A 60,948-nucleotide genomic window follows, 5' to 3' on the forward strand; every position below is an offset into this window, starting at 1 on the left:
GGATACATGTATGTGTATGGCTGAATCCTTTCACTGTTCACTTGAAGCTATCACAACATTGTTAATTGGCTATACTCCAAAACAAAATAAAAAGTTTAAAAAAAAGAACAGAACTTGGGGTATGGTTACTGCACATGGAACTGACTAAGCAGAAAGACCTGAATGAAGCCTACTACATTTTTGAAGGGACTGTTATTATCAACAAAATTGCAAGACCGGACTTGAAAAGCCCATGATGGTCCCAGCCTTTAAAAGAAAGCACCCAAGGAGGACAGACTTTCAGAATCCTGCGGGGTGGCAATCGAAAGCCACAGAGAACTGCCAAGGGCAAAGCCAGGGGCCGGGGAGACACAGGACGCCCTTCAGAGCACCTCCTTCACCACCAGGGCAGGAAGCCCCTTGCGGCTCATCAGAGTCACGTGTCTGAGCTTCCATCTGGGGAATGTGAGCAGAAGTCAGACTCCAGTCTCATTGCTGAAGAGGAAAATCCCGCCTGGGACTTCCGTGTTCCTCCCCTCATGTTGGCTGCAAGCCCCAGAGGTTTCATGTTAAAGACCACAGGGCCGTCATCAGCCCGGATCCCCAAATGACCCTGTGGATCGGAGCTCTCTACCGACCTGTAACACTTCCTGTGGAGCTATTTTGTGAGAGAGCCATCAACTGGATACTTTTTAAACTACTCTATGTTGGAATCTCTTTTACACTGACTTGGATCCCCAACCAGGAGAGCCATTAGACATAAGGCGGAGAGCTCAAGTGGGACTCTGGGACCTAGAGGAGGGTGGGGGGCGGATGGGGGCAGTTTGGGAGTCGCCGGGGTGTAGATAGGGAAACGGGTAGAAACCCACCTTCCAGACAGAGAGGGGCTCGGACCAGCCAACACAGAGGGGAGCGTGAGTCAGTCAAGGATTCAGAGGATCAACGTCCCACAGGGTAAGAGTGTGGACACCAGGAGAATGGGTCAGAATCCGGGAGAAGGATGCTTCTAGAAGGAGGGAGATGATTAGGATGGGAGTAGAGACGGGGCCCAGCCAGGCTCCACCTGGACGGACTGAGAGGCCGGGGCCACGCCGTCTGTGTCCCCGCAGGTTGCAGCCTCAGCTCCATCCTCCGTGTATCCTGCGGCCTGGAAACCACTGCTTCCGTCTCTGAGCCTCAGTTTCCCTGTCTGAAGTGAAGAGACCAGACTCTGCTTTGCTGGGGACCCCTCCAGCTCTCATAAGTCAAGAATCCTCGGAAGGAAGTGCCGATGACGGGACCCAGTTGCAGAAGGGAGATGCCTCCTCTGGGGCCAGAGTGTGGCAAGCAACCGGGGCTGAGGCTGCAGGGGGAAGGCTGCCCCCCAGGGAGGGCGCTGCTAGGGGAGCAGATGGGGAGGAAGATGGCAGCAGCCTGGGAAGGGGCTTGTGCCATCACCTCCTCCACCATCCCCACCCACACTTTGGCTTTTGGGCAGAGCCGGGGTTTAAAAATAGCAACTACCAGTTCTTCAGCTATCAGCAGGTCTTCGTATCCAAGGGAGCCCACGGTACCTGGTCCAGATCCAAAGGGCCCAGGGATGCTGCGTCTGTCCTGGGATGCGGAGAGGAGGGGAGCCATGGGGCCACACAGCAAGGTGGGAAGGACCAGGTCAGGGCACTGCTGGTCACGGGTCCCTTCTTTGCTTCCTCACAAGAGGGCCTGGCCCCTTCCTGCGGCACTGGCAGAGACCCATCGCCGGCTAGAAGCCTGGGTCAGCTAGCTGTGCCCTCAGGCTCAGCCAGAAGTCTCTCCAGGGTGGGTCTCAGGCCTCTAAGTGCTGAATGAGGTCATGGTTATTCCAGATGTTGCTGTTTGGGTCAGTCTGTACTCTGGGTGTATTTTGGCTCAACTAACACTTGTTCACTTGTGTGTGTGTGTACATGAATCCAGGTGGAGATGGGTGATGGAGGTGGATGAATGTGGCACTGGGGGCGGGGAGGAGTCAGCTGTGGCAGGCTAGTGACAGGGCCTTCCCCTGCCTCCTGGCTCCACCCGCACCTCCCACGGCCCTCTTCACCCCGCAGAGGGCCCTCTGCACAAAGCCCATGGCTTCAGCATCCTACCAGCTGCTTCTGCCTCACTCAGAATTAGCACTTGGTCTGGTACGCTTGTGAGCATAAAAGTGTCTTGACAATTTTGCTGGAGGGTTGCCATGACAATCCCCAGCAAGCTTTCCGAGAGGGTGTTGGGTGTGTGCACAGGAGATGGGGGGAGACAGAGGCAGAGAGTCCGACAGACAGAGAGAGGAAGGGAGAGGGTCCTGGGAGATCCGCAGTGATATCCCCAAGTCAGACCTCCAGCCGCCTGCGCCCCCATTCACATCGCGGTGAGCTCACTGTCTAATCTGGGCCTCACTGTACCCAGTGCAACGGCATACCAGCTGCTGGCAGGCCGGCTGGCCCAGCCGGGGAGGCACCCTGACCAGCCCGACTCCCAGAATGAGCCCCAGGGAACACCAGCCCGGAGCTGGGGACAGGGAGAGTCTTGGGCACTCGGAGCGAGCCGGAGCGCAGGGAAACCTCCCAACAGTTTTGCCCAGGTCGTGGGGCCCGGCTACGCTGCCGTGAGTGATGGGAACACATTTCCCTGCCGGGGGCTTGCTGCCTGACACAGCTCTGGCAGCCCAGGGTGTGTAGCTCAGTCCTTCCCGCAGGCTTTTGTTAACGTTTGTTCGGTTGCACTGGGTCTTGGTTGTGGCACACAGAATCTTTGATCTTCGTGGCAGCAGGCGGGACCTTGAGTTGTGGCGTGTGAACGCTTAGTTGCGGCACTGGGGATCTAGTTCCCTGACCAGGGATCGCCCTCAAGGCCCTGCCTCGGGAGCTTGGATTCTTAGCCACTGAACACCAGAGCAGCGCCCCCACCCACATGCTTTCCTGCAGGCCTAGCATAGCCTCCCCTGGGCCCACAGGGCTGGGGATCGCTCCGTGGCTAATGATGAAACAATGCACAATCTGCGGCCCCGGAGCTTGGTGAAGTCTCCCCTCTGTGACCTCTGCAAAGCACCGCTACCTTTGCCGTCTTTTGAGAGGAGGTTCAGAGAAGGACGGAAACTAGACCAAGGTCACACAGCAAGCAGCAAGGCAGCGGCAGAATAAGGACAGAACCCAGCCCTGAACTTCAGCCCAGCCTCGCTGCCCTCTGTGAGGACAGGGTCTCCAGAAAGTGTCCAGCGGGCACTGCCCTTCACATACAGGCAGGGAAACTGAGGCACCGAGCCAGCCCTCCAGCTAGTGAGCCTAAAACTGCGCTGGCAGCCTCGGGTCCTGAGAAATTTCACAGCCTCTACTGAACCATGAGCCAGTCCCATGTACTCCCTAAAACAAGACCCAGCAACTTATTTATGTTCCAAGGTTAAAGAGCCAGCCGCTGCCTTGGAAGGAGATTCTCTGGTTATTGGCAAAACAGAGCAGAGGGCAGCAGGAGCGGGCCAGGAGCACAGAGGTAAGGGGTCAGAGGTCTCCCCAGGCAGTGTCAAGTTCCAGCTGCATATGGCAGCCTTGTGAAGGGCCCCTAAGCTCTTCTGTTGGAGCTGTGTGGCCCCTGGGCATGTCACCCCAGCTGGCAGAGCCCCAGGGTCTACAGCTATCAACAGCCAATGCACCCAGGAGCCCTGGGAGGAACGGATTTCCATGTTCTGAGAAGCAGCTGCCTGGGAACAGCAGACCCAGAAAACAGGGGTACCCTCGTGCCTATCTCCAGTGGGGCTCAGAGCCATGATAACTCGGATCTGAGCCAAGATATGGATCTTTCAACAGTTATCACCATGGGATGGCACCGAAAACAAAGTGAGATGGGCTTTGATAACCAGCAAAGAAGACGTTCATGCTGCCTCAGTAACGGGTGACATCAGGGGAGCAGGCAGACAACACATCAAGACTGCCTGCTTAGATACTCTGCTGCCAGGGTCTGCTAGAAAGTTCTTCCTACCCTGTGGGTATGGAAGGCTCAGGCCTGGCCCATCTCCTACCTGGGCTTCCCTGGTGGCTCAGCTGGTAAAGAATCTGCCTGCAATGCAGGAGACCCCGATTCGACTCCTGGGTTGGGAAGATCCCCTGGAGAAGGGATAGGCTCCCCACTCCAGTATTCTTGGGCTTCCCTGGTGGCTCAGATGGTAAAGAATCCACCTGCAATGAGGGAGACCTGAGTTCGATCCCTGGGTTGGGAAGATTCCCTGGAGAAGGGCATGGCAACCCACTCCAGTATTTTTGTCTGGAGAATTCCACGGACAGAGAAGCCTGGCGGGCTACAGTCCGTGGGGTCACAAAGAGTGGGACACGACTGAGTGAGCGCAGCACAGCACACTCTTTACCCCGGGTGGCGGTTATGAGGATTGAACCAGATTGTTCCAAGAGAACATACTATGAGAATTCCTCCTTGCCCTGCAGGAGAGTGAATTTTTAAAGGGATTCCAAAGAACGAGTATTGAAAGGAAGCCCCGCGGTGTGGCCTGCGATGAGCCTGGCCTTGAGCTGACACACAGCATCAGCCTTGGGGGAAGCTCCTGGCCCGCTCTGGGGGCCCAGAGCGTCCGTTCTCCCCAGTGCCTGCCTGGGGAGGGGAGGAGTCCCCTCCTCAGACACTGGCTCAGGCCGCCCAGTGCACACGAGGTGCCTGCTGCACCCTCGACTCTGCACATTTGGGGGCTGGGGAGTCGCTCTGGGACCACCACCTTAAGGCAGCCCCCCTCCGATGTTGCCCCTCCTGTAGCTGGCCCTGGAAGGCATCTCCCCTTCCTTGCCTTAGGGCAGCAAGAGCTGCCGTTTCTCCAGCCAGTCCCTCACAGAGACACCTAGGGGATGGGATTTAAAAGGACTGAGTCTTCCTCGTGCCGGGCACCAAGACAAAGCACTCTACCCATCTTCTTACCCTTAAGTTTACCCTCCAAGACGGGGGCTGCCATCTCCAAACTTTAGTTGAGGAAACAAGCTCAGAGACGTCAGGGAACTTTCCCAAGGTCACACAGCGAGGCAGAGATGGAGCTAAAGTCTGCACCCAGGTCTGTCAGTCCAAAGCTCATCTCATCGTCCATCAGTAGCTCCCACGATGGGGACTCCTGGACCTTCAGAGAGCAGTTCAGGGCGAGGCGGGACGGGGGAAGAGGCCGGGCCTGGGGAAGAGCCTGGAATTCCATCTAGGAGCCAAGTTCCACTTCCCAGCGACTTTTCCAGAGAGAAGACAGGTGTCCTATGGCCCCGGCAGCAGTCGGGTGGGGTGGGGAGAGCAGCGCGGATGCCACTCACACCCACCCCTCTTCCATGGTGACGGCACCAGGGACCCTCCCCACCCACAGACACAGAGCTGGCAGCACCCAGCCAGACAGTGGGCGCGCCAGGACCTCCCACGGAGGGGGGTGGGGGGACTCAGACCAGCACCGTCTGTCCAGGGACTGCCTCCTGCAGCCTGAGGTGACTGTTTGAAGATAAGAAGAAGGAAACCACGAAGGCTTGGCTGATGGAGGGTCATGAGGCCAGAGGAAATGGAACAGAACTGCTGGCTGCCAGAGCAGGAAGGAACCTTCCAGACGAGCTGGGTCAGTGTTCAGAGCAAGGAGGGCCATGACCAGCATTTTTTAATGGTGCACAACAGAAAGCATCAGAGGACAAAAGTGTCATAAAGGATTGTTCCATGAAGCTTTAGTTAAATGTGTGTGTAAACCTTTGTTTTTCTTTTTTTAACCGTGAATTGTGGTCAAAACAGCTACCAAAAAAATTAAATTGGTTCAACCCTGTATTCTTCAGATGGAAAAACTGGAGCTAAGTGTGGGAAAGGGCTTTGGCCTGGGGGCCAGAGACAGACAAGACTCAGTCCTGATGCTACCGGCCCAGCCCCCGGGGGGCCACTTTTCAGAGCATCGCCTAAACACAATCAGCCTTTCCAATTCTTGCCCCATGTTGCTCCCAGGCCAGAGTGGGAAGAATTCAGTGCTTTGCAGTGAGGCCCTGGGGGTGGGGGTGGGTGATGCGAGAGGGAAGGGGTTTGTAACAGAACCTTCTGGTCTCCTCTCCCTCCCCGCCCTGCTCCATGCAAGTGAAGTGAACTGAAAGTCACTCAGTTGTGTCTGACTCTTTGCGACCCCATGGACTGTGTAGTCCATGGAATTCTCCAGGCCAGAATGCTGGAGTGGGTAGCCTTTCCCTTCTCCTGCCGGTCTTCCCAACCCAGGGATCGAATCCAGGTCTCGTGCATTGCGGGCAGATTCTTTTACCAGCTGAGCCACAAGGGAAGCCCTGAGAACACCCCAGGATCAGGTCCCTTTACACCTTCCCTCCCACCTGCTCCGACAGTGGCCTCTGCACAGACTCTTCCCTGCCTCTCTTGGCCACACTGGGCCCCCTCTCCCCCCAGGCCTGCTCCTAGACCCATTTACACAGAAGTTCCTCCCTCTCCATCACAGTGAGGTCGGCCCCAGCCCGCAGGGTGGAGGACCTTCCTCCCGTCTCTATTATTTGATGATGACAGCCACCCAGATGGAGACAGAGTTATACTGTCACACTTGATATTCACAACACCCCGATATTCTTTAACAACCCTGTTGACAGGTGGACAAACTCAGGTCAGGAAGTTTGCGAAAGGCCGCACGTGGGAAACGGAGGGGCTCGCTCTAGACCCAGGTCGAGATGGCGCTGGAACTGACACCTGGACACCCCCTGCTGCCTGGCCCATTCCTGGCAGCCTTTCCCCCAAGGATCCTGGATGGGGCGAGATGACGGTGTGGGGGACGGGCAAGCATCTCCTACCTTAGTGCCTGCGAGGAAAGGAGCGCTCTGACCCCAGGAGGGAAAGTCATCAGACAAAATCATCGGACATGTTCTCCAAGGCCCCCTTATCACTCCTCCTGCAGAGAACAGGTGTCTCTGACAGGGGGGACAGGGAGCCCCTTTCCTGCCCGCTTGCAGATCTATGACCCCTGGTTGGGGGTCACAGGCCAGAGGCAATGGAACAGAAGAGCCTGTGTGTGTCACGGCTCCTGGGTCCCGGCCTGGGAGGCCCAGCGCCCCCTGCTGGAAGCCGGCCCGAGGCCCACCTCCCCGGCTCCCCCTGCTCCAGCGCAGCGGGCGTGGCCCCGACTCTCGGGGCAGCCGGTGGGTCAGAGCCTGCTGTGCTGTTTCTCCTTGAACAGAGCGCCCCGAGGCCCGGACTTGGTGAGGGGGCACCAGGGGTCTGACCGTGGCCGTGGATGGAAGCCAAGGTCTCCCGTCCAGCTCTGGCACGCTGACCTCGTGGCTGAGTCCCGCGTCTGTTTTTCTTTTGCTGCAGCACTCCAGGCCCCAGGAAACCAGACATATTTCCTCCTCACTGCTCCGGGAGTATCTATAGGGCAGCACACCCAGGCCCCTCCGCCTGGGCCGCCGCCCTGGTCTCCCACGGGTCTCCCCACCTCCAGCCCCACCCCCTTGCTCCCTCCTGATGAACGTATTTTCCTAAAAAGTCTCCGTGCTCAGGATCCGCACCACCAGAGCCTTCTGCCTGGGGCAGCTCCCAGACCTGATCTGGGCCCATCTTCTCTCTCACTGTCCCTCCTCCAGCTCAACACTCCTACCTGAGCCCTGGACACAAGCCACTTAGGGCTCCACTGTCATGAACCTTCAGGCTGTCACTCAGGGTCTTCCGTCCCATTCTCTGAGCGCCCCCTCTAGCGAGAAGCCTTCCATGACTACTATCCCAAATTACACCCCATAGTCCTCCAACTCCTGGAGCACTCCCTGTCAGGACCCCTTGGTCCACATTCACCTTGTTATGAAGGTTCTTCAAGTATGTGACTTGTTTACTCAACAAATAACAGATCACGTGACAACAGAGCTACCGGGGGCTAAAATCTACCGAGTGCTCGCTGACTCTCTGCCGGGCGCGGACAGTCTCTCCTTCACGGACAGAAACTTGCTAGAACACCGGCCTGGCACATTATTGTTGCTCAAAGCATGGCATGAATTTCTCAAATACACTCAAACACTGCTGGTAGGAGAAGTTGGGGCAACCTTTCTGGAACGCCATTTACATTATGTATGCGTGCTCAGTTGCTCAGCTGTGTCTGACTCTTTGTGACCCCATGGGCTGTAGCCTGTCAGGGTCCTCTGTCCATGGAATATTTCAGGCAAGAATACTGGAGTGGGTTGCCATTTACCTACTCCTGGGGATCTTCCTGACCCAGGGATCGAACCCAAATCTCATGTGTCTCCTGCACTGGGAGGTGTATTCTTTACCACTGAACCACTTGAAATATATTATATATTCAAGACCTTAAAAAATATGTATACCTTTCTGAATCTGGGCCAGGACACTACTTTCAGGAAGGTATTCTAAGAAACAGTCATATGTGTGCACAAAGGTTTCACCAGAGGATGGCTGCATAAGTGGAGGGCTAATGCTTCAGCATTAGCTTACATACAATTGATAGCTTCATCAATTGTAAAAAAGGGGTAAAAATAATGCCTAGTCTATGGCCTGTTGTGTGGATTTACAAATGATGTGTTAATACATGTAAAGCACTTAACACAGTATCTGGCACAATATTCAGGCTCTATAAAATGTTACTTATCTCTTCTTTTATTATTTGGGTTTTTTTTTTTTCTGTTTGATTAAACATTTCCTAATTTTTTTTTCTTGCCTGTGCCAAGGGCACATGCCTGTGCAGCATGGGCGATCTAGTTCCCTGACCTGGGATCGAACCCAGGCCTCCTGCATTGGGAGTGCAGCGTCTTAGCCACTGGGCCACCAGGGAAATCCCCTTCTTTTATTATTTGAATTCAGGTCTGGTTGAGGCCAAATTCTGGGCTCTTAGCTATATTACCACCCCACCATCCACTCTCATGACTTCCAAAATCAACAGAATGGTTACAAATAGCAAAAGCAACTCCAACCTCAACAATGACTGAATTATCTAAGACAACAGCCTCGTTATATAATAACTATCTTTACAATTTTAAGCTGTCACTGCTTAGGGAACAACAATTAATGTCACGCAGCAATTTACAAAATAGTAGAGAAAGGCTACACACTGATCGGGTCAGTATGAAGTTATTCTTTTTTTTTCAAGGATACAAATATGTAGAGAAAAAAATCCACTGCAAAATGTGAAGAGCTGTCAACTCCAGTGTAAAGTCAGAAATGATTTTCTTTTTTTCCCTTGTATCTTTCTTTGACATTCCTTACCAAGAACACATACTCCTTTTGTAGTTAGGAATAAAAACTAATTTTAAAAGAGAAAATAAAAGCCACGCTGGTTTACTTCTGTCTGTAATAGGAAGAATCGTGTCTCCCTTTTGTATGTTCCCCACTGCAGTTCACACACAATTTCTGGGCATAAAAGCCCTGTCTTGAACAGAATTCCTGATTCAAGATTGCCTGGTAATCTTGTTTACGCTTCCAGGCCAAAGCGTTCTGTACAGAACCCAGAAATGGCCTGCAAGGATAAGAAAACAATGTGACTGGTGGGGGTGCGTCACACTGACCTGTGACCTGCTCGCCAGGCTGGGAAACATCGGGAACTGACCCCAGGGCAGAGCGGGGGGGGGGGGGGGGGGTGGAGAGGGGCGGGGGAACCAGGCCAGCCCGGGGGCATCAGGAGACCCATTACCTGGGGAGCATGTGGTAAGGCTGCCGAGAGCGGTCGAGCCTCCATGCGAGGCCACTTTGGCATCTGCGAGCACTCTTCAGCTCCGGCTAAAGACCTTCCCAGGAGACACTAGCAGTGCAGCTGGATCCTAACAGATCAGCCTCCTTGTGCACAATTTCCCTTTGGCCCTTCCTTCCCGAAGCCGCTGGGCCTCTCCTTGCTGACTGCGGTGGAGATGCAGGCACCCAGGGAGCCTGGCACGGGGAAGGGCAGGGTCGCAGGGCCACCCATCAGTTACAGCGGGACTGCCTGCCCAGCACAGGGGTTAGGGTCGGGGCTGGCAGGGCATGTGGAGCGTTCTACTTAAAACAATTACACCACTAACCATGTGACTGTCGGGCATGCGCATTCAGGATCTCGCCCCTCACAAGACCTGTGAGAGGTGGCTGCTCCCATGGCCATTTCACAAGTGAGACTGAGGCTTGAGAGCTGATGGGTGGGGTCCAAGGTGGCTCCCTGGGAAGGACAGATGGGATTCAAGGCCACATCAGCCTGGCTCAGGCTGAGGCTCAGTCAGCAATGGCTCTGGCAGAGGCGGAAGCTGGGACACAGAGGGTGTGTCAGAGTGACAGTGAAAGGGGCTCAGTCACGTCCCACTCTGCAAGCCCCTGGAGATGGGGAAACAGTGGAAACAGCGTCACTTCCTTTTTTGGGCTCCAAAATCACTGCAGATGGTGACTGCAGCCATGAAATTAAAACACGCTTACTTCTTGAAAGGAAAGTTATGACCAACCTAGACAGCATATTTAAAAGCAGAGATATTACTTTGCCAAGAAAGGTCCTTCTAGTCAAGGCTATGGTTTTTCCCGTGGTCATGTATGGATGTGAGAGTTGGATGGTGAAGAAAGCTGAGCGCCGAAGAATTGATGCTTTTGAACTGCGGTATTGAAGAAGACTCTTGAGAGTCCCTTGGACTGCAAGGAGATCCAGCCAGTCCATCCTAAAGGAGATCAGTCCTGGGTGTTCATTGGAAGGATTGATGCTGAAGCTGAAACTCCAATACTTTGGCCACCTCATGTGAAGAGTTGACTCATTGGAAAAGACCCTGATGCTGGGAGGGATTGGGGGCAGGAGGAGAAGGGGACGACAGAGGATGAGATGGTTGGATGGCATCACCGACTCGATGGACATGGGTTTGGGCAGACTACGGGAGTTGGTGATGGACAGAGAGGCCTGGCATGCTGCGATTCATGGGATTGCAAAGAGTCGGACACAGCTGAGCAACTGAACTGAACTGGACTATACAGTCCATGGGATTCTCCAGGCCAGAACACTGGAGTGGGTTGCCATTTCCTTCTCCAGGGGATCTTCCCAACCCAGGGATCAAACCCAGGTCTCCTGCATCGCAGGCAGATTCTTTACCAGCTGAGCTACAAGGGAAGCCCCCGGTGTGTCAAAGCTCTTTCCTAATCCCACCCTCCCAGGCTGTTGCACTCAAGCCCTGCTGGAAGGGTGACTCAGGCAGTCTCGCCTGAAGCTGTCCAGCCAACTACCTGGAGCTGCTGGTGCAGAGCTCGGCTTACTGTCTTCAGCAGCAGGGTGCCACCTGGAGGGGCAGCAGGGATCCTACCACATACCCAGCCACCTGGCTGGTGCGACATGGGAGACCGCCCATACCAGTCCTCCGAGTGCTGCCCCACAGGCACTGCGACCTTCTGGGGTTGTCTGTGCCCAGGTCCCCTCTTGTCAACAGGTTCTGCTTTTAGCTGGGGATCTCAGAAGAGGTCATAGAACCCCAGAGTGATGAAAAGGACACTGGCCTAGGCCCTTGTGGGTGTTCATGCTGGTTCTGCCAGCATGGCCCTAGGTGGCCGTCAGAGGAGCATCTGTCCAATGGGGACAGTGGTTCCTAACCACCCTCATGGGACTTCCAGAGACAAGGGGCAAGGTGTGGAAGAGGGCGCCAGCCCTTCTCTCTGGCCCCTCTCCCCGCAGGCAGAGGAGGCCTCCAGGAGGCAGACTGGGGGGCCAGCAGGGTAGCAAAGGGAAGCCACACATTCTGACTCCTCTTCATCCACTCCTCCACCCCAGGTTTTCGCCCCTAGGCTAGCTGTCCTCCTTTCCACCTTCACACCAGGTGAAGAGGGGCTAACAGCTACCTTCAGAGAGAAGGTGCAGGGAAAAATTAGTGTCTAATCCCTTGATATGTTTTCTGAGAAAACATTCCAGCAAAGCGTTCTCTAAGCAACAAGGGCCTGCGGGAGACCTTTCCCGGGGGCCCTCCTCCTCTCCAGGACTCTCCTGAGATCTGGCTGGATGCTTAGCTGGCCTGAATGGTCCCCCGCCAGTTAGCGAGGCCCCCGGGGCATCTTTCATCTGCCCACCCGGCCCAGAAACGTTCTCCAGGAAGAGAGGCTACATACAGTCCTCCACCCAGAATGGCTTTTTGCAGGGTGTGGATTCCCTTCCCAGATGGGCCCATACACGTGCAGATTGGGGGCAGGGGGAGCAGGGAGGGACTCAGTCATCTGAGCGGCAGAGCCTCCTGGGGAGGGCCTTTCTGCCCCAGCCTCTGAGAAAGGCGAGACCGCTGTTCCGTCTCCACGGTGAAGGCTGCTCCTGCAGGCTGCCGCTCGCCTTCCTTCTCAGGGGCGCCTGGAGCATCAGAGGCGCGGCGCGGCGCGGCAGGCGCTTGTCACAGCGCTCGCCCACACCCTTCCTGCAGTGGGCGGCTAATTGCAACCTGATCACGCGGCCCTCCAGAGCCCCGCGCCTGGCCCACCACTTCCTCCTGCCCATCCCCCTCCCCAGCGGGGAAGAAGCTTCCCGGCCCGGGCACGGAGCCAAGGTTTTGCCGGCTGGTGAAACGGGCTGAGAATGCGCAGTCCCTCCAGCCCCAGCCCAGCGCTGGGAGAGGGGGCACGGGGGTAGAGGGGGCGCGGGGTGGGCGGGGGCGGGGGTGGGCGGTGCAGAGACCGTCCCTAACAGGAGGGATGCCCAATCTCAGGATCTGAACTATCCTCTAGGTACCTCAGTTTCCTCATCTGTTTTTAAAAATAAAACAAACTAAGCAATCAAATTATGTCGTAACTCAGCAGTAAAAAAAAAAAAAAAAATCCGCCTGCAATGCAGATGCAGGATCGATCCCTGGGTCAGGAGATCCCCTGGAGGAGAAAACGGCAACCCACTCCAGCATTCCTGCCTGGAGAACCCCATAGACACAGAAGCCTGGTGGACTACAGTCTGCGGGGTCACGACGAGTTGCACACAACTGAGCAGGCATGCAATAGGTCCATGAAAGACTCCATGCTTCCTTCTGGCTTTCACCTTTCCCACCCTTTTAGAAACCTAGCATTTGTGTCCAGAGTTAAAAATTAGTGGGGTCAGAGGCCAGGGTCCTGCCCGAGCACGTCCACACTTGTGGGGCCCACATGAGAACAGGGACTGTCCCTGGTGTTCAGGGACTGTGATATCACCGTTACACGGAGGGGGAGTGAGAGCGATGATTAGAGTATTATCTAAATAACTGCGATGATGACACTATCACACAGGCCCTGGTCAGCTCCAAGCTGGCTCATCTGAGAAAACGCTCTTTTGGGTAATGTTGGCTACAGAAACATGACCCAAGTTATGCTGAAGGCCCAGCCCAGCATAGGGCTCTGGCCACAGGCTGAGAAAGGCTTTTCTAACTTGGCACAGTGGTACCAAGCCAGCTGGAAAAGGCACCATTAGCCTGTGTTCCACTCTTATGAATAAACATCAAGATGATTTCCTTTCTGACCCCCTGACACAGGAATCATTGTGTCTAAGAGTGGATTCCAGCAGCACAAAACCAACAGAGCTCTCATACAGGGCTTCCTTGAAAAAGAGAAAATGGGAGGCGGGGGGGGGGGGGGGGGGATGGTGAGGGGACAGTTGTAGACTAGGTCCCTCTGAGGAGAGCATGTGGGTGGAACATATATGCTTTACACATATATGTAAAGATTTCAACCAACAGAATGCATCACTATGGAAACATTTGACTTTCTCAGAGATAGTTAAGAAAATAAAGCAATCAAGACTTCAGATTCAACACTACAAGTGTTTATGACCAGAAAAGGCAAATGGGTCTCAGATATTCTGCAGCCAAGTAAAAGCTGCCAAAACTCAAAGAAGAAAAATTCCCAGTAGGGCAGGGACCCATCATGTGTCGGGGCTTTCTCTGAAGCCCTCCAACTAGAGCCTTCTGCTCACTGCAGGGCCCACTTCACTCTTCTGGAGTTGCCATGACATGGTCCAGGAGATGGTGCCACTTACTGGCCAGGCCTAGAGAGGCCTGCCACTCACGGCAGGGGGATGGGGGCAGGTCATGCCAGCCATGGAGGCAGCAGGGAGGGTGTCACAAGAAAATAGCAGGTTAATGAGCTGTGAGCCTGACTTAATAGGAATCATCAATGCCACATGAGTTAGTGGTTTAGCTGACAACGTGGAACCTGATTTCAATACTGAGGACACAAGCTGATGGGAACTGTCAGACTGCTTCAAGGCCTGCTTGGAGGCCAGCTGCCTGTGGCCCACGTTTTCAGTGTCTAGCCTGCTCTGCTTCTTGGGCTGTCTGCTGACTGATCGGAGTCGTGGTGCTGGCCAGCATCATGAGGAAGCCTGATGCTGAATCCAGGCATTAGGGTCCCCAAATGACTCACAGGGAAGAATGAAGGGAAGAAGGGACCACCCGCCTACGACAGAAAGGTTGCTTGGATATGGTCAGGAAACACGTTCTCAGTCACTTGCCAGGAAGGCTGGAGGAGAATTTGTCTAATTCATCATAAACTGGATTGTATCCCCCACAATGAGCCTCCCCTGTTAAGCTGGACAATTCTAGTCCAGGTGGCAGCAGAGTTTCTGACTAGGAGATGCCAGTGTTGATTAAGGAGGTGCACAGGAAAGCCAGGGGACCAACAGGGTGGCCTGGCAGTCAGCCCAGCCAGCAGGGCCCTGAGGTGAGCTTGGGCTGCCAGCCCTGCAGGAGCAAGCCCTGAGGCTCGGGGCCTGGGGGTGCCCACTAGACCACTCTGCCTAAATTCTGCATGGCCGAGGGAGCAGCACAGTCAGGGGACTAGCTTGTGCTTTACGTTCTGGTTCTGCCATTCACACACCCCGTGAAATGACTTTACCTCCTAGAGACTCGGCTGCCTCATCCCTACAATGGGAACAGCAGCTGGTTCCGGCAGGGCTTCAAGGAGGGTTAGGGATTATGTATAAGAAGCTCCCGTGTTAGTCGCTCAGTCGTGTCTGACTCTATGCAACCCCATGGACTGTAGCCCACCAGGCTCCTCTATCCATGGGACTTCCCAGGCAAGAATACTGGAGTGGGTTGCCATTTCCTCCTTCAGAGGATCTTCCTGACCCAGGGATTGAACCAGGGCCTCCTGCATTGCAGGCAGACTCTTTACTGTCTGAGCCGCCAGGGAAGCTCCTAGCATGGTTACTAAATCGTCCTAGCAGGTTATTAAAGCTCAAAAACAGTGCAGCTGAAAAACCAGACCTGTTTTTTCCTTCATGCTACAGCTGCTTTATTTGCTCCCTCAACTTTAACAAGTAATGCTGGCAAAAACAGCTTTGGCCTTAATTCCTAGTTAAGATCTACAATCAGTAAAACACAGCAACAGGCTGGTGCAGTCACTGAGCATGGGCATCCTCTGCCAGCGTCTGGCATTCCTGTGCAGTTCTGAACCCTGTCCTTTTACTCTATGGCAACGACCTCCTTGACATTTCGGAAGGGACATTACCTTAGTAGTAGGAAGGGTGGCCGTTCTGCCATTGGACAGCCAGAAACACAACCTCAGACTGCTGCTCTCAGATGAAGAAACCCAGGTGGTGGCCCAGGCAGTCAGGAATTTGTTTCCCTGACAGACACGGCCGTGATGAGGGAAGAGATCAAATCTGCAGCTGACGCAATGCACGGCCTGAATTGGGAGGGATGTGGTAACAAGACTTGGAGTCATCTCCTGGCTCTTTCACTTGTGGGAATGCAAGAGGAATGTCCCCGGGGTCACGCATCCAACTCAGAGCCAAACCTCCCTGGCCAGGTTGTGTGTGTCTGAACTGCAGGAAAGCTAGGAATTAAATAGGTTTTGTTTTATTGTTGTGGTAATTTGTATCTCTCTCACAGAAGGCTCACTGTGATGCTCAGATCTTATAAGGCATTTGGTATGTCTTAGACAAAGGAGCTACACACATGCAACGACATTTAAGAGAAAGAGACTCTGGTTCAAGAAGTCATAGAGCTTGACAGAGAACAGCACCTGGCCAGGCAAGGCATTCATCTGCCTTCTGGCCTTCTATCATGATCCTGGGGCTCATCAGCCTTACAGCATGGAATGGAAACAAGCCCAAAAAGCAAGAAGGCTGGGTAGATTTCCACCCCCCTGGGGCGCTAGGGAGACTCTAACTCCCTCACCCTACTTTCAGCCATGTTAATCCATCCTCTTTCTCTCTGGTTTCCTCTGTCTTGGTTTGGAACTGATCCGGCATGCTGCTCTGAAGTTGAGAGGTCAGGAAGACACGTGCTTTTATGATGCAACAAGGGGCAGCCGCTCTGTTTTGGGAACCTTGGTGACATCAGAGACGAACCCTTGAATCTTGGGAGCGTGTACAGAAAACAACACTGAGTCAGAAAAAAGCCTTAGTCACAGGGCCACTGAACTCTACAGGGACAGCACTGTTAAGGTAACTGAGTCTGTTCCCTGCAGGATGGCTCCCGCTCCTATCTGGCTTGGGTCTAAGTGACTCAAGTAATTCTCCAGGGGGAAACTAATCTATGCGGAACAGCTGCCACTAGCAGGGCATTTGCCGCTCTTCAGCTGAAATTTCTCATGACATCACTCAATTCCTCCTCCCTTTGAGGGGACAGTTTCCTCTTGTATTACAAGCAGTCCAGGGGGCAGCTTGGAGATACACTGGAGAATACCACCTCTGCTCTTCACTCAGAGGCCTGAAACCTGTCTGCATGTCTCCCAGGGAGATGGACAGGAAAGGAGACTTGGTTAAATAAAGCGCTCTCAGAGTATGCAGATTCCCATTACCACAGCACAGAAGCCAAGATGCTCAGGAGTCGAGGCAGACTTCAACAAAGCTCTGTTGGGTTGCAGCAGCTGTCTGCCTGTGGAAGGCTCCCGAGTCACTGATGTGTATTACTATCTCCACTTTGCTACAGGCACAAGGAACAAAGATGTGGATTTACCCTCCCCTGGAGGTAAAGTCCATTCATATTTCTTTAACCGAAACCGGAGAGGGCAGGCCGGGGAAACGGCTTATGGGCAAAATCATTGGTAAACACAGCCACAGCGGTTTTTAATTTGCCTAAAGAAAATATGTGATTTGAAAATGTGATTAGGGATTACTGTTCCCACAATAAACGTATTTTGAACACGAACTGCAGGCTGTCATTTAATAGGACTCCGAGCTGGGAAGCAAATCCCATCCTCATCTTCCAAACAGCCACGAGAGCAGCTGGACCAGCCTCCGGAAGTGTCTTCATGGAGGAAGGTTTGCTCAGTCTCAGCACGGCTCCTCTCTCCAGGATCTCTCATCACCAGTGCGCCCCTCGAGGGTCAGGATAAACTGTCCGAAAGGTCAAGTTTATTCTTGGTTCTCTGGAGTGGTACTCTTTGGGCACTCGATGCTAAATGGAAATATGAATAACTCTGACATAAACACACACTTTTAGTCCAAAGCCACTTAAAACTTCTTTATGAGGACACAGACATATTTCAGTTTTATCTCCCATCAGTGAGCAGTAATAGCTCTTCAAAGTCTTGTGGAGAAAGGCCTTCTTCTCTGAAGCAAACCCCACCCCCACCCTCACGGGGAGATAGTTTCCTTTTCTTCTAAGCGCTGCTCTTCCCTGTGGCCTCCTGCCGTTTTCCCAAAGCTCCTAAGACCACACACAAAGGGCTGGGAGCACAGAGAGGCCCCAGATGCGCCTCTCAGGCTGAGTGTTCCTCCATTGGCTTGCACACCTTAAAAATGGCCCGGCCGAGGCTGTGGAGCTGTGCAGCCCCATGTGAGAGCCACTGGCTGCCTGAAGCCCTCGCTTAATTGAAAATGCAGTTCTTCAGCACTCCAGACATACCTCAAGGGATCACGAGTCACGTGTCTAGTGGCGAGAGCACTGGGCTGCACAGACACAGAACACTTCCTTCATCACAGGAAGGTCCACTGGACAACGCTGCTCGAGAGGGCCATTCTGTCAGCAGTATTAAACTCCTCAGAAATGAGGTCGGTTTACTGACTCGTGCTCATTATAAAAACAACTTGCTTTTCACCACGTTTAATACAGAAATTAATCATCGTGAGCCAGTCGGGAAACTGCCTCCACACGACAGCGAGTCCGCGTAACTTGCACATTCTCACCTGCCAGTCCGCTTGCGTGGCCCCTTCCATGATTAACAGGGTCCCGTGATCCAAGGGTATCTTCACTCTGTCCACATACGTGTAGTCTCCATTGTCTTCCTAGAAAACAGCATTCATGGGATTGAATTTTTTTTTTTTGCTTGTGTGATCAAGATGCAACAGAACTCGACATTGGTCAGAGAAATGGCAACTTCAACTCAGCCAGATGGCAAGGCTTCGTTTACTGGCTCTGTCACTTGGCAGCTGGCTGGCCTTGGGCAGGTGATTTCACCTCTCTGTTCCTGAATTTACTCACTTGTAAAATGAAGATGATGGTATTACCTGGCTCACAGTGCTGCTGGGAACCTCAGCTGATCTGTGTGTGAATCACCTGGAGCCCAGCAAGTATTAGGTACAGTGTAATAGCTATTAGTATTCATATTATCAGCGTCCAAACTGCAGAAAAGTACATGCTGGCCCATGAAGGAATTCAAAGTCGCTTATACAATAATTCTTTACATCTGCCTTACTCTGTGCCCTGTGTTTTGACATAGTGTTAGGAGAACAGGCTTTCAAACCAGATGTGGTGTGATGAGCTTTGACCACCTTTCATAGTTTATGCTAATTCACTAATTAATATCTATGTTAAAACTGATCACAACTCTCCCTATAGCTACTTTGATATTTTGGAGACACATTCTCGTTTCTTTCCAGAACAATCACCAGCCAGACTTTCTCACAGAAGGGGACTCTGTCGTGACCAGAGCAGCACGGCTAAACTGCGCCTGGCTGTGCGCCTCTGAGGACAGAGGGCAACGCGTGAGCACCTAGAATGCAGACGCCCGTCTTTACACTGCCCCTTTCTTCCAGAGCTCAAAGTCGACTCGCGGGCAGTGTCATAACGATATGGCCCACAGGGTGTCCCTCCTCCACTGCTGACAAAGGGCACGTTAAACAACTTTCTTACAGCAAGAGAGAGCACGTGGAGAACTGGGACTGGGACAGACCCAAGTGTCCTGACTTCTTCACTCTGTTCTGAGCAGACCCACCCATTCATCTGCTTCACTTCCAGCGCAAGAGATTTACATTTAAATTACTGCAGGACTGATTTCACGGCAGTGCTATGTTTATGTTTATTATTGCAGGGGTGCTTCTGAGAATGTAACTGTTTACAATGCTTTCCCCCAGGAAAATCAAAACCAAAACAATAATGGACGTTTATAAACAGTCTAGATTCCAGGCCCCAACCCTTGGCAGTGACTTTGTCGAGCACTGTCATAACTTTCATAAGCAGAAGACACAAGCGATGTTTGAAATAACTTTCAGTCTCAGTGACTGATTTTGTGTCTGCCACCTTCTGCTTTCCAGTAGCAAGCACCAAAACATTTACCTCTGACCCCTCAGCCAACCACAGAGCACTGGGAAGGTGACCTTGTCTGCAAGTGGCCCAGCTCCATCTCAGAAAAGCAAAAGGGTGCTCTCTGAAAAAAGGATCGCAGATAGAGGAGATGTACATCCTACTGAAGAAAAGATATCAGAAGGCAGTGCACTGCTCATGAGATCAGAGGGTCCGAGGCTCCTTGATTGAGGCTGTAAAGTCAGTCACCAGATCAAGGTTCGACACAGCTACAGACAGAACTGCTGCTGCCCTCTGCATAACCCAGAAGTACAACGGGGCTTTAATCTATAAATCGAGCCCTGGGACAGAAGAGTGCGGCAGACAGGAAGGACACTTAACACAACAGGAAGACAAGGCTGAGATGATGATCTCTTAGAACACTAAAGTACTATTGAGATAATACTGTACACCAACTATACTTCAATTAAAAAAAACACCAAGACAGAGAAGCATGTCCTAGGAAGGAGGAGTTGTATATCCAACAGCCAGAGGCCAAGAAGTCAAGGCCCATCCTGCATACACAGGTCTGTGAGACCAGAGGGCAGGTGTAAGGAGTGATTTGGAGAAGTTAGGAGAGTTAAGAGCCAGCACTTTCTAATCCAGGGTTGCTCTGTCAGAGCCATTGTAATAAAATGCAAATCTGATCTCAGAATACCCCTCCCTTGCTTAAAACACATTAATGACATCCCAAAGGTTTCAGGATGGAGTTCAAATCCATTAGCCTGGCACCCAAGGCCCTTGATGACCTGCCTGCTTCCTTCTCTTTGGCTTCGTCTCCTACATCCCTTTCACGGGCACCCTGTGCTCCAAATAAATGGAACTCCTTAACAGTTTTCCAAACAAGAAAAAAAAAAGGTCATTATTGGGGAGGAGGAGGTGCTAAGGCCAGCAGAACAGAAGAGGTGAGCACTGTAACTCTATCCGGAAACATCAAGCAGGGAAAGAGGATTCCAAACCCAGGAGGGATCTATCAGCATGGATGGAATGTGATGCTCAGCAAGGCCACGTCTCCCTCTCCATTCCTAAAATCTGAGTTCTTCAAATGAGAGGAAGCCTCAGGGTGGTTTGAAACACACCGCATCCAGTATAACCCTTAGTTATACCAAAGAGCAAAAGAGGGCGAGCCTTTTCTTGGCAGGGAGCTACCTTGATCCGTCCCCGAAGGAGACGGTGATACCAGCACATCCACAGGAGAGGTGATGTCATTACTCTGCTGCTCGTCATTCATTCCTTCAGACACCCTTGGCTCAGCAAGTGCATTCCTTATTTCCTTCTCCAGGGGAACTTCCCAACCCAGGGATGGAACCCAGGCCTCCTGCACTACAGGAGGGTTCTTCACTGACTAAGCCACGAGGGAAGCCCCCATAATTCGCAGAAGGAGACAGACAGGAAAGAGGACAGGGGATTCTACCAAAGCAGCACAGATGCTTCCTTCTCCTGAGACCAGGGCAGCAGCAGACCACACAGCCAACCCTGCAACGCAACCAAGGTTCACAGAGACTTTTTCCACTGAAGAAGCAGACAAAAGGGCCAGAGGAGCTCACGTGGCTGAGCATAAGAGCTCAGTTGATAAATGGATAAGCGACAGTGGAAGCATGGGTCTGACTGTTTAGAGGAGCAAGCTCACGGCTCTTAAGCATGGTTGTTACCCAAACATGGCTCTGAAACCCTTCTGATTTACTCAGGTCTTTCTACAAAACAAAACAAAACAAAACACATCCCCTAAAAAGCCATGGCTTAGGATAAAATTTTCCATTCCTGATCCCGGTTCAAAGAAACTTGTAGGGCCAGAGTCAGTCTTCAGGGTGGGTTTTGCTACTGACATTCTTGGTTTCCCACACACTTGAAACCTCACAAGTAGATGGAAAAAGCAAAAAAAAAAAAAAAAAAATTTTTTTTACATTAATGTTAATCAACATTCTCATTCCCTCCTCAACCACAGTCAATTCATTTGAATGCTTAATTATACTTTTCAATGAATGCTGAGATTTTTCCAAAGTTTCACAACTCTTACCGAGATCTGAATCTATTCAGTTTCCCTTAGAAAAATGCTATTTAGTGGGGGGGTGGGGGTGGGGAAACTGGATATATTTACTGTCATATCATTACACACCACCCAAAAGATAAGAAATCTACACATTCTTCGTCCCCTTGGAAAGGGAAACTTCACGCTGTATGAGATGGATGTAGATCTTTCATGTAATTGTGCCTTTCTTGTCCTAAAATGGTGTCTTAGAAATTACAAACATCAGTGCTTAAAAATCGCCATTGGCATAGTTTTTCCCTACTATAAAAGTAACATGCGTTCCCTAGAGTAAATGACACACACCTATTCAATGTCTGCCTCTCTGATCTCTGATAAACTCCATGAGGGGAAGACGATGCTGTCTTTCCCTTTTGAAATATGCTCAATGCATATCACATGTATCAGTAACTACGTCCAGAACAACTGAAGAAAAGCACCAAGAAGATATAAAAACCACCTTTAATCCCATCATCCAGAATTCCTACAACACAATCACAGGGAATGCTCTATACATACAATTGTGCTCTCACGGTTAACACTGTCCTGTGAGCACTTCCTACACCTTAGATGTTCAGTATTTCTTTAAAATGGTTATATAATGTTCCTTAGCATGAACATATCCTTCCTCCTTTAAACTCATAAATTATTTTTTGACCACTTGGATATGTCAGGCACTGTGCTGAGGATACAGCAGTGAGGTATGCATGGTTAGAAATAGATTTTAATATACCAGTAATACTTTAAAAAAAAAAGAAAAAGCTACTGCAAGTAGATTTTGCGCAAAACATCTGAGTGTATTTCTAGGCTATATTCTTTTTTTTTGGCCATGCTGTGCGGCATATGGGTTCTTAGTTCCCAGACCAGGGATCGAACTCATGCCCCCTACATTGGGACTGCAGAATCTTAACCACTGCAAGTCCCTAGAATAAATCCTTTAAAATGGAAAAACTGGATCTAAGGGTATGAACTTAAAGGCAGTTTATCAAACTGCTTTAAGCAGATTGTGGCAATTTATAATTCCATCAGGAAAACTTGACAGTACCTACCTTCTGAGCACATCATCAATATGGAACATTCTCAATTAACAATGATGAAAAAAGTTTAGGGAGAAACTGCAGCTCATTCTCAAACATAAAGTTCTTTAATTACTTTAAATGGTGAACCAAGTTCACCGTTTTCTCACATGCTTATTTGCTGTTTGCATTTCTTCTATTGCAAACTCCTTCGTGTCTTTTGCCCATTTTCCTATGGGATGTTAACGTTTTTCTTATTGATCTGCAACCATATATAGTAAGATATTTCCCCTTTGTTATATTTTCTGTAAATATTTTTCTCAGTTGCTATTTGACTTTTAACTGTGTTTATGATGTTTAACACAGAATGGCTCAAAAATTTTTACAATCAACTCTGCTGATCTTTCTTTGATTCCCCTTCATGGTTTTTATGCTTAGAAAGTCTTTTTCCCATTTTCAGGAAACCTAAATATACAACTGCATTTCCTTTCAGTTAAAAAAAAAAATTCTGTATTTTTTAGATTTAACTCTTTAATCCACCTAGAGTTGGCTCCCCACTCCCCTGGGTCCAAGTGTTTTTTCCTAACAATTTCCAGGTACTTAAACCAAGTCATCCTGCTAGACTTTCTGGACACCATCAACCATGGTGTAAGCTGCTAAAATGCCAGGCATGTTAGGGACCGTATGTACCCAGTACTGCTAATTCTCACCACACCCCTGTAGGACGTGATAGTCTTCATTTTATTATAAGCAAAGGAAGCTGGAGGCAAAGTACATTTCTAAGGCAAAAGGCTGGCAGAAGACACGGAGGCAAGTATTTGAACTAAGACCTGCCTGGTTTTAAAGTCTGTATTTTTTTTCCCACCTTACTGTGCTCTCCAAAGTGCCTTCCTTCTCCTGAAATCCTGTGACACTTCCTGTCTGCGCTGCACGGCGCCCTGTCTGCTCCGTAAGGTCACAGTTGCCAGCAGGCGGCATGAACAGGCGACACGGGTCAGGTGCAGCGGCGGGGAGCGGGGACCACGGACGCCACACAGCTCGGGACTTGTGTGCACTCTGAGGCTCCCTCGTTATTCCCTGGGTGCTGCCTGACCTTCTGGATTTTCCAGGGAAACTGATAAATGGCATTTTTATGTGATCGCTCCTGAGTTATAAATATTGCCAACTAACCCAGTTTCTTTAAAAATATTGGGAGGTATATACACAAGTCTGAGGACCAGTTTCTGCTTAAGAGCTGCCCAGCCGAGCTGCTACTGGACCCATCACAACTCCTCCTCTTATGCTCACTTCCGGGCATCCCACGTAAGCTCCCAAGCAAGCCCAGATGTCATTTGCCCAGTTTCTGTGATGCCCTCTTGCCATTCCACGTGGTAGTGCCTGAGACAAAGCTCAGTACACACACGCTGCTTCAAGTATCGTATTCTTAATCTCAGTGATCCCAACACAATCAGAAAAGGCCATGGATGCGAAATATGCTTCCAAATTAATGATCTTAGCCAACAGTGAGACATCTGGTTTTCCAAGTCATCTCTGATCTCCTGGATGAGCTACTTACCTACAAATTCTTCCATCTTTTTATTAATAAGATGCTTATAATAACAAAACAAATCAACAGAAAGGTTAAAACAAAGTAGAAGCTTGCTGCCTGTTTCTCATTTCGAAAGCTCAGGAAGCACCTGACATGCAGCAACTATTATTGTTTTCTTCACTGAGAGGCTTCAAGGCTACAGGAGCCCTTGAAGGCTGGAGAGGACTTCAGTTAAGAAGAAGGCGGTGTGCATGTGTGCTCAGTCGCTTCAGTCACGTCCGACTCTTTGCAACCCTATGGACTGGGGCCCGCCAGGTTCCTCTGTCCATGGAATTCTCCAAGCAAGAACACTGGGGTGGGTTGCTATGCCCTCCTCCAGGGGGTCTTCCTGACCCATGGGTCGAACCTGTGCCTCTTACGTCTCCTGCATTGGCAGGCGGGTTCTTTACCACTAATGCCACCCAGGAAGCCCAATGAGAAGGTGGAGAGCTTGTCTAAGGAGTAAAGAGGCAAGTCAGCAGTATGGTGCAATCACACAGGGACGTCAAAGGAAGACATTAGAGTCGGCTGGGCATAGATTTTGTGAAGATTTGACGATCTGGCTGGAAGAGTTCACATTTTATACCCTGTGTTCCAGGAGGAGCAAGTAAAGACTTCTAAGCTAGAAAACAAACTGATGAAAGCAGTGAGCTCAGTCTTGGCTTTCTACTCCTCTTTTTCTATACTGCTCTGAACCGATAATGGGTAATTCCATAGCTTTACACACTATCTAGATTATTAGTTTCAATTCAGTTCAACAACTGATTGTCCATGCCATGTGGAGCAAGTGCCTTAACACAGTGCCTCCGCCGCCTCACCTGTGGGATGGAAATGACAGCAGCATCGACTTTATGAGATTCCTGGAGGCTGCATGTAACGCAGTGAGGACAAAGCCAGGCACAGACTCAGGACTATGCACTCGCTATTGATCACTACCCCTCTACTGTTGTTACTGTTGTTATCCTGGCAATTCCCAAATGATACCTCTAGCACAGGCCTGTCCTCCGAAGCCCTGACGCCATAGCCAATTTGGAAGTCTCAAGCATCTTGGACCTAGCATGTAAAAGAAGGATCTCTTGATTCCTCCACAATCCTCCCTAAACAAGAGAAAAATAAAATGCAACCCCCCTGCTCCTCTTCCATCTGAGTAAACAGCACCTCCATCTACCAACTGCTTGAGCCAGAAACCTGGTTCACCCTCAAAAATACACCTCAAATTCATCTGCTGTGTTCCTCCTCACTGCCACCATCCGAGTGCAAATCAGCAGTCTCCCAGTAAAAACACTGGAACAACCTTTTAGGCTCCTATTTTTTCCTCTCCCTGAATTATTCTTCACACAGCAGCCAGAGTGTTCTTTTTCAAATATAAACCAGAGCATGTCACAACCTCGTTTATTCCCATTCCGCTTGGAGTAAAATCTAAATTCAGAGCCCTAACTGCAAGTCGTAATTATGTCTCTCCATTGAATCGACTGTTCTCTAGCTCCCGTGACATCCAGGATGGCAGGGCCCATGTCTGCCACATTTACTGCTATTTACCCAGAGTTAAGCATAGTACCCGACACATAGTGGGTACTCAATTAATATTTGTGAGCAGGAGGAAAGAGAAGAAAGAACAAACAGAAAACGAGCTGTTCCTGAAAATATCTGGCATCTGGTTATCAGATAGAACTGAGGGAGAAGAGATTAGAATTACGGATATCAGAGTGGAAAATGGCATTTTAGTATTTTAGGCATGTGGTAAAGACAGCCTGAAATGAAGTCACTATTAGAAGGATGAGTTTTTCAGACCTTTCAAGAAAGAATTAAGAAGATTTGGAACTAAAACAATTGAAACAAGAGAATGGGGAAGAACTGAAAATAATTTATGATTAAATGTGACCAAGAGAACAGCGACACCATGAACATAATGGTACTTGTGAGCAGGTGGAATTGTGGAGTTTTCTGAGAGAATAACAGTAAGTCTACAATTTCAGGTGAGAAGTCATGTGCTGTTGTAAGTAAGAATGTCTCATGACAAAGTGATGACCAAGAGCAAAGTGATGACTAGAATGTGAGATAAAAGTCAAAGCTGGAATTGAGATTCACAAGTTGCTCCACGAAAGACGAAATGGTTGAAGCCATAACAACAAATGAAATCCCATTTATTTATGTATTCAATCAAAATACACATACACACACAGTGCTAAACCCTGGGGATGGAATGATAAAGGAGACAGAAATAGACCTTGCCTACATGGCGTTTACAATCTACTCCTACTTCATAATTTCCTTAAAAGTTATGTAGACAAAGATGACAGAATCAAAGACAATCCTGAATATCCATATTTAAAGGGGTTGGATGTAAAGGGAAAAAAAACCTCAAAGGAGGCAGAGAAGTAGCAGTGAGAAAAGTGTGAGAATAGCTAAGATAATACAGTATTTCAGAAGCCAACAGGAGCAAGAAAGGGCAGCTAACAGATGGCTGAGTTTCAGGGAGAGAGATGCTGGATGCTGGTGACCAACATTACAAGGAAGAGGACAATGACTGAGGAAAGGCCAGACTACCTGCTCTTCAGGACAATGGTACCACTACGTTAGCAGCATGGTGAGATGGAGCTAGAGAGCAGGCGTTCCAAAAGTGAGTTAAGTTGTAGGAAAGGGAACCTGCAGATGCAGACAACTGATCCCAGAATCTGTGCTGCAAAAACCAAGAAAAAACCAAGATGTTGGAGGGTCTGTAGAATCAAGTAAAGGGTTTTCTCAAGATGGTAACAGACAGAATAGGAATTTCCCTTGCTCTCTGGTCCAAGAATTAGATACATAATAGAGATGCTTGACAAGTATGGTGAAGGCTTTACCGCAGACTGAAATGATATTTGAAAACTAAATGCCAGCATGTGCTACAGCTTCTTAGACTGCTGCACCCAGCTGTCCCTTCGCTGGCCCTACTTCCTGACTTAGGGCTACGCCAAAATGTCTCCTCTCCTTTCAGTCATTTCTTTCCAGTTTGTGTTCCCAATCAAACTATGGTGTGGCCTTGCCCTTGAGAACCTGGCTGGCTTCTAGACAGCTTTATGGATCATCAAAGTTTGCAGCTGTATTTGGACTGTAAAGGTGTTTCTACAGCGCCAATGTAAGAACACAGCTGGACCTGTCATTCATAGTGGTAATATATTTTTTAATTTGACATAAACAAAATGTATTAGTTATGGAAATTATGGAAACAAAATAAAGCTAGGACCCCACAAAGTCATCTCCACAGTTAGTCTGCTGACTCAAACCAAACACTTTCAGAGATGGCATCTTCAACATGGTCTGAAACATATTACTTTAAAAAAAGCAGCAGCTGGTTTTGAAATAAGATCTGATAAAGTAGGAAACTAGATGGGACAGCATAGACTTTTTTTTTTTTAGGCCTCGCCAGGCAGCATGCAGGATCTTAGCTCCCTGACTAGGGAACCCGTGCCCGCTGCAGTGGGAACACAAGAGGCTTAACCACTGGACTAGCAGGGAAACCTCTGGGAAAGCGTAGATTTAAAGTGACTTGAGGTTATCAGTTCAAAACAGTTTTGAACTCACTTGCCACACACAAATACTCGGGCTTTTATCAAACTCTCTTCCTGAATTTTGACGTGGATTTGGCATGGAAGGTTCTAGTGAGGTGAGTGAGAACAGTAAGCATGAGGGCCCGGCACGTGTAGTCGGTCAGTCCAGACCAGGCACATCCTGTGACCTTAAACGGCAAATGCAGTTTACATTGCAACACCTACCACCAGTGTTAGCTGTTGATATATTATTGGGAGTAGGAGGGTTGAAAAGTTACTGAATTAAGCAAAAATAAGGTTGGCTTTACACTTACCGTTATAATCACTCTAACTATACTAAATGTGCATTTAAAACCAGAAGATTTAATGCAATGAAGATGCCATTCTTGGTGATATAATATTTCCAAGAAATGCAACTTAAAGGAATTGCTATTTTGAAAGAGCTTCTACTCAAGACTGCAGCACCAGAAATAAACACTCTCCTTCCTTGAAGAGCATATAGGACAAATTCCGTGAAGCCTGACATCCAGCTGACCTCAGTCACCAGGAAAAGTGCAGGGTTCTCCAGTCATCCATTATATCAGAACACTCATTCCCAAACCATCCCGGGACATAACCTGATCAAACAAAATCCCCCACACCCACCTCTGGCCCTGCCACTGTGTCCGCTGGAATTCTCATTCAGGGATGAGCAAACACACCCAGATCCTCAACCTCATGTGCTTTGAAGGTTCCCTCTACGTCCTGTCCTAATCAAAACCTAGCTCTCTCCAGAAGACTCCAAATTCTGGGAAACTCTCTCTCTTGTGGAAGGTGATCATGTCTGTCACATCGATAGAGTGAGGGGATACTCCTCAGTAACACTTTCAGGCCATTATTCCCAGGCATGTCTTAAAAATGCTTGCTCCTTTGAGCTCATGTCATTGAAGCTGTCCTCCTTCTCTGCCTTGGTCCCAGGAGGTATAACAATCTCTTAATTGGTCTCCTGGCTCCCACTCTTGCTCTTGTCTAGTCTAAGCTCCACGCAGTAGCAACTGACCTTGTAAAATTTCAATCAGATCGTGTCACTCTTCCGCCTAACACATTTCAATGGCTTCCTGATGTACTTAAAACCCACTCCTTCTGAGGATCCTGAGTCCTTGTGTGATTTGGCCCCGCCCACCCCTTCCATCTCATCACCTACTCCTCTCTGCACTTGCTCACTCTGCTCCTCTGTTGGGCCTCCTTCTCCTTCCTCAAACTCACTAAGCTCTTTTCTGCCTCAGCTAAGCAGTCATCTACCAGGAAAATGTGGCTTGTGAAAGAAAATTAGCAGAAGGCTCAGGAATAGTTTTTTAGAGCATGGCAAAGTGGAGGGGAAAAAAAACTACCATTAAGACAAGGTTTTAAAAAAAGTTTGCAAGCAGACCTCACACCTAGTCAGGACACACACAAATTTGACAAATCACTTTGGAAAACACTGTTCTCCCAAGATTAAAAGTGCTATCAGTGGCAATACAAAACTGGGAGGCTCTCTACAAAAATTAGTTATTCCCAGTGGCAGTTAGGAAACAGATTCTGGCCTGAGACAGCCCCCAAGGAAGCAAATGACGATCCCAACTCCCCAAAGAGCTCGTGTGTGTAGAGAACTCAGGTTCTACCAGGACTACTTATCTTTATCCACTTAAACATGCACCAATTTATCTACCCACTCATTCACTCACTCACACTGTCCAAAACACTGCATGACCCTAAAGGCAGGAGCTAAGAAACTCAATCACCATTCCTGATCCACAGGCCACTTGACCCTCCCCAAGTCTCCCCTGCACCCCCTCAACGAATGCCATTCACAGGCCAAGGCAACCCTGGAGGTTAGCCTCACTGTTGTTCACTTTCTTTTTCAATTTCCACATCTGAAAAGTCACTGTAGCATCCACCATTTACAACAGCTTAAAAATTCATTGATTACTGCAACAACTTTCGTAGTGCCTTTCATGGGAAAACTTTCCTATTACTTCCATGAAGTTGCTACCAATTATCATCCCCATTTACAAAAGTGGAATGAGTATAAATGAAGCAGATAAGTGCTTTTTACAGGCATCATAACAGAAACAGGAAAGAAAACCTGATATTTTAAATTTCATTAGGGACTGTATTAAAAAGATGATGGTTATCAACAGTTCCTTTTGAGTAGTTCTTGTAATTTCTCAGGACAGATGCAGTAATCAGAAGACAACTAAGAAGTATGGATGCCTGGAAGAGCAGTAGCGGGTGTGGCGGCTGAGGCAGCGGTCCGGTCGCCACTCCATGAAACACTGCACAGTCTAGTTTACCCAATTTTCAAATTTAAGCTAGTCAGCTTATATTATTTTGGATTCCAATATCCTCAATTCCTCTAAAACCCTGGGAAAAATATTGATATTTATGATCAAAGTGATCTTTTCATATTCCATTCTTCCCAGTAGTGTGTAAACAGGGAGGTACTAAGAACTCGAATGTATTGGGAACTCTCAACCTCTCCCATTACAAGTGGTTTTACAAACATCTCTTTTGGCATTATGAACAGAGTTCTCATTCTTCAGAAGGTGCTAGAGAAAGGAATGGTTGGAGAAATTTCCCAACTTGCCTCAACTCAATCATCTTGAAGTAGATAGAAGCCCCTCACATTTTCAGGATTCAGCTGATAAAGGATAGTGCTTATGCATGGGTAATTTTCTAGAAAACAAGGCTTTTGGCATCTAAACCTCCAGTGCATCACAAACTTCCTATTATCTAATACTCACCCCCTCCCCAACTCAGCCATCACTGTTTCTATGGTAACCGACAGAGAAATAGCAGCCTGCCAAATGGCTTTTGTACTTCCTTTTCCAGCTTGTTTTTCAGTATAGAATTAAAGCTATACTGGGAAAAGAACCAGACTAATCTTTATAACAGGGACACGACACAGTCTGAAAAGTACAACTGGGTTTGGGACACAAGCATAGAAAAGCTTTAATGAGCCCACCTTGGGAGAATAAAAGAGGTTCTTGGTTTCTTTAAAAAAAACATCTACAGAGATATAGTTGGTAAGCTTTGTCTTAAGACAGTATATTCTGATGTTGGCCAGAAGATAGATACAATGCCGTTCACTCAGGTTTAACTGAAATAACAAAAGAAGGGATGAGTGAATGAAGGAAAGGCTACTATGTCTCCAAGTAGCTTATTATCCTTAAAGGAAGTGGTAATTAACTATAAAATCAAAGCAAATAAGCAGAAGTTGACAGACTTGGACAGGGAGATGAGGATCAAGGATTGGCATCTTGGAGGAGTGAATGTTTAATCCTAGGGATGATGCATGCGCGAAGCCGGCTGAGCCAACTGCATGAATCAGAGGGACAGTGGTGCTGAGGGAAACAAAGATCTCCTTGCCATCTCAGCACAGCGAGAAACTGTTAGGGATGCAGTGTGTGCGACTGGGGCAGCCTTCAGATCAGCAGCTACAGAGAACTACTTAAGGTGCCAGACTGCAAAACAAACAGCTGCTGCAGCAGGGGTGGAGGAGTTTGAATGTTAAAAAAAAAAGGCTCATTCTTTTTGAAAGTGGCCCCAAACTGTCTCAAATCTACATACTTAATCAAACACAGGAAATCTCATGATCCCTCTCTGTCAGCTTTAGATGAGAAACTTTGACTCAAGTCAAACAGGTATTACCTTCTTCTCCTCAGACTGGTTAAAACTAACTGGATTTTGAAAAAGATGCCCTCCCACAATCTCTAGCACACTCCAAATGTCTTGTTGACAGACATGAAAATTACAGTCTTTAGTGGCATAGTGGGACAGGTTCCTAGGAGTTACAGTAAGTCAGACTCCTACAAATTCTACACAGAGGACTAACCTGAATTACATTTTTTATTTTATGCTTTTACCTTGAGTTATATGAATCATGAGTCATGTTCTCAAAGCTATCACCATAGTTAAGGAAGAAAAGTAGACAGATCTGCAATAACCATTTTCCTTTCAATTCTTTGGAAAAGGGATTATTATTCTAAGATAAAGATGATGTACTCTAAGATACATTCCCAAGGATGTTAACTCAGACAAAGGCTTCTGTACTTCAAGTTTAGCTAGATTTGTGGAGCCCAAGATTTTTTAAATCTGTTAAAGAAACTTGAAGAAATTTTTCCAAAAGTTTAAACCTGGGTTTTGTTTATCCAAGAATGGAGTTTACAGGTTCTTGGGGCTGGGAAGTAATTTTAAAACTGTATTCACTAACTCATGATTATAATTTCAAATATATTAACCTTCAATTTCCCCATCTTAAACAGAAGTCAGAATTGAAGAATATACAACTGCATCAAATTCAATCACAGTTAAGACTATGCCAGAAGCAAAACTTATTAATCAGTAACCTGATATACTGACACATTTGTATTTCTTCCCATTTCTGTTTCCTTAGCCAACTCTGTTTCAAGATCTTAGACAAATTTTCTTACTTATCAGATAGGTTTTTTTCATCAAATCAGCTACTACAGTTATAGTGCAAATTCCCCTGCTATTGGCAGACAATTAAAGGGACTTAACCACATTTTCAGTGTTTCATGGCCTGTGCTTTCACTCTTGTTCATCAAAATAAACTCTAAGAAGCCTTGAGAAGAATGTGGTCAGTGTCCCTCTTAAGAGATTTTGTTCCAATTGGTTGCCCTCAGACACAATGCTATGTGGCAGTTACATTTTCTATCCACCCATTAACCTATAACATAACTGAATTGTATTTCCAAGAAATAATTCTTGATCGCCATGAATATGTTCTCATATGAGAATATGAAGACCTTCAGCTGCCTAGAGGGGAAAAAATAGAGGTATTCTGGGTACCAGAACACTGTTAATTCTTCAGTTCAGTTCAGTCGCTCAGTCGTGTCTGACTCTTTGCAACCCCATGGATTGCAGCACGCCAGGCTTCCCTGTCCATCATCAACTCCCAGAACTTGCTCAAACTCATGTCCATTGAGTCAGTGATGCCATCCAACCATCTCATTCTCTGTCGTCCCCTTCTCCTCCCGTCTTCAATCTTTCCTAGCATCAGGGTCTTTTCAAATGATTCAGCTCTTTGCATCAGGTGGCCAAAGTATTGGAGTTTCAGCTTCAACATCAGTCCTTTCAATGACTAATGCTTAACAGTTGGAAATTGCTTGTACAGTAAAACTAATTATCCTACAAAGCATGCTTTGGGAATTCTTAACCTTAAAATCTGGAAATAGGCCAAAAAATGTTTTTTAAAAAGGGTGATGGTGGTGGTGGCAAATGTACCTGTAGAGAAAAGCGGTAACTGAATACTTAAAACACTTGGCAACAAGGAAAGTAACTGCAATGAACCAGAGACTCAGCTTACACCAAAGATTATCCTGGATCCACCAGAGTTTGCTGTCCGCTCAGAAAGCTGGAAGGATAACCCTGGAAGGGAGACAGAGCACTAACAGGGGCCAGATCATCAGCTCCAGGAGGGGAAGGATGACTTCATCTCACTTACTCATGGCTATAATCCCAGCTCCCAAGACCAGGCTTGGCAAAAAGGTGGTGTTTCGCATGTCCGGCTTGAGGGTCTGAACTTTAAAAGAAGACACATGGTGTTTCTTTGCCATCCACACAACAGAAGACTTATGAAGGGGAGGATGAACTCCTCACATGTGCAAACGTAGGATTTAACCAAGTGGAAGTCTGCATATAAAAACTAACTGTACCTGAATGGAACATGGCAAAGGTTGGGGAGCCTGCTTCTTAGGCGGGTCTCCCTGGTACACTGAGACAGTGAAGGCTAGTCAGAGTGCTCAGGGAGCAAGTTCACTCAGGAAGTCACTGGCAACTGACCACACCCCACCCCGCCAACACAGACCAAAGCTTCTGTGTAAACAAGAGCAAATACAGCCCTGTCAACAGAAGATATGCCAAGGAAAGGTGCTTAATGGAGTAAGTGCAAAACAACACAATATGCTTCAAAATACCATGTTTGGAAACCCAAATACATGTCTGGAAAACAGCCCAAGAAGTATATCTGATGAAGAACAGACACAAGCACTGACTGCCTGATAATTATGTGGTCTGGATTAGGTCATACTCAAAACACAGCCCTGTAGGCTGTCCACACTGACTGCGTCTGGTTTAATGTTATAAGTTAAACGATTGGGAGCCTTGGTTTAAAAAATACACCCACATGCAAATCCTGGAAATAAGATAATTTGGTAGAGGTTTGCTCTTTTCTTAGAGTTCCTACTATCTTTCTATCTACCTTAGTCCTAAAGTTCTACACTTGTTGATTTAAAACACACACACACATACACACACACACACACAGAGCCCTCATACTCCTCCAGTGTCTTATAATATATAGGTAAGAGCTGGGCTGGACAACTGAAGTTATTCTACAGTTTAGTCACTGCTTGTCTGGTCATCTGGCTGGAACTTCCTCTCTGAAGGAGTACCATCCATCTGGACTTCAGGAACCGCCTAAGACGGAATGGGGATGCCTGTGCTACTTCTTTTCAAAGACAGGCAGCACTGCCGTGAAGGACACTTGCGTAAAGGCTCCTGAAGAAGGGCATCTTCCCTGAGCCTCCTTCCTTTCCCTTCTCGCCCCTCCTCACTCGAGTCGTCCCTTTGTGAGCCCTCCTTCCTAGCTTTTATCGTAATTCCAGTTACTTGAGTAATGAGTAATGTCTGTCTACCCCCATTTCCATGAGGACGGGGACCGTGTCTGTCCTTTCCACCAATGGAAATAAGCCTTTGACACCTGGCACACGGCGGGCAATTTCTGTTGCAGAAATGAACAAATGGCTTCTGTGGAAGTCAGAAGTTATCCACAGGATATAAGCCATCAGTTGAAAAGATTTCGTCAACCAGACACACACCCCAATCCCCTAAATCTGAAAGTAGGAGCCCAGTTTTTTTTTCCACAGATTATTATATGGCAGGAGGAACATAAAATAAACAAACAGACTACTCACTGGTGGGGGCTTCCTTCTCATCTCAAACACACGTGTGGCCCCAAAACTGAGAGAAGCAATGATGGGGCACCGCCCCAGTGAAGGTTCGTCGTCGCTGTGCCAGTCCACGCTGTCCTTCTCACTCCGGTAAAGATTGCAGAGCAAGGAGTTGAAGGTGTGGCCAGTGTTCTCTTCAACTTGGCTCTTCAGCGTGAGCAGCACAGGATGCCACTGCAATCCACAGGTCAAGAGAAGGGGCAGAGACAGCTCACATGAGAACAAGGTGGCGGTCACAGAGAAAACAGGAAGTGCAAAGTCAGTCATGCTATAAACAGGGGCTTGGAATAAGCAGACCATCTGAAACGTAATAAACATAATGCCAGAAGAGAAGGTGCATTCTCGCCCGTTATGTCTATTCTGAATCAAGCCGGCTTCTGCAATTTTATTAAGGTGCTAAATTTGGTGTAGCCATGTCATGAAGACCAGACCTACCCTCCCATCTCATCCTCTCCATGTTAAATATATGACCCTCCCAAGAAGTAACTCTCAGTACACTCTGGCCTCAGTAAGGCATGGACGTGGCATGTGGAACAGGAAGCTTGCTTTGTCACCACGGCTGATGGGCCGTCAGGAGTTGGCAGATAAAGACTGAAGTCTGAGGGTGAAGCAGCTCTTCTTCGGGGTGGCCCTCTGTTCCATTTCTGTGCTGTGCTTAGTCACTCAGCCGTGTCTGACTCTTTGCGACCCCAGGGACTGTAGCCCGCCAGGCTCCTCTGCCCATGGGGATTTCTCCAGGCAAGAATACTGGAGTGGGTTGCCATGCCCTCTTCCAGGGGATCTTCCAGACCCAGGGATCGAACCCAGGTCTCCCGCATTGCAGGTGGATTCTTTACTGTCTGACCCACCAGGATGCAATTCCCATTTTATCGCAAAGGGCAAAATTGCTCTTTGAAAAGGATATTTAATATTTCCAGAGTGGCAAACTTCCTAAGACCAGAGGGGAAAAACATTCTACAGAATGGAGTCATGAAATGTCTGTGAACTACAAAAGATTTAAACAGTCCACAGCCCTGCCTCCTGAGCACCGAGTTCACATTCGTAGTTTTTATTCAGAACTCACCATCTCGCCATACGTGCTTTAGGAAACTTAGGTTGTACTAGGGAGCTACAATCAGCGTAGCTCTTATGGTTCTGGTTAGAATTCTGTATGTTCTGCCTCCCAAGAAACCTCAAGAGCTTTACAGAAGCTTCCTGTAGGACAGGGTTTCTCACTCCACTACCAAAGATGATGGAGGAGGGAACTCCCTGGTGGTCCAGAGGTTAGGACTCAGCACGTTCACAACTGAGGGCCTGGGTTCAACCCTTGGTTGGGGAACTGAGATGCTGCAAGCTATTCAGCACAGCCAAAAAAAATTACTGAGGACCCCAAAGAACTTCTATGATAGCTACCATATTAAAAATTAAAACTAAAAATTTTTTAATTTTTGGTTAATTCATTTAAAAAATAACAACTCCATTATATGCTAAACCAAGTAGTAGCTTTTTTCCAATACAAAAAAATTAGTGAGAAGAGTGGCACTGTTTTGCAAATCTCTTCAATGTCTGATTTAACAGAAGAGAGTTGCTTCTAATATCTGCTTCTGTATTCAATCTGTTTAAAATGTTTTTGTTGACACATACAAAGAAAACTGCCTTCACACAGAGATGTAGTTGGAAAAAGGAAGAAAAAGCCTTTTCAAATAACTGATATTCTTTGCTATTACACCAAAACTCAACTGTACTGATTTCTTAAAGGTTAGAGCCAATGTGGAATCTGAAACTACATCAACACACTTTTTATATTATTACATCTAAATCCATTGGTCCAACTTGCACTTTGAATGAATCTTTAATCTTGCATGATTCTGTAACATCAAGCACTGGTCATTTGGAAAATACTGGTTCACTGAGTTATGCAGACCCTCTTACTACTGACATGTTTCATCATATACCATAAAAAAATCACCTCCATTAATATTGCCACTAATCTCTTCAGAAAAAGCTAAGTAATGGGAAGAGGTCAGGCTCAAGGTGAAGGATATGGGTTTTTCCAGAATTTCTAACATTTCGTTGAAACCTCAACTTTTATCAGTATCACACTTTTATTAAATCCTGTCCATTGTTTTCCTAGAAGTGACACTTCATTCACTTATGAGAAAATGTCTGCTGAGTTCTCAAATCTAAATAGTGTGTGTGCCAGTGGCTCTTCCAAGTAAAATGGTCCAGGATGAAAGTAGCTAGTTCAGCTTATACCTTAAACAGTCACACACAACCATCATAAATCATTTGTAGCAGGAATGCCTTATACACACTTTCCATTTCATGAAACAATTTTAAAAGATCAAGATTTAATACAACTAATAATGCTTATCGTTTCATCAAAGGACACCCTTGAATGAAACCATCATTTTTTTTTTTTACTGGAAGTGCATGTGGTAAAGAAAACAATGCTTACAAGTACAGTTCGGTGGCGATGCCCTGATTCATACTAAGGCGTCAACAATTTTAGTCACCACTGTTTTTGTCTAGTGCAAACTCAACACAGTGAAAAATGTCACCTAGTCTTAGTAATCTCATAAAAATAATTTTGACCCTGTGGATTCCCAGAAAGAGTTTCGTGGACTTCCTCCAGGGATCCACAGATTCTACTATAAGGACTGCCACTCGGGTTTCCCTGGTGGCTCAGTGGTCAAGAATCTGCCTGCCAATGGAGGGGATGTGGGTTCGACCCCTGGTCCGGGACGATCCCACAAGCTGCAGAACAGCTAAGCCCATGTGCCACAAGCTACTGAGCCTGTGCGCTAAAGCCCAGAAGCTGCAACTACTGAGCCCAACTGCCACAACTACTGAAGCCCATGCACCCTAGAACCGAGCTCTGCAACGAGAAGCCGCCACAATGAGAAGCCTGTGCACCGCAACTAGAGACAGGCCCCCACTCTCTCTGCAACTAGAAAGCCTGCGCAGCAACACAGACCCAGCACAACCAAAAATAAATAAAATTTTAAAATTATTAAAAAAAAAAAAAAGAACTGCCACTTTAGAGAACCCCTTCAGAGTCCATGTTCTATGTCTGGAAGTGAAGAAATGTATGCTCAGCAAAGGAAAGCATAATATCATTCTTAGGCATATCCCATGACTATTACGAGGTAAAACTTCCAGGGAGCATATGTGGGAATCAGCTTCACTGTCTCGTGGAAATCGTGTTAAAAGCTGGCCTTCCTTGTTACGGATGTGGCATTACATTCTTAGCAGAGGATTTTGTTTATGTTACTGAAGTGACACTGGTTTATAACATCGTATTTCCACCATGCACATGCGTGTGTGCTCAGTCACTCAGTCGTGTCCGACTCTTTGTGACCCCATGGACTGTAGCCCACCAGGCTTCTCTGTCCATGGGATTCTCCATGCAAGGACACTGGAGCGGGTTGCCATTTCCTTCTCCAACTACACAGCATGTTCACTTCCACCAAAAACTCAGTTTCCCTCCGTCACCACACAGTAGACCTCCTTCCTCTGTTGTGCCCTCCATCCTGTCCCTTCCCCCTTGGTGACCACTACTGTGCTCCTCGTACCTACATGTTTGGTTTGTTCATTTATATTATTGATTTTTTATATTCCACACATTAATAAAATCATACAAAATCTGTCCCTCTCCACCTGACTTATTTAACATAATATCCTCAAAGTCCATCCATGGTCTCACAAAAGGTAAGATTTCATCTTTTTTTAAATGGCTGAGTAGTAGTCCATTTATAAATATAAGAGAGTTGGACCATGAAGAAGGTTGAGCACCAAACAATTGATGCTTTCAAATTGTGGTGCTGGAGAAGACTCTGGAAAGTCCCCTGGACTGCAAGGAGATCAAACTAGTCCATCCTAAAGGAAATCATCCCTGAATATTCATTGAAAGGACTGATGCTAAAGCTGAAGCTCCAATATTTTGGCCACCTGATTTGAAGACCCAACCCATTGGAAAAGACCCTGATGCTGGGAAAGAATGAAGGCAAAAGGACAAGAGGGCGGTAGGGGATGAGGTGGTTAGATAGCATCACCAACTCAATGGATATGAACTTGAGCAAACTCTTGGAGGTAGTGGAGGGTAGGGAAGCCTGGTGTGCTGCAGTCCATGGGGTTGCAAAGAGTTGGACAAAATTTAGTGACTAAACAACAACATATATACAGATACACACACACACACATCACATCTTCTTTATCCATTCATATGTTGATGGGTACTTAGGTTGCTGCCATATCTTGGCTATTGTGAATAACGCTGTGATGAACACAGGGGTGCACATGTATTTTCAAATTAGTGTTTTCATATTCTTTGGATAAATGACCAGAAGTGGAATAGCTGGATCATATGATATTTTAATTTTGTGAGATACTTCCATAATGGCTGCACCAGTTAAATTCCCATTAACAGGGAATGGCAACTCTCTTTTCTCCATATCCTCACCAGCACTTGTTATTTCTTACCTTTTAGATAACAGCTGTTCTAGCAGATATGAGGTGATGATATCTTACTATGGTTTTGATTTGCACTTCCCTAATTAGTGACGCTGAGCATCTTATCACGTGCCTATTGTTCATTTGTCCTGGAGAAGGAAATGGCAACCCACTCTAGTATTCTTGCCTGGAGAATCCCATGGACAGAGAAGTCTGGCAGGCTACAGTCTACGGGGTCACAAGAGTCAGACACAACTTAGCGACTAAACCACCAACACCACCACCATTGTCCATCTGTATGTCTTCTTTGGAAAAATATCTATTCAGCTCCTCTAAGGCAGATGATTTTAAAAAATAAACTGCAATAACAACAAACAAAACTTAGTCATTAAATGTTATTAAATGTTATTTAAATGTCATTAAATGTTATTAAACTAACCTACATTCAAGAGTGAAATTCCATAATAATGTTATCAAGCTGTATTTCCTATTTATTTTATGGCTTTAAGCTATCTTTAACCTGTATGTGGGTCAAGGAGTAACAGTTAGAACCTTACATGGAACAACTGCCCGGTTTGAAATTTCGAAAGGAGTACGACAAGGTTGTATGTTGTCACTGTCTATTTAACTTACATGCAGAGTACATCATGTGAAATGCCAGGCTAGATGAAGCTCAAGCCGGAATCAAGATTGCTGGGAGAAATATTAACAACCTCAGATATGTAGATGATATCTCTCTAATGGCAGAAGGTAAAGAGGAACTAAAGAGACTCTTGATGAAAGTGAAAGAGGGGAGTGAAAAAGCTGGCTTAAAACTCAACATTCAAAAAACTAAGATCATGGCATCTGGTCCCATCACTTCATGGCAAATAGAAGAAAAAGTGGAAGCAGTGACAAATTTTCTCTTCTTGGACTCCAAAATCACTAGATGGTAACTGCAGCCATGAAACTGGAAGACACTTGCTTCTTGGAAGGAAGGCTATGACAAACCTAGACAGCAAACCTAACTTTGCTGACAAAGGTCCATACAGTCAAAGCTGTGGTTTTTCCAGTAGTCACATATGGATGTGAAAGTTGGACCATAAAGAAGACTGAATGCCGAAGAATTGATGCTTTCAAATTGTGGTGCTGGAGAAGATTCTTGAAAGTCCCTTGGACTGCAAGGAGATCAAACCAGTCAATTCTAAGGGAAATCAAATCTGAATACTCATTGGAAGGACAGATGCTGAAGCAGAAGCTACATTATTTTGGCCACCTGATGTGAACAGCTGACTCACTGGAAAAGACCCTGATACGGGGGAAGTCATTAGAAGTCATTAAGCATAGGTAAGGATATTTAGTTCTTTCTCAAGGGCTATAGATAACAGTTTAGTCCCTAAGTCATATCTGACTCTTTTTGTGACCTCATGAACTGTAGCCCACCAAGCTCCTCTGTCCATGGGATTCTTCAGGCAAGAATACAACAGTGGATTGCCATTTCCCTCTCCAGGGCATCTTCCTAACCCAGGGACTGAACCTGTGTATCTTAAGTCTCCTGCATTGGCAGGCCATTCTTTACCACTAGGACTACCTGGGAAGCTTGATACTGGGAAAGACAGAAGGCAAAAGGAGAAGAGGGCAGCAGAAGATGAGATGGTTGGACAGCATCACTGATTCAGTGGACATGAACTTGGGTGAACCATGGGAGGTGGTGAGGGACAGGGAGGCCTAGCATGCTGCAGTCTGTGCGGTCGCAAAGAATCGGCCACGACTGAACAACAACAAGAAGAAGCTTATCTTCGTGGGGATAAAGATCAGATGCTAGAATCATACACTTAACTTCAAGAAACACAAAAACGTAAAGGAGGATGATAGCTTTTCGGCAATGTAACTGAGAAACTAATTAGCACTTCCTTGACTTGCTTAGGGACTGAGCTAACACCAAGTTTGCATTATGTTTCTAAGTGAATATATTTTTTTTATTGGTTATTTTTGGTGGTGAAGTAAGTAGAAAAGGAGAAAACAAGGAATAATGAACTAGGGGATTAATTTAGACTTTCCAACCAATACTCTATATACAGATCCCGCAGAACTGAAAGTCTAAATTAAAACTCAGCGTCATCTCAATGTTCAGTGAAGACATTCTATCCTTAAAAGACATTTGAGGAAAAGAGTATGAGAAGATACAAGGACCTATTTGGTGGACTTCAAACAGTGTTTTGCAGACACCCAGGTGCCACAGAGATGCCTCTGGGACCACAGGAGAAAGAAGCGGTCAAGCTGGTGGGACTGCCAGTCAGTGAGGGTACTCTTTTATTTTCATACAGTGGATTCATATAACATTTAGCTTGAAAAAAAGACTAAAAGGGACTTCCCCTGGAGGTCCAGTGGTTAAGAATACACCTTCTAGTGTAGGGAACACAGGTTTGATCCCTGGTTGGGGAATAAGATCCCACATGCTGTGGGGCAACTAGCGAGCCCGCAAGCAGCAACTGCTGATCCCATGCGCTGTAGAAGCCACCCACTCATGCTCCCCAATGACAGAAGCCCGCAAGGCGCAACTGGAGAAGCCCCCACGTGCTGCAACTAGAGAAAGCCTGCGTGCCGCAATGAAAACCCAGGGCAGCCAAATAAAAGACTAAAAGATGTTTAAGTACCTATGATTGAACCTCCTCCTATGCTATGGAATACTAAGCTTGAGGTAAAAGCAACTTTAAAATTAAACTAATAACCCCAACATATATATACACATTAGGGAATCTTCCCTTAAAAAATCTGAGAAAGGGACATCTGTTCTGATTTTGTTCCAGATGGTATACAAATTAAATCTATTAGCAATAAATACAAAGTTATGAGCCAGTCAAATTCAAATTAAAGAATTCTAATATGACAATCTTATGATAATAGAATATGTTAATATAGCAAAATTAAATGTAGCATATGAATAACTGATTTTATATAAAAATAAATTCTCTTTATATATTTGCCTAAAAAGAAAAAAAAGACTGAAACCAAAACATCGGATGGAAGTGTTATCCAAAATTTTAATATTCTTCATATTTATCTATAGTTTCTAAATTTTCAATAATAAACATGTATTACTTATGACATAAGAAAAGGGTTGTCATTCAAACAATTCTTTTGAAGAGTTGTCAAAATGTCCCCAAGCATAGTTGGTCAGTCTATCTCAGCAGACCCTACATGTCTTACGTTTAACCTAAAGCAGTGGTTCTCAAGTAAGGTCAGTTTGGAACCCCAACAGATGTTTAGCAGTATCCAGAGTCATTTTTTTAGTTGCCTTGACTGGGTAAGGGGTGCCTCTGGCATCTAGGGGGCAGAAGTCACAGATACTGCTAAACATCCTACAATGCACACGACAACCTAACAACATAGAATTACTGTGCTTGAAATGTCAGTGATACCAAGGTTGAGAAATCCTGTTCTGAAAGATTAGCTAGAGTGAAAGAACTTCTTTCCCACAGGCTATTTAATCCTCAACTTCTCTGCTGTAACTGCTGATAAGAAGACACACTAATTCTGACAGAAACATGGCCAGCAGTTTATGCTGAACTGACCTAGTTCAATTCTCTTCATGTTTCCAAGTCAATTTCAGATATAAAGGGGTTCTCTGTACTTCCCCGGGTTACATTCTAAATGCAGCCTTAGAAACCAGAGCACCCATCTATCTCTTCATGTGAAAAAGTCATGTTCCCTTCAGTCAATATTTGACCTCCAAACATTTTAGTAAAATGCTAGTTTATAATAAGAAATTACTAGGAGTTCTAAATGTGTCACATTTCTCTTTATTCCAATGCCATAAGCAAAAACTCCATTTTCTTCAAAGTCTTTAAAAAAAACAAAACACAAAAACCATATTATTATTTGCCAAAGGCAAGATTCCAGGGACTAAACAGAGAGCTATTTCTTGGATCTTAATTCCATCATCTGGATAAGCTTAATTTGTATATTAGAATCTCTTTATCTTTCATGGACATTTTTAAAAACACAAGACGCAGTAGAGACAAGCCAAAGCAATGATAAGTATGAGAACTGCAGCCACAGAATGAATACTAAGTCAACAAGAAAAGCAACAGATTTTTCTCACAAATGGCAAAAGAGCCTGAGACGTGGAAAGAAACATTCTGACCTCACTGGTCAGTCATAAAGATGTGGAACCACAGCAAATATGTACCAGGAGATACACAAACAGCTATGGCAGAAAAGCTTGGGGAAGCGGGAGATAAGGAAAAGAAATGATTCATTTCTCTGAAATCCTTGCGTCTGGTTCTAGTTTACTCTAGTTTCAGTTTTTTTCCTCATCCTCTGACTTCATCTGTGGATCAAAAGCACATCAATGGTGATATGCACAAGGACTCAGTGTTGGAACTCGGAGGGTTTTTTGAACTAGGAACCACCACGCAGCTCCGCAAGGTCACTTACTGTTATTTTACAGTATTTTACATACTCTACAGTCACAGTACATCATCTATAAAACCACACCAATAACAACATTCCAACATACGTGAGGATTTGGTTCCATAGTGATTCTTGAATAAGTGTAAGGAAGTTCTCCATACCATGCTGTAAGTCTTGGTTGCTGGTAAGTTACATCTAAGAAAGAAAATACAGGGCCTTTGAAAGGGTTCAATGTTATTTTAGGTGTACCTACCGAGGGCCAACACCCTGCCTAGCAATGTATAAGGAGCTATGAGAAATACAAAGGAAGAGGCAGGACGGGCTCCCACCCAAGGTTCCACCTTCATAAAGGGCACGGGACATCAGGAATGGAATGGCGACTGCTAAAAGGATGGCAAGTGAAGGTATATTGGCAGAACCAGTATGGGTGAAGCTATGGGGTGAGAAAGTGTTTAACCTATTTGTGTCAGTGGTGACACAAACAAGAGTGAGGGAGTCACACCGCAGGACAGAAGGATTCACATTAGAGAGGGTCTAAGATGCAGGACACAGAGTCGGAACCCTTGCAGGTAGGAAATTGTGGCATGAACATCCATACAGGAAACAAAACCAACTGTTCACCCATGTGCCACCACTATCTAAGCCCTTTTGATTCCAAATAAAGAAAAAGGTGTTCTGACCCACCACAGCACACAGTTAATTTTAGTCAGAAGTTTTTGATGTCCACTTTATAATTAGAGAAGGAGCTACCCGCAGATCTGCTATTTTTCCCTACAACTGACTTCAACCACTACAACAATAACAATAATAATAAAAGCAGTTAACATTCACTGAAGGCTTACTATGTACCAAGCATTCTGTTAAGTACGTATCAGGCACTGTCTCATTTAATTATCACAACAACCTTGCAAGATAGGTATTATTATTAGCTCTATTTACTTGATCAGAAAAATTAAGAATCAGAAAATTACTTAACTAACTATCATTTGTCTAAAATAAACAATCACTTTGAAAGAGCCAGCAATTGAAGCTAAGTCTGCCACCAAAAAGCCTTCTGTAGAAACTTCTGGGAATCAGAAGGCTGCCCTGAAAGAGCTGACTCTCCTTCTGATGCCTGGTGCAAAAGTGATGCCAGTATACTTTGCCTCTTTCTCCACAGAAATTTTAAAATCACTCAATGTGCCAGGAAAAAAAAAAGATTCTACGCTAGAGCATCGCCGCCGCCCAGTGACCACCTCTGGTACAGCAGGTACTGTTGCTGGTGTAGAACCCGCTCCAAGTTGGGTAATCTTTTTTTTTTTTTCAAGTCAGGTAATCTTGACAAGCTCAGGAGAATAATAAAAATGTTGAAGCTAAAGGACACTTCTAGTGAAACTAGAGTGAGAATAAAAGGATGATAAAAAGAATATATGCCAAACAGAATCAGAAAAAAACAAGTTCTGGAAGCTTCTATGAAGAAAGAGGGACGCTGGCACCATCTGAAGTAACGAACAGTGATCAAACACTAAGGGAGAAAAGCACGTCAACCACAGCTCAGCCAAACCAAACCTCCTTCCTTTCCTGGAAAGCCTACCTTCTGCCATACACTGAGAACCATGTGCTGTTTCTTCTGCGAGGAACACTCTTCTCTGTCCCCTTTGGCGAATTCCTGCCTATCCTTACGGTTCCAGTTAGGCTTTGAAAATCTCTGCGTAAGTCTGGCTGCGATACTAAGAAGCAAGGGTACTGGAAAACAATCTGGAAAGGAGGGCCAAACATCAACAACAGTGATCTCAAGATATCCACTTACCATCTCTGATGCCGGTCCTCTGTTTCCAGGGAACATCCCGACAAAGCTGTTCAAACACCAAGTCGGCCTCTTTCAAGTCAATAAAGCCAGGACATAAACACACCCTGGATACAGAAAGAACAGTTACTAACTAAAGAACACAGAAGATGGGGTAGACACCAACCATTAGCGGAGTAAATTAATCTGGACGATGCTTCCTTTGGTGGGGTAGATGAAATCAACTTGCCACACCTACAGAGGGTGGTTATCACCCAGATCATGATGCTCCAGATGAAAAATCAACCTCTGCCAAGTTAAGACAGGCAATAAACCAGGCAATGAAGTATAAGGAGGTACATGATGGCTTTCACAGACATGGTTCAAACACTACCCCAGCACTGCTGGGCTGTGAAAACTTGGACAAGTTACTTAACCTCTCTGAACCTTGGCTTTTCTCATCTGTAACAAAGGTGATCTCGACCTGATAGCATCTGTGAAAAGTAGAATAATAAAATGCTTGGCCCTGTGTTACTTTAACAATTGATAGTCTTCCAAGACCATGCCAGTCGTAGGGAAATCAATCATTTACAACTGCAACAAACTAAAGATATTCAAATGAGGATTTTTTTCTCTCACTGAACACACACTTATTTCAACAATGCCAAGTCAGCTCAGAATTGTTTTGGATATCTCTTCTCTCTCTCTTTAACTGAGGTATAACTGAGGTATAGTCTAATATACTATAGAATTCAACTTAGGGTAACGTCTTCAAGGTTTTTTTTCATGTTGTAGCACATTATCAAAACAACATTTCCTTTTATGGTGGAATAAAATATTTCACTATATAGATATAACACCTTTTGTTTGTCCATTCACCAACTGGTGGAGATTTGAGTTGTTTCTACTTTTGTCTATTTTGAATGTTGCTATGAACCTTCACACACAAGTTTTTGTGTGGATGTATGTTTTCATTTCTCTTGAATAAGATATCTAAGCGTGAAACTGCTGGGTCATATGATAAAGGTATACGAAACCACCGAACTTTTTTCTAAGTGGATTGTACTATTTTATATTCCACCAGGAATACAGGAAGGCTCTAGTTTTTCCACATTCTTTCTTATAACAACACTTACTACTGTCTTTTTGATTGTGGAAATTCTAGTGAATATAAAGTGGTATATCATTGTGGTTTTGATTTCAATGTCCCTAATGCACTATTTCATTTTAACAATGCATTTGGATTTCTGGATAACTTTCTCAAGAAATGTTCTGAAAGACATGGAACATGCTCTTCAACAGCCTTGCTGGTAATGTATTTTCCCTCTCTGAAGGTACGTTTGATTTTTTTTTAACAGTTTAACAAGGAGTTTATTAATTGTAACCAGCTGTACAGTTTACAATGTCTGATCTGAATCATTATTTTTTTCCAGTTTCACTAAGACATAGTGGACACACAGCACTATACACGTTTTCAGCGTAAGGCACAATAATCTGGCTCACACACACACACTGTGAGCTGATATCTCGAAAGAGCCGAAGCTCACCTGAGGCCACACCAGGTTAACAGTGACATGTGACAAAAGAACGCAACTGGCTTTCTTGTGTGACGATTAAACTTGCTCTAAAAGGGAAGCTCTGAAAACGGAACTTCTGAAAAGGGTTGTAACAATGGCAGTGCCACTGGACTACTAGAAACTTCCAAATCCAAAAGCAGCTCTTTCCAGGCAATTCACTTAGATATATAAATTCTGATTTATTTAAATGTCTCATTGATTTACAGTAACATGCACTAAGGTGATGCTTTCAAAATGAAACAATGACTACTGTCTAACATATTCTAAATCACATATGCTTTAATGTTACTGAAATCTACCTTTATATAGCAATACAATATAACAACATATATTATATATAATAATGCATGATCAACATAATAATACATGCAATAATAAACAATCCCCTTCATGGATCATAGTCTTGTCATGGTGAGGGGCTTGTGTAACTCAATGAAGCAATAAAGCCATGCTGCACAGGGCCACCCAAGACAGATGGGACACAGTGAAGGGTTGTGACGAAACACGGTACACTGGAGAAGGAAACAGCAATCCACCCCAGTGTTCTTGCTGCAAGAACCCAATAAACAGTATGAAAAGACAAAAAGATACGACACTGGAAGATGAGCCCCCTCCCCCCAGCCAGGTCTGAAGGTATCCAATATGCTACTGGAGAAAAGCAGAGGGCAATTACTAATAGCTCCAGAAAGAATGAAGTGATTGGGCAAAAGCAGAAATGTCACTCAGTTACGGATGTGCCTGGTGGGGAAAGTAAAGTCCAACGCTGTAAAGAATGGTATTTCATAGGAACTTGGAATGTTAGATCTATGAATCAAGGTAAACTGGACATGGTCAAGCTGGAGATGGTAAGACTGAACACTGACATCTTACGGATCAGTGAACTAAAATGAATTAAATTCATGAACAGGTGAATTTAGTTCAGATAACCATTAATTACATCTACTACTGAGGACAAGAATCCTTTAGAAGTGGACTAGCCCTCACAGTCAACAGAAGAGTCCAAAATGCAGTGCAACCTCAAAAATGACAGAATGATCTTGGTTCATTTCCAAGGCAAACCATTCAACAATTCAGTAATCCAAGTCTATGCCCCAACAACTGATGCCGAAGAAGCTGAAGTTGACTGGTTCTACGAAGACCTACAACACGTTCTAGAACACACAAAAAAACAGATGTTCTTTTCATCATAAGGGATTGAAATGCAAATGTAGAAAGTCAAGAAATACCCAAAAGTGGAAGTGAAAGTCACTCAGTTGTGTCCAACTTTTTGTGACCCTGTGGACTATACAGTCCATGGAATCCTCCAGGCCAGAATACTGAAGTGAGCAGTCTTTCCGTTCTCCAGGGGATCTTCCCAACCCAGGGATCAAACCCAGGTCTCCCACATTGCAGGCAGATTCTTTATCAGCTGAGCCACCAGGGAAGCCCAAGAATACTGGAGTGGGTAGTCTATCCCTTCTCCAGCAGATCTTCCCAACCCAGGAATCAAACCAGGGTCTCCTGCATTGCAGGCGGATTCTTTACCAGCTGAGCTACCAGGGAAGCCCACAAAAAATACCCAAAATAACAGGCAAGTTTGGCCTTAAGAGTACAAAATAAAGCAGGGCAAACACTAATAGTTTTGTCAAGAGAACATGCTGGTCATAGCAAACACCCTTTTCTAACAACCCAAAAGATGACTTTACATATAGATCTCACCAGATGGTCAAAATTGAAATCAGATTATGTTCTTTACAGCTCAAGATGGAGAAACTCTATACAGTTAGCAAAAACAAGACCTGGAGCTGACTGTGGCTCAGATCATGAGCTCTGTATTGCAAAATTCAGGCTTAAATTGAAGAAAGTAATGAAAACCAGTAGACCATTCAGGTATGACCTAAGTCAAAACCCTTATGATTGACAAATAGATTCAAGGCATTAGATCTGGTAGACAGAGTGCTTGCAGAGCTACAGATACTATATAGGAGGTGGTGACCAAAATCATTCCAAAGAAAAAGAAATGCAAGGAGGCTGTCGTTGTCTGAGGAGGTTTTACAAAGAGCTGAGCAAAGAAGAGAAGTGAAAGGCAAAGGAGAAAGGGGAAGACACACCCAACTGAATGCAGAGTTCCAGAGAATAGCAAGGAGAGATAAGAAGGCCTTCTTCAATGAACAAGGCAAAGAAATAGAGGAAAACAATAGAATGGCAAAGACTAGAGATCTCTTCAAGAAAATTGGAGATACCAAGCGAACATTTCACACAAGGATGGGCACAGGAAAAGGACAGAAACAGGAAGGATCTAACAGAAGCAGCAGAGATTAACAAGAGGTGGCAAGAACACACAGAACTATACAAAATGGTCTTAATGACTGGGATAACCTTGATGGTGTGGTCATTCACCTAGAGCCAGACATCCTGGAATGTGAAGGCAAGTGGGCCTTAGGAAGCATTAGTGCAAACAAAGCTAGTGGAGGTGATGGAATTCCAGCTGAGCCACTTAAAATCCTAAAAGATGATGCTGTTAAAGTGCTGCACTCAATATGTCTGAAAATTTGGAAAACTCAAGACTGGACTGGAAAAGGTCAGTTTTCATTCCAATCCCAAAGAAGGGCAATGTCAAAGAATGTTCAAACTATCATACAACTGCACTCATTTCACATGATAACAACATTATATTCAAAATCTTTCAAGTAGGCTTCAGCAATATATGAACTGAGAACGTCCAGATGTACAAGCTGGGTCTCGAAGATGCAGAGGAACCAGAGATCAAACTGCCAACATTCGCTGGATCATGGAGAAAGCAAGGGAATTCGAGAAAAATATCTACCTCTGCTTCATTGACTATGCTAAAACCTGTGACTCTGTGGATCACAATGAACTGTGGAAAATTCTTCAAGAGACGGGAGTACCAGACCACCTTACCTGTCTCCTGAGAAGGCTGTATGTGGGTCAAGAAGCAACAGTTAGAACCAGACATGGAACAATGAACTGGTTCGAAATTGGGAAAGGAGTACATCAAGGTTCTATATTGTCACCCTATTTATTTAACTTATATGCAGGGTACATCAGGTGAAATGTTGGGCTGGATGAAGCTCAAGCTGGAATCAAGATTGCCAGGAGAAATATCAACAACCTCAGATATGCAGATGATACCACTCTACTGGCAGAAAGTGAAGAGGAATTGAAAAGCCTCTTGATGAAGGTAAAAGAGGAGACTGAAAAAGTTGACTTGAAACTCAACATTTAAAAAACTAAGATTATGGCATCTGGTCTCATCACTTCATGGCAAATAGAAGGGGAAAAAGCAGAAGCAGTGACAGCTTTTTTTTCTTGGGCTCCACAATCACTGCAGATGGTGACTGTAGCCATGAAATTAAGACGCTAACTCCTTGGAGGAAAGCTATGACAGACCTAGACAGCGTATCAGAAAGCAGGACCATCACTTTGCTGACAAAGGTCCACACAGTCAAAGCTGTGATTTTCCCAGTGCTCATTACAGATGTGAGAGCTGGACCACAAAGAGGGCTGAGCACCAAAGAACTGATGCTTTCAAACTGTGATGCTGGAGAAGACTCTTGAGAGTCCCCTGGACTGAAAGGAGATCAAACCAGTCAATCCTAAAGGAAATAAATCCTGAATATTCATTGGGAGGACTGATGCTGAAGTTGAAGCTCTAATACTTTGGCCACATGATGTGAAGTGCTGACTTGTTGGGAAAGACCCTGATGCTGGGAAAGACTTGAAGGCAAAAGGAGAAGCGGGTGGCAGAGGATGAGATGGTTAGATAGTATCACTAGTTCAACAGACATGAATTTGAGCAAACTCCGGGAAACAGCAGAGGACAAAGGAGCCTGGCATGCTACAGTCCATGGGTTCCAAAGAGTTGGACATGACTTAGCGACTGAACAACTACAACAATCTAACAATAATACATCACTCACAGCACAGAAGTTGAGAGTAGACTCAACTTTAATATTAAACTACTGTGTAGCACTAGGACAAAGTACTGAATCTCCCTGGACCTCATTTCCTCACATGAAAAACTGGAGAAGTAATAGTTAATACTATACCTGACAGAGAGGTTATGAAAATGTTTTGAAGCTAGTATAAAAGGAGATATTACCACATATTTGCTCTCCAGGAATTTAAGGGCATATATTACCGACTTTAATCAAGGTAAACATCTTACAAGGAAAACATTCTAAATATTTCAAAAGACTTTGAGTAAGTGATAATTATAATCCCGTTCCAGTGAGAACTCACTTACCTAGATACGCCTCTGGGCGACACGCTGATTTCATACACACCCTCTTTACTAAAGAAACCAAGGAAACAAAGACTTATTAGTACCAAGTTAAACAATATACTGCATGTAGGGGAAGGAAGAGTTGTCCTTCAGAGTGCACAAAGTCCCAGCTCACCAAAACCACTTCCCGATGAGGGTACACGATGAGGGAAGTATAGCCCCACCTTCTTCTATCACTGAGATAAGGGGTAAGATGGTGGTAACCATTAATGGCCCTAGGTAGAGAATCCTGACAAAATCAGGCCATGAAGGCAAAGGCCAGGATAAAGTAAATTCTTGTCCTATACCTTCATATTTCACCCATAATTCAGGTTGATGTGGTATGGGAATCTATCACACAAAAAGGGGTGCCTTGGAGCCTGGAACAGAGATACACGGAACAGAAGTTGAAGGTGCCCATGATAGAGCTCCACCTCCTGACAGTTCCCACAGACTCAGCATCCTCCAGGGTAGTTACTGCTTGGAATCTCCTGAATACACCACCACGTGTTTGATCCCACGCTCTTCTACATGCTGGTATGCGTCCCCACTATCTAGCATCCCAATCCAACTCACCCCCAGCTTTGGTCCAGTGGAAAATTCTAATTCATCCTTCAAAAATCTCAGCTCAGAGAAATGCAAATCAAAACCACAATGAGGTACCATTACACGCCAGTCAGGATGGCTGCTATCCAAAAGTCTACAAGCAATAAATGCTGGAGAGGGTGTGGAGAAAAGGGAACCCTCTTACACTGTTGGTGGGAATGCAAACTAGTACAGCCACTATGGAAAACAGTGTGGAGATTTCTTAAAAAACTGGAAATAGAACTGCCATATGACCCAGCAATACCACTTCTGGGCATACACACTGAGGAATCCAGATCTGAAAGAGACACGTGCACCCCAATGTTCATCGCAGCACTGTTTATAATAGCCAGGACATGGAAGCAACCTAGATGCCCATCAGCAGATGAATGGATAAGGAAGCTGTGGTACATATACACCATGGAATATTACTCAGCCGTTAAAAAGAATTCATTTGAATCAGTTCTAATGAGATGGATGAAACTGGAGCCCATTATACAGAGTGAAGTAAGTCAGAAAGATAAAGAACATTACAGTATACTAACACATATATACGGAATTTAGATAGATGGTGGCGATAACCCTATATGCAAAACAGAAAAAGAGACACAGAAATACAGAACAGACTTTTGAACTCTGGGGGAGAACGTGAGGGTGGGATGTTTTGAAAGAACAGCATGTATATTATCTATGGTGAAACGGACCACCAGCCCAGGTGGGATACATGAGTCAGGTGCTCGGGCCTGGTGCACTGGGAGGACCCTGAGGAGTCGGGTGGGGAGGGAGGTGGGAGGGGGGATCGGGATGGGGAATACATGTAACTATATGGCTGATTCATGTCAATGTGTGACAAAACCCACTGAAATGTTGTAAAGTGATTGGCCTCCAACTAATAAAATAATATTAAAAAAAAAAAAAAAAAAAAAAAAAAAAAAAAAAAATCTCAGCTCAGTATCACTTTGTCTAAGCCTTTCCTGGCCTGTAATCCAGTCAAATAATGCTACATATCTCATCCTCTGTGACCACTACACCTCACCTACAAGTATACTATTCGAAGATAGTCAGGATCACAAATTGTCGGACTATATGTCTATTTCATTTACTACACTATGAGCTGCTGAAGGGCTGGAATGGGTGACTTTTCTGTCTCCCAGTGCCTAGCACACAATTGATGAACAGTAAAAAGTTTACTGAACTTAATCAAATGTACAAAAGTACAAAACTGTTACAGAAGGGCACGTCACGGTAAGAAACGTGATCCAGACTGGATAGGTGTTTCTGTCCAGATAGCTGTGTCGGCCGCTTCTCAGAGGTAAGTATTGGAGAATAATATAAAGGGACAGTATTTACGTCATCCTTTTCTGTGACTCAGCTGTTCATAACCTCTGAGCTGGGGGATGTGCAAGCCACTCGGAGACAAAATGTAGGCAGAGTTATTATCATAAACGAATAGCATATTTCAAAATATTAGTTGGCTATAAAGTTTCCTAGACTGCTAGTATTTCAGTGCTATATTTTGGGTGATATTTAGAAAATGGTTCACTCCAAATGTGAGGGGTATTTCTGGCTATTAAAAAAATCTAGCATGGCTAATTTTACATAAACAGAATTAACAAACCCTATGGTCAAGTAGGAACGAGTACCATCATTTTTTGTCTCTGCCTTGGAAGTTCACAATTGTCCCTTTTTTCAATCTGAATGTCCCATCTGTAGCTTGTAATAGGTTTCTTGGCTTTGCTTCTTCTCTTTACCATCGATGGAGGCAGTATCACATTTGTATTTGCAAAACAAAGACTGTTAGAGGTACCAGACTGGGTCTTCAGTGATTATATAGTCCAACCCATTAATATTACAGGGAAGGAAACAAAAGTCCAGAGAGACAGCAATAACTTACCTAAGGACTAGTTACATAGCTGACTAGTGGCCAAGCCACAACTACACACCCTCTCTGAAAACATGATGACACTTGTGTTAGTTTCAAACTTTTCTAAGATATACAACTTGACCTGCAAGCAGCCAAACAGCCAAACAGCTTAATACTTGCTCATGAACAATAGCACACATATATAATGCTAATTTGCTTAAATAAATAAAAGCATGCTTTCTACAGATAATTTATCTGCATTAGATAAAAATTGAGAAGCAGGACAAGAGAAATCAAAGCATCTTTCATCATTTTGAAAAAGAATATTTTTAGACACAGATCAATATAAATGTTTATTATCATTTAATTGCTCTGGAACAATTCTGTGGTTTTAATAAATGAACTGTAAGAGCTTCTAGATTTCTAGCAGTTTTCATAGCATTGCTAGTAAATTGATACTAAAAGGTTTTTTGAGGAACCATGTTTCAATAACTCAGGAAAAAAAATTCCTCTGTGTCTTTACCTAAGGGATAGTTTAGCTGCTATCTGCATATATGTTAGTCAAACAGGGTCAAGAAATCTACACCAGTCAGAGTTTAAGGAACAGCTATCCGGTTGCATTTTCCACACCATCAGCAAATTCAGAAAGGCTTCTCAAAAGACCAGGTTTAAAGATATCTGAGACAGGGATATCCCAGCTTCAAATTTAAGACACTAATTGGCCATTATCTTTTCCAGATGGAAAAACCAGGCAGAGGGAAAGATCCGGGGCTCTCCATTTCACTGTGGGCAACAGCTCCAGGGGTGCAGCAGTGTACTTACTCGATCACTCGTGGCTCTGGAACTCTGCGTACCACCTGCAGAGAAACAGTCAGATGTTATTTCTGAATGATTCCTAATCCCCAGGGAGGCTTCCTTGCAGAATTACGGCATCCTCTCATTTCTAGTTAAGGCAGGTTTAAAGCTATCCCTGTTTTATTCTAAGCTCTTAGTATCCCACCAGAAAGTTCTGGTTCTACTCTTCTTAGAACTACTCCAGAGTGACTAGTAGGCAGTAAAGGATGACAAAATTAGAATGTTTTCCTAGCAGTAAGCAGCTCTGGAAAAAACATTCTTTCCAAGGGATTTTTAAAAACAGAAGACATATTAGGAAATAAGAGGTTTTAATCATTATTTATGCAATCATTACTACAGCAAGATACCTGATATTTAGCTCTTTTCCCCCATGTTATTAAAAATGGCAACTCTTTCCTGTTTCTTACATTTTTCCTAGCGGGATTAAGCATTGCAGTAGCTAGAATTTCAATCCAATTCCAGAGATATTTGATATACTAGCATGTTTAGGACTGTTAGACTTAAATAACTAATGCAAACTCTAGTCATGGTATAACCTCTAGTCACAGTACATCTCCTTGGCAAAAAGAAAAGGGGAATTATACATGCCTATAAATTGGGAGAAGACTACAAAGAATCCTCAGACATACTAAGAAACTGATACTCCACATTTCATTATTACTATAGGCCTTTCAGTTCTCTATTAGTGAGTTTATTCAATCACTATTTATTTGAGTGTCTACTATGTGACTGTTGCTTTTATAAATAAATCTTTGTTACTGTTGAAGAAGAAACAAGAATTTACCTCCTGGGGTTCTTTGAACACAAACTGTCTGTCAGACAGATGCTGCTCCTTGTTCATCCAGGTTTTACCAGGTCTCTGTTGGAGATGGTTCTCAGCAGTGGGAGCTGAAGAAAGATAAGATTCAAACCTTAACATCACTTAAAAGAGAACGATACTGGTCCACACACATACACAAAAACAGGAGATCCCCACAGGTCCTTGCCTGGCTGAGCAGCGGCCTGGCTCTTAGCAGGACCAGCCCAGGCTCCCTGCACTCGGGCTCGCCGTCTTTTGTCTTCCATGCTGATCAAGACTTCTACTCTTAGCTTTCAGAAAAGTTCATTCCTGATTCAAACTATGCAATGGTATCTGTTTAAAGAAAAAAAAAAAGCTTTAAGTTGGGGTTGTGAAAGCTTTGACTACCAAGGGATAATTATAAGCCTTTTAAGTAGATGAGATGACTCAATAGCAATCAGTGCGTCTACATGAAATCAACTCTGAGATCACAACATCTCAATCAGGAGCCTACTAATTTACTTGGGGATGCTGCTTTTAATGTTGTATCTTTTGCAATGTTTATCTTTTAATGATTTAGCTTATCATAGTACTTTCACTTCATTCACAAGAAAGTAGATACTAAGAAATTCTAAAACCAGGACCTACCATAAACCACATTACTCTTATTAGACCCCCAAGAGGACAACACAATGAAACTGTAATATGCCACCTACATGAAGATTCAGAAATAGGCTAAAACTCAGTTTCCCAGGGCATTTCCATACTCCACCATCACAGGCTGCATCAAACTTCTCTTGAAGCTTGTTAAAAACACCTATGACCTGTCTCAGAAGATTTGATGTTGGATGGATACAGGTGTCTGTCATTGAAACAAGCATTGTAGGTGATGATGATAAACTGATACGTAAGGGCCACAAGGTTAAGTGGTTCACCCAGTGTCACTCAGGAAATCAACAGGTAATTAACGTTCAAATTTGACCACGTTCCAGTCTTCAGTTAAGTAAAAAATCCACACAATAATGACCAGTAATATTAATTTGACATTTTTGCCAATAAAAGTCTGCTGCTGCTAAGTCGGTTCAGTCGTATTCGACTCTGTGCGACCCCAGAGACGGCAGCCCACCAGGCTCCGCAGTCTCTGGGATTCTGCAGGCAAGAATAAAAGTCTAGCCCACATCAAATACAGAGCATACACATTCGCAAAACAAAACAAAACCCAACAAAACGGGAAAGTTGGGGCACGTATGGACCTATAGTCCATTCTTTCATAGGTCCAAGACAACTTCACTCAAAAGTTCTCAAAGGTTAACAGGCTCTTTTTAATAAATAGCTTGTTTAGCCTACAAATTCCCAGCCCCACCCCCAGACTTTCTGATTCAGTAGAACTAAGCTGGTCCTGGGAATCTGTATGTTTAACAAATTCCCCCAAGTGACAAGCATGTAAGTTTTCTTATTTAATAAGTGGAAGAGAACAGAGGCTGCCATCTGCTCACAGAGTTAACGGCAGAACCAAATACCTACTCTCCAGTCCCATATGATTTGTAGAGGAAGCTCTCGTATGATATTTTCTCTCAGTTGAGGCCTTAAAACCGTAACGCGACAACCAGCTATCATTCTTGCTGTGTTCACAGGGGAGCGATGTGCTGTTACGTGCGCCGCACGGCTGCTGAAAATACAGACTCCAGAACCCTATCCCAGGAGTCCCGCAAACTATTAACTAACCCCTACCCCCTACGCCGAGATTCTTTACCCGAATTAAGCACGAGAACCCGGCTTCCAGGGCCAAGAGCGAGCGCTCCGGCGGCAGCCAAAGAACTCGCTTTGAATCCAAACCTGACCCTTCCCAGCGGCGTGGCCTGAGGCAAACGCCTTCCCCTTCCCGAGTCAGTTTCCTCCTCTGTCAACAGAGGAGCCAATACCTCTCTCACGGTCCGAGTGAGAATTAAGCAATGCTCGAAGGTGAAAGAGTCTGGTCCTCTCAGTAAGGCTTAAGCAACTTTATTTTAGACCCCGCCCCCCCCCCCCTTTTTTTCTGGGAGGCTCTGAATGAAGTCCCCGGGGGTCGCCGGGGAAGGGACCTCAGGACGGTCCCCACAACTCGCAAGGACAGGCCGGGAGGCCGCACCTGCCAGCGGAGCCGGGCGCACAGGTTTTAAAGCCGCTCTTCCTAAAGCAAACCCCGCGCTGCCCCGGGTCTGCTCTGCCGCCGGCGGCCTGTGGGAGTCTCAGGACCCCGGCCCCGATTCCAGCACTTCCCAACCACAGGCCCACGGCGGCAGGCAAGTCCTTTGACGTCACGCGCCGCCGCCACCGCCTCTTCCGGCGCCACAGCCCGGGACTCCGGGCGGCTCGGAGTCCCTCGAGCCGAAAGGGCCGGGTCTCTGAAGGTGAAGATGGCAGCGCCGGGGCTCGAGGGGAGCACAAGAGATTAAGGGTGCGATGGAGCCCCGTTAAGGGTGGGCTACGGCGATGGTGGGGATGAAGACGTTTCCTCGGCCGAAGTCCCACACCCCTAACCAAAGACGAGAGACATCCAAGCTCTCGCTTCTTTGGTCCGTGCGGGAAGAGCTACCGAGCCCCAGCGGAAGTGCAAAGGCGTTGGGGAACCTGGTCACGAAGCGCTGAGCAACATGGTTTGACTTTTATCCTGAGCTCCAGTGAGCGTCTGACATGCGCCTCGTTTGTTTTCCCTGCAGCCGGTGCAGATTTCGATCCTAGCACTGAGAATAGGACCACGCCCTATTCGTCGTGGATCTCTAGTGCTAACAAAGTTTGCTTAACAGAAAAGATCTGAGTTTCAGGATACCCTTTTACTTGGTGTATAATCTAGGTCGGGTACCCTGCTTTTTTAATGAAATGGGCATAGCTTTTCTGTCGGGAGGATTAAATGAGATAGTGTATTTACAGAATTTAGCACGATGCCTGGAACACAATAGAAACTTAATAAATGTTAGGTGTCTTCAATCTGAGTTCTTGAGAAACATCTTTAAGTGGCCGTGTTAAATCGTGTACCTTACAGTGTGAAAATAGCAGAAGTAATGCTAAATTAACTACACCTTGTGCAAATTATACTGTGGAAGGATTTAAAAGAAACTTTGTGTTACATAGTGCTTAACCTGCAGGAATAGTATACCCCATCAACAACCCTACACTTGCTACTGTCAAATCTAATTTCACAGCATCCTTTACTCTTTGTTACACTTTGTGACATTGAAGGGGAAAGGATTTATCCTTGAACTGAGAGGAGAGAAAAGTGGTAAGGCCAGACTACAATTGTTATCTTTCCACCCTTCCCACAAACTAAGTCTCAGGTGGCTTAGTTTACCCATAAGAGACATGAGAGATGTGGGTTCAGACTCTGGGTCAGGAAGATCCCCTGGAGAAGGAAATGGCAAACCACTCCAGTTATCTTGCTTGGAGAATCACAGAGAGGAGCCTGGTGTGCTATAGTCCATAGGGTCGGAAAGAATCAGACACAACTGAAGTGACTTAGCACTGTCAACAAACAACTTGTCAGTGTCTCCTGGCTCAAGAACCTTGTCTCTATCTTCCCAAGAATGCCATTTCTTTCTTTTCAATGATTATGGTTTTAGAATGGAAAGAAGTCCTGGACTGTCCTCCAAGTAAAATTTTCTTAAAAATCACTCCATGGTCTGCTTGCACCCAAAATAACCTTTAACAGATTTAATAGAATCACTTGTATTTTTATCAAGTGCCCAAGGTAATTCTGATGCACAGAATGTTTGAAAACCTTTGGGATGCATGTAGGGTGACAAGTACGTTTCAGGTTTTCTGGGACTGAGGGGTGCCCCTAGGAGGCAGGCCTTTAAGTGCCAAAGGTGGGCAAAGAGCCCTGGGCAAACAGATGGTAGGTCACCCTAGATAGAAGTGAGTATATAGCTTTCAAAAGATGTTTTTAATGGCTGTTGGCATCCTGGGTTTCCTCATTTCTATTTGTAGTATTTGTGTTTTTGTTTTCATGGGTGGTAGTGGAGACCATGGGAGAGACAATAAAGGTAGGGGTGCATTGCCAGTCACCAGTGTGTAGACTCTCAGCCCCAACCCCATCCTTTTCTGCCTTGCTTGCAATACTGGAACGTTTCTCTCTTGCCATTTGGCCCGGTGTTAAGGTTCATCTTGGTAGCTCAGACAGTAAAGCGTCTGCCTGCAATGCGGGAGACCCAGGTTTGATCCTTGGGTTGGGAAGATCCCCTGGAGAAGGAAATGGCAACCCACTCCAGTACTCTTGCCTGGAAAATCCCATGGATGGAGGAGCCTTGTAGGCTACAGTCCATGGGGTCGCAAAGAGTCGGACACGACTGAGCGACTTCACTTCAATTCACTTCACGTAAGGTTCATCAGTAGAGGATGCTGGAGGAACATTACAATGAGAAGGAGCTCTTTGCCCTGATTCCAGGGTGCTCCTCTTAGCTAGCTCTACAGTACATGGTAGCCTGATATGATTGGCACCTCTCTGCACTGAATTATTTGAATTTATAGCCTTCTTAACAACTCTTGTGAAGTCGACATGATCTTCAACTGGAAGAAATGGGATCCCAAAACTTGAAATAGGGAACATCTGCTTGGACCCAGGTGAAACTGACCATGTTGAACTCCCAGGTCACCCTGAGTCTCCCTTCGCAATGGCAGCAGTTTGCCCTCCTATGTCTGAGGAGCCTGGTCATCCTCTGCTTAAAAGCCCCATAAAACTCTCACCTGGAGCAGACGACGTGAAAAGGCCTGTGCTTCCTGATGGGTTGGGAGTGCTTCCGTATTTCTGCCTGCCTTTGTGTTCTGCCTGGATCTCGAGGTAGGTAGTGGCTATATATTAGCGTTTTCCTTTACCCCTTGTAAGTGAAAAAAGTGAAAGTGAAGTCACTCAGTTGTGTCCAACTATTTGCGACCCCATGGACTGTAACCTACTAGGCTCCTCCATCCATGGGATTTTCCAAGCAAGAGTACTGGAGTGGGTTGCCATTTCCTTCTCCAGAGGATCTTCCCAACCCAGGGATCAAACCCGGGTCTCCCGCATTGTAAGCGGACGCTTTACCATCTGAGCCAGCAGGAAAGGCTTACCCCTCGACAGGTAATACCCAATTTCCCTCTTCGAATCACTATATGATTGCTGCCTCCTCTGAGTCCTGACCGTTACGGTGTGCTTGTGATAGCAGGGGTGGGAGCAATAGCTAGCAAGTGACTGGCTCCATGGTGGGCCTTCCACTGTAAGGGTAGGCCTTAAAACGCCTCTGATTTGGTCATCCCTGACACTTTACTCTTGCACTACCCTTCTTGGGTCTCTTCACCTGAGACCCCCCTTCTGAATCCCCAGTAGGTTTTTGCAGAATCCATTGGCTTGCCTGTACTCCAAAACTGGCATTTCTCAGCTTGTGGTTAGATGACCGTCTGCTTTGGAGTCAGTAGGGGATGCTTATAAATATGAAGATCCCGGGTGCCCCACAATAAGATCCAGAGTTCGTGGGTCTGGGGCAGGGCCCAACAATTTGCATTTTTAACAGTGCCTTCTCTCATTTTGTAAGAAGTTTCAAAAGTTCTCTTTATCCTTTGCTGCTGCCAGCTCTCTTCAAGTGATTAGTTTTCTGCCCAACATTTATCTTAGCCCTAGGATGGAAAAAATAGGTCCTTTAAACACTGGTAGCTCTTAGAAATCATTCTGGGTAATCTGCACACCACAGCTTATTTTCAGTTGCTAATTGTTACCCCAGACTCTTGCCAAACATTTAGTCCTGTGCTGCCTATAGAGTACCTGCTGCTGAATTCTGTGAAAATCCAATCCAAGGCAAATTATGGCCAACACGCTAATAGCTCTCAGTGAAGTTGTCGTAAAGATATTCCCGGCTCCTGTCTCAGCTGCCAGAGGCTCAGCATTTCCCGACTGGAGACCGGAGGGTGTGTGCATGGATGTTTTCAAGTCTCTGCCAACTTTACACCATGATAAG

The 60,948-nt window shown here is 45.8% G+C and overlaps 1 protein-coding gene across 7 annotated transcripts; it reads right to left on the reverse strand.

The window, feature by feature from the left end:
• Positions 1–16,881: 16,881 nt before the first annotated feature.
• Positions 16,882–57,286, reverse strand: ALKBH3 (alkB homolog 3, alpha-ketoglutarate dependent dioxygenase). Of its 7 annotated transcripts, none has more exons than XM_065944352.1 (11): positions 57,117–57,286; positions 56,513–56,573; positions 55,197–55,342; positions 54,995–55,098; positions 54,178–54,212; positions 50,889–50,936; positions 45,090–45,193; positions 43,407–43,495; positions 34,439–34,648; positions 17,972–18,070; positions 16,882–17,240 (listed from the first exon to the last, which is right to left on the reverse strand). In XM_065944352.1, exons 3-11 carry the CDS (start codon positions 55,273–55,275, stop codon positions 17,148–17,150), a joined length of 861 nt encoding a protein of 286 aa, XP_065800424.1. In that variant the 5' UTR covers positions 55,276–55,342; positions 56,513–56,573; positions 57,117–57,286; the 3' UTR covers positions 16,882–17,147. The 7 variants fall into 7 exon arrangements, with proteins under 7 accessions (XP_065800424.1, XP_065800421.1, XP_065800422.1 ...); XM_065944349.1 differs by having other exon boundaries at positions 56,513–56,654; XM_065944350.1 differs by having other exon boundaries at positions 56,513–56,657.
• Positions 57,287–60,948: the final 3,662 nt, after the last annotated feature.

This window comes from Muntiacus reevesi, chromosome 9 (genome assembly GCF_963930625.1).
Source record: "Muntiacus reevesi chromosome 9, mMunRee1.1, whole genome shotgun sequence".
Taxonomy (NCBI): Eukaryota; Metazoa; Chordata; class Mammalia; order Artiodactyla; family Cervidae; genus Muntiacus; species Muntiacus reevesi.

Excerpts from the sequence above, each read along its gene's own strand:
- ALKBH3 (XM_065944351.1), bottom strand. The coding sequence starts at position 55,275 with ATGGAAGACAAAAGACGGCGAGCCCGAGTGCAGGGAGCCTGGGCTGGT. Across the intron at positions 54,213-54,994 it reads TGTTCAAAGAACCCCAGGAG|GTGGTACGCAGAGTTCCAGA; the intron begins GTAAATTCTTGT and ends GTTTCTCTGCAG. Across the intron at positions 45,194-50,888 it reads TCGCCCAGAGGCGTATCTAG|GGTGTGTTTATGTCCTGGCT; the intron begins GTAAGTGAGTTC and ends TTCTGTATCCAG.